At 35.3% G+C, this 72,089-nt stretch overlaps 3 protein-coding genes across 6 annotated transcripts; all 3 read right to left on the bottom strand.

Annotated features, from left to right (window-relative positions):
• Positions 1–45,261: 45,261 nt before the first annotated feature.
• On the bottom strand, positions 45,262–51,181 carry LOC141714261 (uncharacterized). The gene is made up of 5 exons (XM_074517792.1): positions 51,058–51,181; positions 50,437–50,607; positions 49,269–49,563; positions 46,859–48,192; positions 45,262–46,751 (listed from the first exon to the last, which is right to left on the bottom strand). Exons 1-4 carry the CDS (start codon positions 51,179–51,181, stop codon positions 47,952–47,954), a joined length of 831 nt encoding a protein of 276 aa, XP_074373893.1. The 3' UTR covers positions 45,262–46,751; positions 46,859–47,951.
• Positions 51,182–51,987: 806 nt separating this feature from the next.
• LOC141712343 (UDP-glucuronate:xylan alpha-glucuronosyltransferase 1-like) lies at positions 51,988–56,473 on the bottom strand. Of its 3 annotated transcripts, none has more exons than XM_074515247.1 (5): positions 56,347–56,473; positions 55,803–55,895; positions 54,450–54,656; positions 53,703–54,331; positions 51,988–53,577 (listed from the first exon to the last, which is right to left on the bottom strand). In XM_074515247.1, exons 2-5 carry the CDS (start codon positions 55,823–55,825, stop codon positions 52,547–52,549), a joined length of 1,890 nt encoding a protein of 629 aa, XP_074371348.1. In that variant the 5' UTR covers positions 55,826–55,895; positions 56,347–56,473; the 3' UTR covers positions 51,988–52,546. The 3 variants fall into 3 exon arrangements, with proteins under 3 accessions (XP_074371348.1, XP_074371350.1, XP_074371349.1); XM_074515249.1 differs by having other exon boundaries at positions 53,703–54,313; XM_074515248.1 differs by lacking the exon at positions 56,347–56,473 and adding an exon at positions 56,087–56,277.
• Positions 56,474–59,445: 2,972 nt separating this feature from the next.
• Positions 59,446–63,508, bottom strand: LOC141712342 (uncharacterized). Of its 2 annotated transcripts, XR_012571577.1 has the most exons (7): positions 63,323–63,508; positions 63,188–63,242; positions 62,265–62,315; positions 60,883–60,974; positions 60,719–60,796; positions 59,653–59,993; positions 59,446–59,496 (listed from the first exon to the last, which is right to left on the bottom strand). XR_012571577.1 is itself a non-coding variant. In XM_074515246.1 (6 exons), the coding sequence occupies exons 1-6, from the start codon at positions 63,376–63,378 to the stop codon at positions 59,843–59,845; spliced, it is 483 nt and encodes a 160-aa protein (XP_074371347.1). In that variant the 5' UTR covers positions 63,379–63,508; the 3' UTR covers positions 59,446–59,842. The 2 variants fall into 2 exon arrangements, 1 of the variants encoding a protein (XP_074371347.1); XM_074515246.1 differs by having other exon boundaries at positions 59,446–59,993.
• Between the last annotated feature and the right edge of the window lie 8,581 nt (positions 63,509–72,089).

The raw sequence follows: 72,089 nt of genomic DNA, 5'->3' as shown, positions 1-72,089 counted from the left end.
TTATCAGGACTTGGACTAACTCTGGCAAAACAACTCAAAATCTACTAAGTAGTGGAAACTGGAAAGAGGGCTTAGGTTATGGAGAAGATAAGAAAGATAAAGGAACTGAAGAAATTAAGTCTGTTGATAAGCAAAAGCCAAAGTTAAAACCTGTTAAGTTTGTAACTGTAAAGTCTGAAAATGAAAAATCAAAAGTTACAAAGGAATCAACTTCTGACAAACTAAAACAGGAAAAGACAGCTGAAGTGAACATAGGCTTAATGACGAAGAAGCAGCTTAAACATAAGCTGAAAGATGTTAAGAATGCAAACAAGGTAAAATCACCTAGGAAAAATAGGAATGGAAAGGAAGGTGTGAATAAAAGCAATGATTATAAACCTATTCCTGATGCTCCTAGGAAAACATGTCATAACTGTGGAAGTTCTAACCATCTGGCTTCTTTTTGCAGGAAGAATAAGAATATTAACTCCTTACCTTCAAAATCAGGAGTTAAGAGTCAGTCTGTTAGATACAAACCACAAAATCTTTGTTTTCATTGTGGTAGTTTATGGCATTCCATTTATACTTGTAAGGAATATCATAGTTTGTACTATGATTATTATCAAATAAAACCTTCTTTGAAGAAGGTTTCCATTGTTCCTTCTAGTATAAATTCTGATTCAAAGTCTGATAGTGTAAGTTCTGATAAGAAAAATGTTAACATAAACTCTGATGCTAAATCCACTACAAATGTTAACAAACTTAATAAGGCCAAAGGATCCAAGCAAGTCTGGGTCCTTAAAACTAATAATTAGTGGTCTTTGTGATTGCAGGGCAACAGGAAAAATATTCTAGTTCTGGACAGTGGATGTTCAGGACATATGACCGGAAATAAGGCCCTGCTATCAGACTTTATGGAGAAAGCTGGCCCAAGTGTTTCTTATGGAGATGGAAATATTGGAAAAACATTGGGATATGGCAATATCAATCTTGGAAATGTCATAATTAAACAAGTAGATCTGGTCTCAGGACTTAAACACAACCTACTGAGTATAAGTCAAATCTGTGACAGAGGTTATCATGTTGATTTCTTTGAAGAACACTATGAAATAGTGAGTAAATCTAAAGGCAAAGTTGTTCTGAAAGGATACAGGCGTGGTAACATTTATGAAGCTAAGCTTTCAACAAGTACTGATGGTTCTGCAATCTGTCTGATGAGTAGAGCATCAATTGAAGAAAGCTGGAATTGGCATAAGAAACTCTCTCATTTAAATTTCAACAATATAAATGAACTGGTCAAGAAAAATCTTGTGAGAGGATTGCCAAACACAGTATTTGCTCCTGATGGTCTTTGTGATTCATGTCAGAAAGCCAAACAAAGAAAATCTTCATTCAAGAGCAAGACTGAATCATCAATTCTTGAGCCTTATCATCTAATACATGTTGATCTATTTGGTCCAGTAAATGTCATGTCAATTGCAAAGAAGAAGTACGCGTTGGTCATAGTGGATGAGTTCACCAGATACACATGGGTGTATTTCTTGCACACAAAAAGTGAAACTGCATCTATCTTGATTGATCATGTCAAACAGCTGGATAAAATGGTCAAAGATTCTGTGAAAATTTTAAGGAGTGATAATGGCACTGAGTTCAAGAATTTGATAATGGAAGAGTTCTACAAAAGCCATGAAATAAAGCAGGAATTTTCTGCTCCTGGAACTCCACGGCAAAATGGAGTTGTTGAAAGGAAGAATAGAACTCTCATTGAAGCTGCACGTACAATGCTTGAAGAAGCAAAGCTTCCAACCTATTTCTGGGCTGAAGCTGTGCAGACTGCTTGTTTTACTCAAAATGCAACACTCATTAACAAGCATGGAAAAACACCATATGAGATGGTGAAGAAAAAGAAGCCAAATCTGAAATATTTTCATGTATTTGGATGCAAGTGTTTTGTTCTCAAGACTCATCCTGAACAGCTATCAAAGTTTGATCTAAAAGCTGATAAAGGAATCTTTGTTGGATATCCACTTTCCACAAAAGCCTTCAGAGTCTATAATTTGAGAACAAAAGTGGTCATGGAATCTATCAATGTCTCTTTTGATGACAAGAAGATTACTGGTCTTGAAGATTTCATTGACCATGATCAGCTGAGATTTGAAAATGAAGACTCAAATTCTGATACTGAAAATCCTGACAGTCTAAGTCCTGATACTGTAAACTCTGATGGATTAAACTCTGATGTTATTGAAACTGTGGTGACTACGTCAAATGAAGATGCACCTATGCAGGGGGAGCATACTCAAGATCCTACCACATCTCAAGAAACATCAGAACATGTATCTGGCTCTTCAAGTTCTGATTCGTCAAGTTCTGATAAGCCAAGTTCTGATAGTGCTAAAAATCTAAATACTGAAGAATCCAACTCAGAGAGCATAGTTTCAGGGGGAGCATCAGAAAATGAAAATGAAGATAGCATGGATCATGGGGGAGAATCCAGTTCTAGAGAAAACCTTCCATCTGCAAGGAAGTGGACAAAATCACATACACCTGATTTGATAATTGGAAATCCTGATGCAGGTGTCAGAACTAGAACAGGTACTTCAAATGAATGTCTTTACAATTCTTTTCTCTCTCAGACTGAGCCAAAGAAAGTGGAAGAAGCTCTTCAAGATGCTGATTGGGTGCAAGCAATGCAGGAAGAGTTGAATGAATTTGAAAGAAACAAAGTCTGGACCCTAGTGCCAAGACCAAAGAATAGATCTGTTGTTGGTACAAAGTGGGTATTCAGAAACAAAACTGACAGTGATGGCATAATTACGAGGAATAAGGCAAGGCTGGTTGCAAAAGGATATTCTCAACAGGAGGGAATTGATTATGATGAAACATTTGCACCAGTTGCTAGGTTAGAAGCCATAAGGATATTTTTGGCTTATGCTGCTCACAAAAAGTTTACTGTCTTTCAAATTGATGTGAAAAGTGCTTTTCTCAATGGAGAATTGGAGGAAGAGGTATATGTTGAACAACCTCCAGGTTTTGTAGATACCAAACATCCAGATTATGTCTACAGGCTTGATAAAGCACTTTATGGACTTAAGCAAGCTCCTAGAGCATTGTATGAGACTTTAGCTCAGTTTCTTCTAGAAAGTGGATTCAACAGAGGGACAATAGACAAAACACTGTTCTACCTCAACCATGGAAAGGACTTACTTCTGGTCCAGATTTATGTTGATGATATCATTTTTGGATCTACAAATGACAAACTTTGCAAGACGTTTGCCAAACTAATGCAGTCAAGATATCAGATGAGTATGATGGGGGAACTTAGCTATTTTCTGGGCCTTCAAGTCAAGCAGAATGAGGAAGGCGCTTTTATTTGTCAAACCAAGTACACCAGAAACTTGCTGAAGAAATTTGGAATGCAAGATTGTTCAAGTGCATCCACTCCAATGGCCACTACTACAAAACTGGATAAGGATACCGGTAAATCAGTAGATATTACTGACTACAGAGGTATGATTGGCTCTCTACTCTATCTAACTACTAGTAGACCTGATATCATGTATGCTACCTGTCTTTGTGCAAGATTTCAAGCAGATCCAAGAGAACCTCACTTAACAGCTGTAAAAAGAATCTTTAAGTATCTTAAAGGAACAGCTGCTCTGGGATTATGGTGATTTTAAACTAATAGGTTACTCAGATGCAGATTTTGCAGGTTGCAAAATTGACAGGAAAAGCACAAGTGGAAGCTGCCAATTTCTTGGAGGCAGATTGGTTTCTTGGTACAGCAAGAAACAAAAGTCAATTTCCACATCAACTGCAGAAGCAGAGTATATTGCTGCAGGAAGCTGTTGTGCACAGATTCTTTGGATGAATAATCAGTTACTGGATTATGGGTTAACATATTTCAAAATCCCTATTTACTGTGATAATCAAAGTGCTATTGCTATGACAGGTAATCCAGTTCAACACTCAATGACAAAGCACATCAGCATCAGGTACCACTTCATCAGGGAACATGTGGATGAAGGTACAGTGGAATTACATTTTGTTCCCACAGATCAACAACTAGCAGATATCTTCACAAAACCACTGTGTGAAGCTACTTTTACAAGATTGGTAAATGAACTTGGAATGGTTTCAGGTTCTTTCTCTAAATCTGCTTAGACTTGTTTATGTTATCAGACTTTATGCTCAGTATTTACAGAATTAATCTCATTGTATATTCTGTGCTTAATTGATAAATGTCTTTAAGTACTGATTGTTGTCTGATATATGTTTCTAAACTCTGATAAGTGATATGTCTATTCTAGTACCTATTCAATCCTATGAGGATAACTGTGCTAGATACTGACCTAGTAGTCTTCAATAAACAAATGATTCCATGTAAGAAGTAATTATTTCAGTGGAAATCTTATGACACTAGCAAATTCTGATAATTGAGCTTAGTTAAGTTTACTTTGTATATCTTATTACTAAGTCACAAATTAGAATAATGCTACTCATCTGTTAAGTTCTGATACTAGTAAAACTGCTGAATGTACTAAGTGCTGATAAACCTCACTTATCAAAAGAAAAAGCAAAAAGATCAAAGAATAAAATCAGGTACTCCTTTGAGATCTAGAGTAAAAATGTGAAGGGACGACCCAAGTGCATTGCTGGTATTAAGTAAATATGCATTAGAAAAGCAAAATATTTTCTTGGTGACTTTTCACACTCTATGATTACTGGAGAAATACTCTGATAATAGCATAAATTCTGATAAACAGTCGTGACTCACTTACACTGAGAAGCCACTGTAAAATAGAATTTCAAAAGATGCATAAAATTAGCACAAAACAGTTGAGGTGGACTCAAGCATAAACTCATTCATCAGTAGGTTTCAGGACAATGACAGCTCTTTAGCAAAATTAGTTATGCCTTATTTCTAAGATGTACTGAAGTGAATCGGACTTTACTTTTTGTCTGTTATTTAGCTTAATGCACACACTAATCACTCCATCTGAATGATGAAAATTTCTGTGGTGGTCTATGTTATTTTAGATAAACAGTCATTGTGTCACTATTGCACTAATTCTGAGGACAAGTTCTAGTTACACGTTCTGATGATTAAGTTCTGACGTCTGTAACTCAGAACTTGTATGAGGATTTACTAAGATGGGCATTCCTTTTTCGAGTTCAGTAATTATGTTCTGATGACTGTTAAGTTCTGGTATAGGTCTAAGTTCTGATTTCTCAGTCTAATCCTTTACTTGGCTTATCTGTGAATAAAATTTGATAACAGTCTCAGTTCGAACTAGAATATGTTGAAGTGGAAGATTAATAGTCACTATGATTAGGATTAATGGTATTCACCCTTGAACAGTCCACTGTTTCTTGTTTCTTGTGCGTTTTAAACCATGATTCCTCTTTCCAATGAATGTTATTCTTTTTCAAAGTCTAGGGAGACGAGGTAGAATTAATTCTACCTGTCAGCATTCACTGTCTTTGCGTCTCCTAGTATTCTCTTGTCTATATAAGCAACCACTTCACATCAGCCTTCCCATCACATTTTTATCACAAAATCACTCTCGTTTTTCACTTATCATCACAAATGGCTGAATTTGCCTGGTTCTACAATTATGGTGATGAGACTGTTCATGTCTTTGTGAATGGAATTCCAACTCCATACCCTATCACCAACATTCCTCACAATCTCTGGATTCAATTTCCAGAGGTTATCAAACGTGATCTGGTGGCCGTTCGAAGAGAACTTCATCTTCAGCGTCTCCGCCAGCAAGAGCGAATCATCCGACTCGCCATTCTGTTTGTCGAGAGTAGGAAGAAGAAGAATGACTTAATCTCGTCTTCTTCCTGTTTTTCTTCATCATCAGCTTTGTCAGGCTTCTTAGCTAGGACTAAGGCTGTTGATGTTAGGATTAGAAGCTTAGGGAAAATCTTGTATAAGTATTGATGTAATTTCCATTTCATAAATGTATTGTCTTGATATATTAATGAAAATTGTTTTTACTTCAAGATTTTGTCTCTGAGTTATTTTATCTTGTGTTGATAAATCCTGATTGATATTCTGATGACCATATAACTTTTGTTTTATATTAAGTTCTGATTCATTTTCAGCACTTACATATCTAATTTATCTTGGTCATTTTCATGTGATGTATTTTCAGAATTTCAATGATGCAGTGAAAAATAATTCAATCAGTGCTAACGGTTTAAATTTTGAATTAAAACTGTTTCTCTTGATAAATGGAACGGTTTTTCCTTGAAACTAGGCAACTGGGTAAGTAATGATTCCTGTTTTCTCGAGCTCAGTAACTGTCCGTTATTACTGCATGTCTGACAGGTGTCCAACGGTAACATTTTTGTTCAGAGTATAAGTACAACAGAGAGAAGATTTCTTTAATCTTTTATTTTCTTTATACTTTATCTCTCTCCTTACTTTTACTCTCCTTTCCTTCTTTCTCACGTTGGTTTTTCATACAGACATTATCTCAAACACCTAACAGGCATACTTGAATCTCAATATTTTTTTCACATGGCACCAAAGGATTTAATCATTGATGGAGCTAAGTTTGTTCCAAACAACTATGCTGCAATTCTTGATCATGCTGAAGCTCCATCTGAATTGCATTTTGTGCAAGATCTTCTTGCACACAGTGAGATTGGGTACGCATTAACACAGCCTGAAGCCTTTTCGAGTCAACAAGTTTTGACGTTTTAGCGGACTGGGCACTTTGATGATGGTGGTAAACATGGCACTCCCAGTATTGTTTTTGAAGTGGGTGATTCATCTTATGTAGTCACTCCTGGTACAATACGCAAAGCTCTACATCTCCCAGAAAATTGTACTTTTTCAACTCCAGAGGAATTAGCACTTCAGGAGTTAATGGCTGATTTGGGATATGAAAAGAGTTTGGCAAAGCTTGGGCAGTTAAAAAGGGCTAATATCAGAAGAGAATGGAGTTTCTTCTTTGACTGCATCACCAAAGCTTTTGGGAACAAATGTTCGAATTTTGATGCTATCCCAATTCTGAGTTAGCACATAGGGTATGCTATTATTCATCAAACTCATTTTGATTTTGCAACTGGAATAATTGGTTTTATTGGGGATAGGATGACAGAGAATAGAAATATTGTCTATTTTGCTAGATTCTGTCAACTTCTATATACTTTTTGTACTGATGAACCTCAATTAGTCAGTTCCTCAACCCCACCTTTTAGAGTTGCAAAACGATATTTTAATGATCTGGTAAATGCTGATACTAAGAAAAAAGTGGTTAGACCATTACAGATTCCTAAGTCTGTAAAACAGATCCTGGTAAGTGCTGATCCTGATACTTATAGATCTGTTTATTCTGATGTCCAACCAACTCCAAACACCCAAAATCCATCATCTTCAGCACCTACCACTCATTCTACTCAACCTACCCTCAGGAATTATCTCAAATCCTATCTCTCTACTTCACAGACTGTTCAACCCTCATCCTCCAAGCCAAAGAGAACAAAAACTATTCCTCAAACATCTCAAAAGAGAAGGAGGATTGTATTGAGAGATGAATCTGATTCTGAGGAACAGGTTCCTGCTAGAGAACCTGTTGTAATTGAAGCTGAGAAAGAGGTTTCTCAGAAGGATTCTGAAATTGGGGGTTCTAGGCTTCTCAAGAGGCTTAGACGAATGATAGTTCCTGAAACTCCCAAGGAATCCACATCAACAAGGAAGTACAAGAAACAGAGGGCACAAAGGCCAGTTTCAGATGATGAAGAGGAAGCAGCTAAGGAAGGGGATCAGGAATCTCTGATCTCACAAGACAAGGAATTTGCTCCAGTCACTTCTTCTCCATCAACTCCATCTCAGGAAGCTGTATCTGACAAGGCTAACTCACCATCTGTGTCTCTTGTTGATCCAGGCACAAGTGCTGAAATTGATATTCAGAACCTGGTTGTGCCTGAAATACTTTTCTTAGAAGCTCCAACAGCAAATAATCCTTTCACAACACCTGTTACTGATGTTGTTCAAACTCCAGAGTTATCAACAACACCTTCTCTGCATCAAGATGCTGATGATCAGACTTTAGGTGAGCATCAGGATATGGCTGTTGATCAGAACTTAGTATCAGATCAGCAATTAGAGGATGCTAAAGCCTCCATTGCTACTCACACTGTTGTCTTATCCGAAGATACTGATTCTTTAAGTTCTGATGCTGCAAATGCTGGAGATACTGGTGAAGCTGCTCCAACTGTAGATGTTGATGAACCAGGTCCTTCAGGACATACTCCTCAACAGACTCTTCCTAAGTCTGAACTGGTAGAGAAGTTTGTTATCAGGGATGCACCAGTACCTTGGAGTGAAACTCCTGCAGGTCAGGAGTGGACTAAGGAATGGAACTCAGTTTCATGTGTTCCAAATGCATTACATCTTGCTGAGCACTTGACTAAAGCTGATGAAATGTTAAATTCTGATGATTGTAAAACCCAGCTTAGAGTCACTGCATTGAGTACTAAACATCTACAGGGTCTTCATTCAACTACTCATGTAGAGCTACACAAGATTCAGGAGAACTTTATCAAACAAGAACAAGTTTGGAAAATTGATAAGAAAAAGTTCTTTCAACCTACCATTGACAGGATTGCATATATTGAGAAAACTCAAGAGAAACAACAAGCTCAGATTGATGATATTCTGACAAATCAAGCTTCTCAGCAATCTCAACTTACTGAAATCCAATCCTCAGTGGAATTACTTATCTCTCTTTTACTACCTGCTGATGCCAAAAAGGGGGAGAAGGTAATTAAGTCCAAATGCAAAACTAACAAGACACTGCAAGGAAAGGATGATGGAAATGATGATCAAGGATACTCTGGAATGGGTAGCGGTCATAGTCAAGGTAGAAGGTTTACATCAAGACAAGCTAGTCACAGGACAAGTTCTGATACTGGGAAAAGAATAAGTTCTGCTGCTGGTAAAAGGATAAGTTCTGATGAACTTCTAGATCTTGATGAAGAAATGTCAAGACAGTTATTTCTTCAAGAAAATCCAGGAATGGACTTGGAAAGTTTAAAGGAAGAAGAAGCCAGACTTAAATCAGAGAAAGTCACATCTAAATCTGAAGCTTCTGGTAAAAAGTCACTTCCAAAACTTAAAGGCATTGTGATCAAAGAAAGGACACATACTGAAGCAACATTGGCTAGATCACAACCACAGATAGATCCAAGATCCAAGGGTAAAGAAAAGGTTGGTTAACCTATCAAGGCTTATGTACCTCCTGAGGAAGAAGAAATTGCTGATGAAAAAGATGATCTTGCTCTGACTTCAAGAAAAGTTCTTAAAACAACCTCTGACATGGCTCAAGTTGTTCAGAGTCAAGAAATTGTAAGTTCTGATATTCAGAAGAAGCAAGTAACCTCTGACAGAGCTCAAGTTAACTTGATATTAGAAAATAGATCAAAGACACTCCTACCAGGATTCACTAAAGCAAAACAGACTCAATCTTTGAAGACTACTGCAAGTGGTTTTGAAGCAAGAGTAGTTACTGGAAAGGAAGCTAGAGATAAAACTGGATTGGGAAGTGCTGATGAAAGAAGAGTACACAACACTACCAATGATCCAACTTCCTTGAGTGAACCAGGTATTGGAGCAACTCCTGAGAGATTGAATCAACTGGAATCTGTACAGATGGTTTACCATACCTACTTGAAAGAATACATCATGTTGTATTTCATGACAGATGGTAGGGTTTATCATATAAGACAAAATGCCATTCCATTGAAGTATTTTGAAGAATTGGAGCATGTACTTTTCTTACTTCAAGTGGATGACAGAATAACAGGGACTGCTGCAAACTACTTAAAAGAACAAATTCAGAGACAGAAAAGGCTTTATTCTGTTAAGACTGACAGCATATATGTTCCAAAGTACAGAGATCACAATGGTGATATTGTTGATATGAAGCCTAATACTGCACAGATCAGAACGTATCTTGGTATTAAGGGACTTGAATTCAATCTAGAGTCTGACAAAGCTTATGTTATAAGACTAGACCAGGAGTTGAGAAAAGCAAAGATCAATGATCTCAGAGCTGCAATCTTTCAAACTGGTGAAGATACTGCAGAGCTTAAAGATGTTAAAAGGAGAATGATTGATGAACTAAGATATTCTGAGAAATGTTTGTTGAAGAACTATCTCAGAACAACTCCTGACATCAGAGAGATCAGAAAATGAAGAAGCCAAGTCGAAGATCTACAACTACTTAAATTCTGATATTTATACAGACTGAAGTTGTTATCAGAAGTTGAAATTGGTAAAAACTTTAAGGACTGTAAGTTGTAGTTATCTAGTCTAATTCTCATGCATTTGTACTTAATGTTTTTGACATCATCAAATATCTGTTAAACTTGTATATTATGTTAATTTATAAGTTGGGGGAGATTGTTAGATATATTTGATAATGTCATGGCTAATATGTTTTATGTTTAGCTTTCAGATCTTACTGAACAGGATAAATCAGTACTTAACTGTTGATCAGTACTTATACTGGAAGTCAGGACTTAAGGATATCAGTACTTATGTTATCAGGAGATAATCATCAGAAGATAGATATCAGAACTTAAGTGCTGAAGGACTATCAGATAAGGACAGTAGCTGATTAAAGGAAAGAAGATCAAGATAAACATAAGAAGAGATATGCATGAAGAAGGAATTCCGTGAAGAATGGAATACTTGGAAGAAAAGATATCTGATTGATATATTTTAGGAAGCAGAATTATATTCCATATCAATTAGCGATTATCTTGTAACTGTGTAGTATATAAACACAGACATAGGGTTTACACTATAAGTGTTATCATTATTAGAAAAGATTATTCATTATAACCCTAGCAGCTCTCGTGATATTTGTTCATCACTGAGAGGTAACAGTTCCATACTGTAACAGAGTTTATTGTTTCAATAAAGTTTGTTTTCTGTTACTTAAGTTCTTAAAGTTCGATTTGAGTGTACTATACACTGTATTCACCCCCTCTACAGTGTGTGTGTGACCTAACATTCCCTTTATAATTTATTAATTCTTAATTTACTGTGATATAAATGTTAGATTAATAAATATCCTTGGAATATGATATGCAATTCTATATCTCTAAGTACGTGACTTAGAAATGAGATTACGAGAATAGTATCAATATTCCTAAAGGTCCCTAGTCAAGTATTATTATTAAGGGACAATAATAATGCATTAAGACTGGTGTGTTTGTTGACTGATGATCACATCTCATTGATCATAGGTATAGTGATACTAAAGTCAAAAACACAGGCAGATGTATATGTACATGGTGCTGGACAGACCCGATGTGAGATTCTACATGTCTGTTGTGTCATAAGTAATTCTCACAGTGATAATGATGTAATGGTCCTTAGACCTGAAGTCATTATATTTCTATACGAGAATTAATATACATTGATTCCATTAAAAGTTATCCTTGACCGGTTAATGATAAAAGTGGACATTGGGTATATTATGAATCGTATGAGAAATATGAATGATCTAGATGGGATTTAACCCTCCTATTTTATGAGTGATATTATTGGCCTCTTGTGTGAGCTAGACTATGAAATGCGTGGCCACGCTCAAATATTGATTTGATATGATAGTCTACTCATTGATCAAGGAAACTTGGATTAAACTATGATGAGGATGACATATTACATGCCTCTAGTTTAATCTATAATATTTTATTAAAGGGATTATATTACATTGTACATTATTTACGAAAGATTTAATCGGTCACTGATTCAATTATTATTACTTGGGTAACAATGATGTATTACTAGATGCCGCTCATTGTTTACGATTTTAAATTAGAGTTAAAATTCGTTGCCAACGTAATAATAACCTATAGGGTCACACACTAAGAATGCTTGAAGGATTATTTAATTTAAATTGGATTTAAATTATATTAAAGTAATTTGAATTATTTATAATATTAATTAAGTATGACTTAATTAATTAGATAAATATTGATATTCGAATTTACTAATATTAATTATGAAATTCATTTTTTAAATAATTAAGTGTGACTTAATTATTATACAAATAGGAATTTCGAATTAATAATAATTCCTAGTTAGTTAAGAGTTATAATTCTTATTATACTCTCTATATAATATCTCTTGTCTGGCTGATTTTGTAAGCAAGACTGTTATGGATAAAAAACCAAGGTATTACTTGCTGTATTTAATACTAAGATTCGGGAGCTCAAGGCCTTTAATGGCTGCTCTCGTGTTTCGTGACTCAATCTGCCTTTACGAGATGCCTACGTATCTCTGTGAATTAGAGAATCAAGCCAAAAAACGTAGTTCTGATTTGTGGGGTGAGACCCCTTATATAGATGTTGGGAGTCCTTGAATTGGACTTGGTATAGGAGACTTGGTGGGCAAGTCTCATAGTTAGAATGGACTTTGGAGTCCTAGATAGTAGGAAACTGATTCCTTATCCTTTTAGGTCCCCTTGAGGCTAATCTCCAAGGATTTATATCCTTATCGGGACTCTTTTCAACATCTGTTTTGTCCCTTATTAATTAATTTCGTAATTAATTAATAATCAGGGCTTTTGGGCCTTTTTTATTCCATCAGGCCTGATCTGGTCCATCAGGCTTAACCTTTCTGGTCTGAGTATCATATATCTTTTTATTGGGCCTGGCAGCCCACAGTTTGTACAATTAATGCAGTATTTAATTATACAAACATAATTTATTTATCCCTATCATTTGCCCCCCAACTTTTGGGAAACATTGATTAGGTTTCGCAGAAGTTAAGTCTATTGGTTCCCTTACAGGGTCTCGTTTTTCCGTAAAGTGTGGAGCGACCTACACATTTACAACGAATTTTTCCTTTTATTCAGGAATTATCTTAATTTCCAGGAATTTTTCCCTTATTTCCGGGATTTTTCCCTTATTTTCTGGAATTTTTCCCTAATTTTCTGGGATTTTCCCTAATTTTCTGGAATTTTCTGGGATTTTTCCTTATTTTCTGGAATTTTCCCTAATTTTCTGGAATTTTCTGGGATTTTTCCTTATTTTCTGGAATTTTCCCTAATTTTTCCTTATTTTCTGGAATTTTCAAATTTTCAGCCCTTTTTTCGACCAGGATCCTAGTCGAAAAATGGGGCCAGCCTTGTCATCCTGGTCGAAGGAATTCGACTAGGATCCACGACCTGGAATTCGACCAGGATCCTAGTCGAAATTTCGACCTGGATCTAGGACCTGGAATTCGACCAGGATGCTAGTCGAAAATTCGAACTGGATCGAGGTCGAAAATTCAACCCCCCTTTTTTTTTATTTTATGAGCCTATCGACTAGGATTTCGACTAGGATTCTAGTCGATATTTCGACCTGAATCCTGTTCGAAAATTCTTTGGTTTTCTTGCTTCCTGGTCGAAGGATTTCGACTTGGGTTTTTAATCCCCATTTTTTGAAAGATGCTTGGTTTATTCGACCTCATTCCTGGTCGAAGCTTCGACCTCAATTCAGTCCCGTTATTCCAGCTATTTTCGGGTGTCTGCTCGAAAGATTTCGGGCAGGATTCACGACCTGGAATTCGACCTGGATTCTGGTCTTTTTTACCCGTTATTTTCGGGTGTCTGCTCGAAAGATTTCGGGCAGGATTCACGACCTGGAATTCGACCTGGATTCTGGTCTTTTTTACCCGTTATTTTCGGGCGTCTGCTCGAAAGATTTCGGGCAGGATTCACGACCTGGATTTCGACCTGGTTCCTGGTCTTTCACTAGCCTTCTTTATTTAGCTTTAATTTAGGGTATTGTATTTTCCAAATCCTAATTGGATTTGGGCCTGGCCTTTTTGTTGGGCCCTATAAAATTTTACTGAGCTTCTATTATTGGGCTTTTCAAATCTCATTGGGCCTCTTTTATTGGGCCTTTTCAAATCTTATTGGGCCTCCTCATTGGGCTTTATCAAATATTGTTGGGCCTCTTTATTGGGCTTTGTCAAATATTACCGGGCCTTCTCATTGGGCTTTATCAAATATTGCTGGGCTTAACACACCCTGTTTATAATGCCCTAGAATTCCTAGGTATATTCTGGAATGTTCTTTTTTCTGGGCCTCTTCTTATGGGCCTTTGTGCTTAATGGGCTTTTCGTCCCTTCAACTTCTTTTTCCTCCTATATAAAGGAATGAGGAAAGGCTATTACTCCTCACTTTCTCATTTCTTAGTTTTCTTCTTTATCTTCCTGCTAAGATTCTCAGAGCAATAACAGCAAGTCGGAGCTCAAAGCCTTTTTCAGGAGTGCTTCTTTAGGTAAGATTCTTCCCTTTGCTTTTCGTTTCTATTTTTCCATTGTGTGCCATTTTAAGATAGCCTATTTACGTGCCTCATTCTTTTTTCAGATGGCTGACAAAAGAATGACTCGTTTGGCCAAGATGAACGTGGCTAGAAAGTCCAATGATTTTCCTATTCGATCGAGGTATACTTCCTTAATCGACATGATCAACACTCGAGGGGACGAGTATCCGTCTGATGCGCATCTGGACGCGCACGATCATATCAGTGCTTTACGGGATCCCAAGGAGCTGGAAAAGTTGAGCAGCTGCTTCAAAATTAAGGAGCCTTTTAAGCTGGTTCTTGCGGGTCCGGCCGACAGGGCCTGTCAGTGGAAGAAGGACGCGCTATGCGTCTATAGGTTTACTTTGAGGGCAGGTATTAGACTCCCTTTTCATCCATTCATTCCTTTGCTACTGGCTGATGTGGGCATCAGCCCTTGCCAACTTCCCCCTAATTCCTGGAGGTTGATTCTGTGTTATCTGTCGCAATGCGCCAAGCACAACGTCCCCACATCTGTTGCTGTCTTCAGGAAGATTTTTCAGTTTAAAAACAGCCCTGATAAAAGTCCGGGTTGGGTTTCTATCAACCAGCGCCCCACTATCCCCCATATCGTAAATGGGAAGTCCATCCCTGACAACAACTTGGGGTGGAAGAAAGATTTTTTGTTTGTTATTTGGGAAGGTGGAGATTGGGGCTCCTTGTTTCGATCATCCTTTGGGCTGGCCGTAGACGGGAGCCCGAATGACATAACTTTGTCTGAGGAGGAAGCTAGAGGTTTCAACCTCCTTACGCAAGACAACGGCACTTCCCATTGTTGGGACCTTATCCGGGAGACCGTCCTGGTAGAACGCGGCCTTTCGCCCGTTAATAAGAAAAGTAAGTTCCCTTTCTTATCTCCTTTATTTCCTGCACTTTTATTTCATTGATTTTCGACTGACTTTGTTTCTTGCAGTGGCTGAGAAGATTGAGGAGGCTACCAAGCCGAAGGACCTGGAGACAACCAGGATGAAGAGGGCCGGGAAGATCTTTAAGGATCCTCGACTGGGTGATCGCTTCCCGGAGTTCCTTCTTCAGGCGACGGAGCCAGATGAGGAAGGCCCCAGCCAAGTTCTGCGCACCAAGCAGAGGCCAGGTGCCTACTTTCAACCTGCTTGGGGGATCCGGGGCAAGGACTCAATTGTGGGCAGCACGGCCCTGTCCAAGGAATGGTCTAAGCATTCCATTTCCCCGGTGGATTATCAAGATTTTGTCCTCCAACAGGACTTGGAGGGGAATGAGCTGTTTGGAGCCCAAGCTCTGGCGACGGTATGTACTTTACTTATGCTTTTTACAATTCTCTTTTCTTTCTTTTCTAAACCTTTGCTGTTTTCTCCTGCAGGCTAACGCCCATTTTCAAGGGGCTATTCACCAAGCCAAGGCTTGGAAGGTTGGCCTGGAAGATGCCAACAAGAAGTTGGAGGAGGCCAATCAAAAAATTGAGGCCCTTGAAGCTCAATTGGCCTCTTCCACTTCTGACCTGGAGACGGCCCGGGCTGAGAACGTCATCTTGAAGGCGCAGAAGGAAAAAGCCTTTGATGGCTGGATGGACACTCAAGAATTCAAAGACTTGATGGTGGAGCATGACGCCCTTCTTCATCCTGTTAGCTATAAGGAAGGCTGGGACGCTGCTGTGGAGGCCATCCAGGATGAGTTTCCCGAGGTCCTTGAGCAGTTGCCCTTTCCTTGCCCAGTACGGGTTCCAGAGCTTGGAGGTGTTACTGAAAAGCTTGCTGGTATGATCAAGGATGGAGAGGAGGAAGATTCCCCCGAGGAGGAATTCGAGCCTGTTGCTAAGAAGGCCAGGGTGGAAGAATCTCCCAAAGCAGCGCCTCAACAGCCATCATCTTCTGCCGAGGGAACTTCTACAGGGACTTCGGAGGGGACGACCGAGACGTCCGAAGAAACGACTGAAACTTCCGAAGAGACTTCGGATAGTGGTTCTGAGGAATCTCATCCTTCCAAGGCCTAGCTTTTTGTATATCTTCTTTTTGAACTTTATTTGTATCAGAACTTGTTACCCTTCGGGGTTATGTTTTATACGTTGCTTTTCTTGCCTTTTTCTGTTTTATCTTTACCATCTTAATATGCATTTGAACCTTAAACATCCTTAGATAGAAATAATTTCAAACTCTTTAATATGAAGTCTGGTTTTCCAAAACCTTACATAGCATGGGTTCGACCCTAATCAACAATAACTAGACAATGTAAATTCTACTGGAATATAAAATCCTATGCAAGCAAAGCTTCAAGGTGCTTTTAAACCTACTTGTCAATGACAAGTGAGAATCATACTTCTCCAATCTTACACATAGTAAACCTTCAGGTTTTGTGCATGCCAGGTCCTCGGGACTTCAAAACCTTCCATAGTTTCCAGCTTGTAGGTTCCTCTACCCTGAACGCTCTTGACTCTGTACGGCCCTTCCCAATTTGGGGCAAGCTTTCCTTTCTGTCCAACACCAGAAGCCTCTATTTTTCTCAAGACTAGATCTCCTTGTTTAAAAAATCTCTCTTTAACCCTTAGGTTGTAATAGAATGAAGCCTTTTTCTGATATTCTACTATCTTTGCATGTGCCTCATCTCGCACTTCATCAATTAGATCCAGGGCTAACCTCTGCCCTTCCTCATTTTCTACAGCATTGAAAGTCTGAATCCTTGGAGAGGAATGCGATATCTCCACGGGAACTACTGCTTCTGCCCCATATGCCAACATGAAAGGAGTTGCTCCTGTCGTGACTCTACAGGTGGTCCTATAGGCCCATAATATTGGAAGTATCTCATCCACCCAATTATTTCTTGACTTCTCGATCCTCTTTTTTAGTCCATCCAGGATTATCCGATTTGCTACCTCTGCTTGCCCATTGGCTTGCGGGTGAGCCACAGAGGTGAATCGTAACTCAATTTCATTTTCTTCACAATACTTCTTGAATTCCTCATTGTTGAATTGTGTTCCATTGTCAGTGACGAGGATACGGGGAATTCCATATCGGCACATAATGTTTTCCCACAGGAATTGTGCAACCTGCTTAGTTGTGATTTGGGCCAAGGGTTTGGCTTCGATCCACTTGGTGAAATAATCAATGGCTACAATCAGAAATTTCCTTTGTGCCGTGGCCATAGGAAAAGGCCCTAGAATATCCATTCCCCACATGGCAAAGGGAATAGGCGAGTTGATAGAGGTCAGCATCTCGGGGGGTTGTCTAACAACTGGTGCATGCTTCTGACAGCGATCACACTTCTTCACATATTATTTGGCATCAGCCATCATTTCTGGCCAATAGAAGCCTAAACGAGTTATCTTATGAGCCAAGGCCCTGCCCCCCAAGTGTTGCCCACAAATACCTCCATGCACTTCTTCAAGAGCTAAGCGTGCCTCATCGGGCCTGAGACACCTCAGGTAAGGAACCACGAAAGATCTTTTATATAGAATCCCTTCTATCAAAGAGTACCTTAGTGCTCGAACAGTTAACTTCCGTGCTTCAATTGCATCGCTTGGCAACCAACCGGTTTGAATGTGAGCCTTGATGGGATCAATCCATGACGTCCCCAAGCCTACGGGAGCCACAAGCTTAACATCTATGCTTCGTGTTTTCAAAACACGGAAATACACACTTCCTGAACTTTCTTCAATCTCAGATGAAGCAAACTTTGATAGCGCATCTGCTTTAGCATTTTCTTCCCTTGGAATGTGTTCAACATGGCATTCATTAAATTGGGTCATCACAGCCCTTACTAGGCGAACATACTTAGCCATCGTATCATCCCTTGCCTCAAATTCTCCCTTTACCTGGGATATGATCAGCTTCGAGTCTCCACGGACCTTTAAGTTTTTGACTCTAAGTGTCCCAGCTAGGCCAAGGCCAGCAATCAGGGCTTCATACTCTGCCTCATTGTTTGTTGTTGGGAAGTCTAGCTTCATGGCATACTCAATTAAGAATCCATCAGGGCTTTGCAAAACCAACCCTGCTCCACTGGAATTTGTTTTTGATGCTCCATCAAAATAGAGAACCCAATATTCTTTCTCCTTGTCCCCATTGTCGACTCCCTTGTCTTGAGGTATGGTATCTTCCTGCCCCCCGACTTCTTGGTTGGGTATGGTACATTCCACCAGGAAGTCAGCTAGTGCATGGGCTTTTATGGCCGTACGTGGCTTATACTTGAGATCGAACTCTCCCAACTCTATTGCCCACTTAATCAGTCTCCCACTTGCCTTGGGACTGTGAATGATATTTCTCAGTGGCTGATTTGTTAGCACTTCAATTTGGTGAGCTTGAAAATAAGGACGCAGCTTTCTTGAAGCCATTACCAAGGCTAAAGCGAATTTCTCAATGGCTGAATAATTCAACTCAGCACCATGCAAAATTTTGCTGACATAGTATACGGGTTTCTGGACTTTCAGTTCCTCCTTAACCAACACGGCGCTCAAGGCGCTCTCTGAAACAGCCAAGTACAAAAATAAAACTTCATTCAGAACTGGCTTGGCCAACAACGGGGCCTGGCCCATATACTTCTTTAACTCTTCAAATGCCTTCTGATTTTCCTCATTCCATACAAAGTCTTTGATGTTCTTCAGTGACTTGAAAAATGACAAGCACTTGTCTCCTGACTTGGAGATGAATCGTCCTAACGCAGCAACCCTTCCTGTGAGCTTCTGAACATCCTTGACAGTTTTGGGGGGTTCCATGTCCAGGATCGCCTTTATTTTATCGGGATTTGCCTCAATTCCCCTCTTCGAGACCATCAATCCCAAGAACTTTCCAGATCCTACGCCGAAAGCACACTTCGTCGGATTCAACATCATCTTGTGGTACCTCAGGACCTCAAAAGCTTCCCTTAAATGGGCTATATGATCAGTCTTTACTAGACTCTTGACTAACATGTCATCAACATAGACTTCCATAGTCTTACCAATAAGATCCTTAAAAATTCTATTCACCAACCTTTGATAGGTGGCTCCTGCATTCTTGAGACCAAACGCCATAACAAGATAACAATAAACACCAAAGTCAGTGATAAATGATACCTTTGGAATGTCATTCTTATGCATTTTGATCTGGTTGTATCCGCTAAACCCATCCATGAAACTCAGCATCTCATGTCCAGCGGTGGCATCAATCAAAGTATCAATTCTGGGCAGCGGAAAACAGTCTTTGGGGCATGCATCATTCAGATCGGTGAAGTCTATACACATCCTCCACTTTCCATTAGCCTTCTTCACCATTACAGGGTTTGCTAACCACTCCGGAAATTGAATCTCCTCAATGAAACCAGCCTCTAAGAGCTTTTCCACTTCCTGCTTTATAGCCTCTTGTCTTTCCGGGGCAAAATTTCTTTTCTTTTGTTTCACTGTCTTCCGGCTTGGATCCACGTTTAACTTGTGGGTAATTAACTCCGGGTCTATGCCTGGCATATCAGCTGCTGACCATGCAAACACATCACTATTTTCTTGTAAAAATTTCACTAACTTCCCTCTAAGGGGCTCCTCTAATGTGGCTCCAATGAAAGTCATCCTCTCAGGATTCTTGGGATCTAAAGGAACCGAAACCAATTCTTCTGCTGGCCTTCCTCTATTCTCATCATTTTCTCGAACATCCATATCTTCAATAGGAAGAACCTGCCCCCCGACTCCATCTGCCCTCAAAGAGGCCACATAACAGCTTCTAGCCATTTTTTGATCTCCTCTCTCTTCTCCAATCCCGTTTCGGGTGGGAAACTTCATGACTGAATGGTAGGAAGAGGGGACTGCCTTGAAGGCATGTATCCCTGTTCTCCCCATGATAGCATTATAAGTTGAACTAGCCTTTACCACCACGAAATCCAGCATCTGAGTCGCTTGCCTTGGCTCCGTACCTATGGTGGTTGGCAATTTAATTATCCCTTCCACAGGACATTCTACTCCAGCAAATCCATATATCGGCATGTCGGTTGGTGTCAACTGGGAGTCGTTATACCCCATCCTTAGAAAGGTGTCGTGAAGCAAGATATCCACAGAAGCACCATTATCCACAAGGACCCTCTTAACCGGGCTATTTCCTATTATCGGCGTTATGACCAGCGGGTCGTCATGAGGAAACTTCACACCCTCTAGGTCGGAATCATCAAAAGCCAATGTTACTTCTGTCCTGGCCCTCTTCGGGGCTTCTCCGACAATATGCATAACCTCTCTAGTATATGCCTTTCTGGAATTTTTGGACAATCCAGCAGCAGTTGGACCTCCAAAGATCGTGTTTATCACAGGCCCTCTAGGTTGGGGATTCCGCCCCTGATCATCTTGGTCCCTCCTACGATCTTCAAAGTTCTTCCTTCCATTATTATTTCTGTCCCCTCCATCTCCAGTATACTTGTTCAATCTTCCTTTTCGAATCAAAAACTCAATTTCATCTTTCAACTGCCTACACTCATCGGTGTCATGGCCAACATCTTTGTGAAACCTGCAATACTTGCCCTTATCTAGCTTGGCGGGATCAGCCTTCAAGGGCTTAGGCCAGCGAATATCTCTATCTTTCTCAATCTCCATCAAAATCTGACTTCTGGGAGCATTCAGCTTAGCGTATTCAGTGAACTTTTGCCCAGGTCCTCCCTTCTTGGGGGTTGAATCAGGGTTTTGTTCGGTTCTAGGATATTTGTCCTTAGCGATATACTCCAAATCAGTTTTTCGTTTCTTGCCTCCAGTGGGCTCATTACTTACTACGGTCTTCCTCATACTTTCTTCAACCTTGATATACTTCCCTGCCCTCTCTTGGAGCTGCAACATGCTCTCAGGGGGTCGTTTGGCCAAAGACATCTTAAAAAACTCATCCCTAGTTCCTTGTTGTAGTGCTATCATGGCTACCTTATCATCAAGGTCTGGGACTTTTAAAGCCTCCTTTGTAAAACGATTCAGGTAATCTCTTATGGATTCCTTAGCTCCCTGCACAAGACTCATAAGAGATGCTGAACTTTTCTCATGGACTCTTCCACTGATGAATTGCTTAATAAAAGCCTGACTTAATTCTCTGAATGATCCAATAGAATTCGGGGGTAGGCGACTGTACCATCTTTGAGCCATACCCGACAGGGTTTGAGGAAAGGCCCGACATTTTATAGCATCATTCACGGGTTGCAGCAGCAGTGCATTAGAGAATGTCCTAACATGATTAGCGGGGTCTCCCGTGCCATCATAGGCTTTGATAGTGGGCATCTTGAATTTCCTTGAGATATGGGCATTCATTATCTCTTCTGTGAAGGGTGGAGTTGGATCATCAGGATCTCCAAGGGGAAGGAGATTGCTTGGATCAGTTCTTGGGACAACAGCCCTTCTTCTTACCGGACCATCCAGGTCTATGATAGGAGGAGGATTTCTCCCCCTAGGTGGTATGTGGGTTCTGGTGGCTTGGTGAGCCTCCAAGTCACGCCTCAGCCTTTGGATTTCAGCCTCATGAGCCCTGATCTTTTCCTGCACTTCTTGGGGATTCGCCCCTGGGGTGCTTTGGGGGCGTTGCCTTCCATCGGCCATTGGCTCTTTTCCAGGACGCCTCCTCCTCGGGGCCACTTCATCATCCGAAGATTCGGAGTCTCTCTCAGTGTATGGACCAGAAAATTCCCGATCCTCAGGGATAGGATCCAAACCTCGTATATAGGGGGGCGACCGCCCTCGTGCTTCACTTCGCCCAGCATATCCGCTTCCTCCAACCTCAGGGTGAAGGGGCATCCCATAAGGGGGGTTAGTAGTAACAACAGTTGAATATTCATACCCGACGGGTCGAGAATTCACAGGTATATGTACTTGTTGAACTTGAGGATTCGTACCTTGAATAGTCGGGGGAGTTGTCCCTTGTGGCTGAGGTTGAGTTGCCCCTGTCTGGGCTTCCCCCTGAGTAGATGTATAAGTTGAATGGGGAGGAACCTCCACGGTTGATGAAATCACCTGGGTTGTCCCTGATGGTGTTCCCTCCTCTAGAGTGCTGGTTGTTCTCCGTGTTCTCGCCATGGTTGTTGTTCCGTGTATTCCCACAGACGGCGCCAAATGTTATGGATAAAAAACCAAGGTATTACTTGCTGTATTTAATACTAAGATTCGGGAGCTCAAGGCCTTTAATGGCTGCTCTCGTGTTTCGTGACTCAATCTGCCTTTACGAGATGCCTACGTATCTCTGTGAATTAGAGAATCAAGCCAAAAAACGTAGTTCTGATTTGTGGGATGAGACCCCTTATATAGATGTTGGGAGTCCTTGAATTGGACTTGGTATAGGAGACTTGGTGGGCAAGTCTCATAGTTAGAATGGACTTTGGAGTCCTAGATAGTAGGAAACTGATTCCTTATCCTTTTAGGTCCCCTTGAGGCTAATCTCCAAGGATTTATATCCTTATCGGGACTCTTTTCAACATCTGTTTTGTCCCTTATTAATTAATTTCGTAATTAATTAATAATCAGGGCTTTTGGGCCTTTTTTATTCCATCAGGCCTGATCTGGTCCATCAGGCTTAACCTTTCTGGTCTGAGTATCATATATCTTTTTATTGGGCCTGGCAGCCCACAGTTTGTACAATTAATGCAGTATTTAATTATACAAACATAATTTATTTATCCCTATCAAAGACTTTTACTAAAACCCTAGCCACCAAGGGAGAAGATGGAGAGAGCAAGAAGAAACGAGTTTGTGCTAGTATACATTCAATCCTTGAGTTCAAGCATTCATGTGGATACCAATAGAGCGTAGATCACGAGAGCGGGAGGCGTGGTGATTGAACAAGCTTTAGATCTCCATTATTCAACCAATTGGTAAAGCTTCTTAAGGTAAACAATCTGATCTACGAATTAAATATATGTTTTTCGCATGGATCCTGCGGTGGGTTTCGAAAATTCTATTTTTTTACAGTTTTTAATTACTGTTTCCGTTGTGTTTATGTGCTCGAAACCCAACAACGGTATCAGAGCTACTTGCTAAAAGTGTTTAACTCATTTATGTGTTTACTGATTTTATGATGATAACATGTATACAATATTTCATGACTGTTATGTACGTGATTTTGTATGTTTTACATGTTGTTATGTTTATATATGCATATGTATATATATGTTTTGAATATATGATATTCATGAGAGTTGTATAATCATATGATAATTATATAATCTGTATATATACTGATATATACATGGTTTGTGTTTGTTCTTATTATAAGAATCGTATTTGATACGATTTTGAATCGGATGCAACAGATTTGCTGAAATCTGTGTCTGGTGTCCGATTTTGGCGAATGAATACGCTATTTCATATGAAATCGAGCGTCTGAACAAAACTGATAGTAAGAGCTATCATTGAATGATCTGTAAGGCGTTAGACGTCGTTTAGGCCCTGTAATATGCGATTTAATGTTATCAGATTTAATTTCAAATTTTTTGATTTTTGCCATATTTGGTTTTTATGATTAGATCGTGATGGGTATGATATGTTAAGATTATATTATATGTTTTAACATGTTTTTATGTGTTAATTGAGCATGGTGGATGGTTATGGCTTATGACCTTAGGTTAATGGTTTTGGTTTTTTAAATACGGCCTGTATGTCATTTAATCTTGTAATTTTTAAATCTCGAATGTAACTCGAGTTCTTCTTGTAAGTTCATTAGATTAGTTTTTTTATTTCATTCTTGTAATGCACATGAAGACATGAAGATTTGAAGATCAAGGGTAATCCCATATGGAGGTCATCCAAGGAAGCAATACAAGAATGAAGACATGTCATAGTTAGCTTGTATTTATTATTCACCTTAGATTTGACCTAGATCATTATCATTAGCTTGATGAAGATCATATAGGATAAATCCAAAACCAACCACGTTTATTTATTGCACTTTACATATATATATGCGCATATGATGAATGTATATGTAGAGTAGTTTATAAAGATGCATGCTTAATTAGATTAAGGATGTATGTATTACATACGATACTCATGCCATGCTTGCTAAACAAGATAAAATATGTAATGACTCAAGATTTTAAAATGAACAAACGATTATGAGATTCCCGTGTTTATGAAATACGGAATAAAATACAAATTTTATTTACTTCTGACATGGGGTGATTTTGTCAAAAGCGAGTTATTTGAACTTGTAAGGTTGTGGGTTTTAAGCGAGACCGTTGTGACTCCATCACTACCTGGAAATCAAACCATTGACGAATATTGATTTGAAGTATTTTATTCAAGGAAAAATTGGGAATCTCTTTATGACCAAATCTTACCAGTGATCCCTAAAGCTTCAAGGGCTGAAGTAGTCAATGCATCACTCAACCAATCTAAATTATGGAATTTTTGCAAAATTTTCTTGCTACAGACTAATATGCGGCTTGGTCGTGGAAAAATAGAAGCAGAAAATCAGAGAATTGTTGAATTCAGTAAATGGGTTCTTAATGTAGGAGATGACAAAATTGACAATATTCATCCTGAGCTCACTTGGTGGGATGAAGCTTGTTGGGTGAATCTAAGCTTGGGTTTCAAGAACCTTGTATATATATAAGTATATAAAAGAGAGAGAAGGTTTTGAGAAGAAGTATGTATTTAGATTTGAAAGAGATGAAGAGATGGTACTTCTTGAAAAAATTCCAGCAACTTTGTGGCTCTTTAGCTTATTGAAAATGGGTGGTGGCGTTGAATTTGGCGATGACGATAATTACATTTGTGGTGATTTATGTTGAAGGTGGTATGGTGATGGTAGTGCAGTGGCATAGATGGTGGTACGTGTGGTAGAGATGGCGGTAATATATATGTTTGGAAATTACACTATTATGAATTACACTTTTATTTATATTTAAAATATGGTCCCTCTTCACATATCTCCTTCTCCCTCTCTATTTATATGTATATTACCACTAAAGAACCTGCCTTTGCTATCATGGTGTTTAGTTCTTGAACAATTTTTGTGCTAATTTTTCTTCACTTTTTACTTATCGAGCGATTTCAAGAAAATATCTCTAGGGTTCTTGATACTATTAGTAGGTGTTATTCCATTTCATTGATTATTTTCGATATTGTGTTTTATTTGTATGAGCATAGGAGTTCTAGTATATCTAATGTTTACAAAGATTTAGATACATTTGTGTATGTGTTAGTTAGCCTGATAGACGTAATTACAATTATTTGCTTCTTTGTATGTTTTGTATGTGCACGAATAGGAAGAAGTTTTTCTTTTTTTGTCTAAGCAGAACAAGAAATTCTCCAACTAGTAGGTACCAGTGAATTCTATGCGGATTTTTTGATTAATTTATGGGTGTATTTATTTGGATTTATATATTTTGTAACTGCTGCATTAATGATTGATTTGTGATTTATAAATTCCCTTGTACATTTTAAATGTTAATTTATTGTGTCACTTTTAGATAAGTATTTTGAAATTTTCATGCCTTTATTTGACTGTGAATTGATTATGATTAGCATTTTCTTAGGCAATATTTAGCCAGTGATTTATTTTTAAAAAGTATGTGGTATATTTTAAAATCAATATCTGTTAGAATTATTTTGTTCTATAATCATATTAGGATTTTAGGTTCGTTTAATTTCAATAAATGATCCTAATTATGTGCCATTAATATGTTACCTTTTATAGATATAGATAAATATGTTACCTTTTATATAGATTAATATGTTACTTTTTATGATTGGATCATCAGTGTCTTGATTGAAGGTTTTATTTGTACCTGCTATGGGTTCATTAGTGCCGTGTTGAAGGGTTTATTAGTACCTGTTATGGGTTCATTAGTGCCTTAATTGAAGGTTTTATTTGTACCTTTCATGGGTGGTCTTTTGGTGGCAAAATATTTGGCATTTTAGAGAAAATTGAGTGCCAATTTATTTTGGCTTATTTGTGTGTAACTAAAGATTTTCTTTGGTTAGATTTTATTTATTTTCTTTCCATTTTTGAATAATTTATTGAATATAATTTTAATATATTTTTTCTAGTTCACTTATTTTATTTTCAGGATACTGATTTTAATGGCTACTTCTCTTGTCAAACGTTTAAAGTATAAGTATTTATTCAGGGATTACGGACCCGAAAAATTTTCAGAATACAATAGATTGTTTGAAGAGATGTAATCGAGGTTCTCTTATCAGACTTAAAGCTCTATTATCAACCAAGATCTCGGATTACAAGATAATTTTGAATATTTGCGAGATTATCTGGGTAACAATCATACACTAGTTTAACTAGTTTTGTATAGATTTCGTAGTGGGTACTCTTTTTCCCTTCCTAAGTTTTTTCCCATTGGGTTTTACTCTTGCGGGGTTTTAATGAGGCCTTTTGTGGGTTATCTGATCGGACATTGGGGCGATATTGTCTAAGTTTCTTGGAGCACTTGTCTGCTTTTCAGTTAGATGATATACTCTGATGAATGAAGGAAACTCTGTCCCTCCGGGTTGTATTCTTGATATTTATCAATAGAAATATACATATATTTCTGCAAAAAAAAAAGGTTAAGAAACATTTCAAAACAAGAAAAAATGTTAAAATTACAACGATCCTGTTTATTAGTAGTCACAATGTAATTTAAATATAAATTCAAACAAAATGCAGTTACAAGTATTTTTTTATTTTTAAAGTATTTTTTAATTATCAGTTAATGGCTTAGTATATGTTAGCCATTTAATTTACTAAGAAATGAAAAACAAATAGGTAAATTTGGATTAAAAATTAATTGATAATCACAAGTTAAGAATCTTGCTTAATAGTATCGTCATTTAAATTACTTTGATTTGAGGCCTACGTACCTATTATTACCAACATCCAAGAGTAGTTTATATTCATCAATGAGACTATATAAATAGCCAACTCAACCATCATTTATTTTTAATAAGGTGTATATATAGCCAACTCAATCATCTCATTTGATTTTTGACGAGGTGTATTATAATCTCCATGTTATTGACAATTAAACATCATTACTTTGATGGTTTCTCTTAATTTCAAATAAAATACAATTATACGTATTATTTTAAATTTAAAGGTATATTTAATTATTAGTCAATAGCTTAGTACATCTTACTCATTTAATTTACAAAAAAATAATAACAAATTGTTAAATCCAAATTATAGATTAAATAATAATCACAAGTTAAGAAAAAGTTCAAAACAAGAGCAAATGTTAAAATTACAGAGAATCCTGTTTATTAGTATTCACTATATAGTTTATATTGATTTGAGACCTGCATGCCAATTATTAACAACACCTGAGAGTAGATTATATTCATCAATAAGATCATATAAACAGCTAGCTCAGCCAACTCATGTGATTATATATGCTAATAATGTGGGTTATTGATCAGACTATTAATTAAGCAATTGGTATGTGGTAAAAATTGTACACATTACATGATATATTGACTAAATCATTTCATGTTATCTTATATATATATATATATTGTTGGGGTTAAACCCAATAGGTAGTATGATCTTGGTGATAGAAAACATAATTGAATTGGGTAATAATTGTATGGGTAGACAATTATTATCATAATTGAGTTGGGTAATAATTATATGTGTTGACGATTATTATTATAATGGGAATGGGTAATAATTGTATGGGTAGACAATTATTATTGTAATCAGATTAGGTATGTCTTATTGGCTAAGTTTGTGATAGCTATATATACATAGTCATGTTATTGTTTTGATGTATGCTTGAGTATTGTTTGACTTAAGTATCGCTTGAGTGAATACCGTTTGGTGAGATTGATTGTATTATTGATAATTGTTTTGATTATTAATACAAGTTGGGACGTGGGTTTTTCCGCGTCATATATTGAGTGTGTGTTTTGCATTGTTTGTTTAATTCTATACTTGTGTGTGTTCCCCCTAACAATTGGTATCAGAGCCAAGGTTCATGATGGAAAAGGTTGGGGGATTTGAAATTGAATTGTTTAATGGAAGAAACAATTTTACCTTGTGGCAAAGTACGGTAAAAGATCTGTTAATTCAATGAGGGTTATATGCGACTCTCGGAGGGAAGAAGCCTACTGAAGTTGATAATACAAAGTGGGGAGACATGAAGTTACGTGCGGCATCAACGATCCGGTTGGCCCTTGCACCGGAAATCAAGTATGATGTTCTTGAAGAGGACAATCCCAAGAATTTGTGGGAGAAGTTAACGAAGACTTATCACTCAAAGTCTTTGGCCAACAAGCTGTTTCTCAAGAAAGATTTGTTTGGGCTCAAGATGGAAGAAGACGGAGATTTAAGAGATCATCTGAATCGTTTTAATGGCTTAATCAACCAGCTAAATAATTTGGATGAAAAATTAAAGGATGAGGACAAAGTTGTTTTACTACTAGTGTCTCTACCGAAGAAGTATAATACTGTGATGACTTCTTTATTGGTTGGGAAAACGAAGTTAGATTTGGATGAGACTATTGTTGTTCTTCTGGAGGCCGAAAGATTGATGAAACAAGAATCGAGTGACACATCTGATGGAAGTGCATTTGTGGTACGTGCGCGTAACACGGAAAAGAAGTATGCTAAGAAACATAACCCTAATATCAGGTGTTTTTATTGTGAGGAATTGGGTCATATACAATTTATGTGTCCAAAGGCAAGAGAAGACTTGAGAGAGTTGAAGAAAAATCGAGGGGGAGTGTTTCGCTTGTAGAAGCTGATGAAGATGTTCTTTTGGTTCAAGAAGAGAAGGGATCAAAAGAAGAATGGGTGCTTGGCTCGGGATGTTCTCATCACATATGTGGTAGGAGGGAGTGGTTCTCGTCCTATAAAAAGTGTGAGGGAAAGATTGTAACTTTACCGAACGGTAAAACGGTAAAGGTTGTTGGCATTGGTGAGGTAACAATGAAACATCACAACGGTCGTGTTCAGAAGTTAACTCAAGTAAGATACATACCGGAGTTAAATCAAAATCTGATTTCGTTGGGTAAATTAGTTGATTTGGGATATACTGTTATGATGAAGAACAGTATGTTGAAAGTCACTAAAGGAGATTTAGAGACACTCAAAGGTCAAAAAGATAAGAGAAATCTTTTTGTACTAGAAGGAGGGGTTATTGTTCGAGGGGAGGTATTGGGCGATCAACGTCGATGGCTTGATGGTGACCGTTAATTAGGTTGTGCATGAAATCATATTGGGTTGAAGGGGAGGATTGTTGGGGTTAAACCCAATAGGTAGTATGGTCTTGGTGATAGAAAACATAATTGAATTGGGTAATAATTGTATGGGTAGACAATTATTATCATAATTGAGTTGGGTAATAATTGTATGTGTTGACAATTATTATTATAATGGGAATGGGTAATAATTGTATGGGTAGACAATTATTATTGTAATCAGATTAGGTATATCTTGTTGGCTAAGTTTGTGATGGCTATATATACATAGTCATGTTATTGTTTTGATGTATGCTTGAGTATTGTTTGACTTAAGTATCGTTTGAGTGAATACCGTTTGGTGAGATTGATTGTATTATTGATAATTGTTTTGATTAATAATACAAGTTGGGACGTGGGTTTTTTTGCGTCATATATTGAGTGTGTGTTTTGTATTGTTTGTTTGATTCTATACTTGTGTGTGTTCCCCCTAACATATATATATAACCATGGTATAACAGGCTATGAGTAGAGAAAGTCTTAAACCACCTACAATGCTCTGAGTCATGCTCTGACTTAAAGAAAAGAGATATCTTGTGAATCATATATCCAAAAATTGTGCAAATCAGTTGCAAGTTACCAGAATAACAATATGAACCTATAATAAGAATGATGTAGTCGGCTTAGAGGGAATCTGTATAAGTATATAAAGAAGTACAAGTTGTACTTATCTCCACATTTTACAGAGCTAAAATATTAACTTAAATTGAACTATCTCTGTAACAACGTTCTGTCAACACATGGTTGAGGGAGTGAACTGAAACACTCGGTCCTTCAATAATATCATATTGATACTGAATATGAATACTCATTTGTGAGTTTCTATCATTTGTATTTTTTAATCTTAACATTTTGTAATCTTTTTAAATAGACGTTTTCCATCCTCTATGCGCACTTAATACATCAGACACTCCCTGGAAAATTAGAGTTCGTGTTTCTCGCATGTGGCGTTCACTTGGTGATGGAGGAAACACTTTCATTGGTATGAATATGATATTCCTTGATAATGAGGTAAATATGGCACAGAATTACATAAAGAAAGCTACTTTAAAATGGGCTAAATGGACGTATTTTAGGAACTTTTATTTTTATTATTACTTTATGCAGGATTACCATGTTCATGCTTTTGCACAAACATCAGTTTGGCATTGGTGGGAGAATACCATTCACGAGGGACACTGTTACGGGCTTATGAATTTCATGGCAGTAGAAGCGACGGGATCTTTTAGACCTGTATCCTCCGCTATCAGAATTTTGTTTACCCGCATAACAACGGGCCATCAAATTGTCCAGCCTCTTGTGTTTATACCATTACACAAGTTTGAACTGAAGAGTATTTCGGAATTATGCGATTATGGGTATTCCATGGACCCCGACCAGATACCAGCATTCTCTCAAAGTTTGTGAATAGTCGAGTATATATGTATTTATTTTGGTACTAATTAAGTTATGTTTTATAACATTTACTTATAATTTCATGTAGATGTCATTGGAATTGTGTCAAATATTGAGCAGATAAGAAACATCCAGACAAAGTACGGGCTAAAATCATGCCTTCGTTTCATGCTTGATGATTTAAGGTAACAATAGTACAATGTCTTCGTACAGTTTATAAGTGACTATTTATTAGACCAGTAAAACATGTGTAGCCCAAATTCAAGTAATATTTTTAATAACATCATATTTTATACACAGGTGTTTAGTAAAGGTCTCTGTATGGGATGCTCAGATTGATATTATACGTGATGAACCTACCATCTTGATTTTTGCAAGTTGCAAGTTATCTCAAACTCGACTACAGTTCTGAGTATATTATAAATTTCTCAAACTCGACTACAGTTCAGAAAATTGATCAAGATGACTTCATGATACCAAATCATAAGTTCGAGTTTGTTGATCTAAGTGAATTGTTTGCTCTGGTGTCTGGATATGAAAATGTTAAAAAACCAAAATTATCCACAGGTTAAATATTTATGCATAAATACTCCATTATTTAAAGAAGTGTAACCATTTTTATACGAAGATAAGATTAAATTATATATGTTTTATTCTATGCACATACATAATTGGTGTACTAGAGGATTTCGAAAATGTCAAAACCATTGAGACCAAGTTTGGGAATAGGCAGATCGTAAAGTTTAGAATTACAGATGGAAGGTACTCTCTTGCATTTCCCGCATGTAACCACTCTGTGTTAATTATGTAAATTTTTTTATTACGTTACTTATTACATTTTGACATCATATGAAAAGGTACTCTAATAAGCTTAGTGTATGGGGAGATCGTGCTGCCACCACTGACGAAATGTATGCGAAAATTGAGGATCGTCCTATTATTGCAATTGTTACGAGTACAAAGTTACAGATCTGGGAGAGTATGTGGGATTATAGATTTAAAGTCTAATAGAGTGCATTACTTTGTCATATTTTTTTGTTATTTGTTCGAATACTAACGACTTTATTATTTTTGAAAACCTTCTTAAGGCTTTGTTCAGATAAGTACTCTTCCTTCCAAAATTTATCTAATTCTGTAAAATGATTTTGTGAAGATGAGGAACCAATAATATAATTTATCTTTTATATGGTAATCTAGTATATAAGTTAGTATTACGATTTGCTAACTTCACTAATTAACGTCTTTTAAGAATTGAGGAAGAATGATACAAAAGTACTCCCGAAAATATTATCCCTTCTCCGGTTGAAATTTCATGCACTCCTATCATTATACAAACTATAACACTGAAGGAACTTATCAGGAAGAACACTGCAGCTGATTTGAAGGTGTTACAAGTTAACCTTGATAAATGACAATAGTAATGTATGCAATAAATTAGATCAATAATTTTAATAACTTTAATGTTTCGGTTTGGTATACAGAAAACCTTTCTTTGTCGAGTAAAAGTGTCAGGTGTTGAAGAGGAACAGAATTGGTGGTACCTTGGTTGCACCAAATGCTACGGAGAAGCTATAAAACCTGAAGGAAAATACAAGTGTTCGAATTGTGCACATGTTATGCCAGTTCCTGAAAAAAAGTAATCTTCTATCCTGCAATCTAAGGTTTAGATAATGTGACTCAAACTACAGACTCGTAGGACCTACACATTTCATTTATTCTTGAATGATGACACAGATTCAAGTTAGTGGTACTTTCCGGCAATGAGACTGAAGCATTGAACTTTATTTTTCTTGACAAATATGTCAAAAGGATTGTTGGTCAAACAGCCACTAAGATGATTGTTGATCATCCAAAGGTATATATGGGTTTAATAAATTTAAATAGTATTCTAATAACACGGTTTATACTTACGATAAATTACATTATTTTTTAGGTTGATACTCAAACTGGATATCCTAAAAAACTGAAGGATATTGTTGGAATGGAGCTTACATTGAGTTTACTGATAAACGATGATAATGTATCGTTGAAGAGTCAAATTTTTGAAGAAGTTGATGTATGTGACAAGATTTCTGAATTATTATCACCATCAGGAGCCAAACATCTTGCATCTTCTGTTTCAACCTTCATAGAAGTAAAAATCTAATATGTCTTTAGTTTTTCGTAATACACTATTTCAGTAAATATAAGTTATAAATTTATTATTCTTACCGAATTAGTTTAGGGATTACCTCTAATTGGTTTACTACATGACAAAGTGTCCTAGATTTATCAAGTTATGGAGAAACTCCAGGAACTGGAAAATCAAGCACCAAGAAAATTAAAACGGTACAACATATTCATAAAAATAGTTGGCCTTAAATTGTTTAAAATATTTTATTTTTAGTTTTAATTTTAAATTAAATGTAGATTATTATTCTTATGTATATATAATCATATTTGTACGTTTGTTCATCTATATACTTGATTTTGAATTTAGTTGTTAATTTTTTTAAATTTCAGGAAAAATGAATCAAGGTATGCAAGTGAGCTCAGGAACTCCTTTAAAGAATTTTTAATGCTCAAAGTTGCTCGCTATTTGAATAGATCATTTTGCAGTCTTATATGTTCTTAAGTAACTTTTAAATTCAGTTTCAGACTCCTTCTTCTGTTATATTTAAACTCCTATTTGAACTCCTAATGGTCACAATATGTGATTTGGTTTCAATTATGTTAGTATGTTTTAGTTACTTCAATGTCGTAGATTACATCTATATTTGTTTTTCGGAACATGTCACTGAATTGGACATTCCCAATAACCAGCATTCATAGCATAAAGTGAGGTCCAATAAATCCATATTGATCATCAAGCAATATATCCTATACAAACCAGTATATACAATAGAAGAGGAGGTGAGACTGAGGCTTGTGTGTTTCGTGCGGGGACATATTATAATAGTATGTGAATCCTTTCAGAGGAGGTGTGGCAGGGGTACTCTTTCATTTCTGCTACCCTACCAGAGGAGGTTGGTCCTTTGAGTGCGAGGAGAGCTGAGAGTGAATCATGATTCCAAATTCATAGATCTTGATATTGTCTGGACAAATGTGATATTTTGTTTAGTTTAAAACATGAAGCATTGTCTAATATGATTCAATTATATTTGTGCAAGACACACTTTCTATACAGCTTTCCTAATCAAGGCACTCTGATCTCACAACTCTTTCCTCTCTACTTTTTCCTTTTTTATGCCATCGTCGTCAATACCAAGCGGCAGTTTCCCTTCTGCTATATTACTAGAGACAGAACTTTCGCTCTCCTGTAACCACTTACCAGCAATTCAAATGCATAAATTTGTCCGACATCTGGTGATTTTCTTTTACTAATTGCTCTTCTACAAGCAATATACAGAACAGGTCAATGGGAAATTACCATTACTTCATAATTAAATAATATAAACCAAAGTGTAAACTTATCCTTATAGATCTCGGAGCTCTAGGTATAACAGGGATCTGGTACCCATAAAACCCATATTCTTGCCTCTTCTTCACAACCATGTCTTAAGCATGCATACTACTAAGAAACTTCCAAATGCAATGGTGCGGTGTTCCAAAACTACAAACATATCAATCAACTAATCAATTACATTCATATTATTTACTATAAATTTCGTATATTGTTGGGAGTATATACCCAGTTAAGGTAGAGATGCCTAAATATTATCAGTTGTATGTGTATGATACTGAAAACGAAATGATACTGAAACTGTAATATAATATCATTCATTTAATTTCTGAAAATCCTTCCTTTTACTGAATCCTCTTTGTCAATGTCGTAACAAATTATATATGATTTGTAAGTACATATTGTTAAAGAAAAAGATGTAAAATGTAAAAAAAAATATTCTGTGTGCGTAGCACGGGCAAATTACTTGTATATCAAAATTTGTGAATTAGTATACTTAAAATATACTATGAATAATATATTTTTCTATAAAATATAAGAAAAACTCTCTGCATAATAGTATTAATCAGTGTTCTAAAAATCGGTCTAGGCGGCCGCCTAGGCGGCGCCTAGGCGCTAGGCGGTGGTAAAACGCCCCGACTCGGACCTAGGCGGTCATTTAGGCGTTTTTTAAAAAAATCGGATCAAAATCTGGATTAGGCGGGCTAGGCGGTCAAAAATCAGTCTTAGGCGGTCTAGGCGGAAAATAATTAAAAAATATATTTTTTTACGTTTTTATAATTTTAATTCATTAATTTTATAATTTCACACAATATCATGTTAATTTCTAATATAAAGTATTGGTAAGAAATAACAAGTAATCTAATATATTTATTTTCTTAAAATATAAAAAATACATATAATAATGAATTTGAAAGTGTGAATTAAAATATAGTTAATATTTTATACTCAATAATTAGTACATAACGCATGTCAAATGTGTAGATATTGTTTAATACCATTCTAATTTCTTTTTCCAAACAAATATTTGACATATTGAAGGTACCCTCACCGCTCCTGGCACGCCTAGCGATTTCTGGAACACTGGTATTAATATAATTTCCATTTTAGTACAGTATTATAAAGATGGTGTATATTAAATCAAGGCTATCTCGATATTGATTTCCATATTTTATCGATCTTATCTACCAAAAAATAAAATTCCGATCTTAATATAATAAAAATGGTGTATTTTCAATTTAAATGATCAAATTTTTCGTTTACGATGATGTCTATTGTACCATATAATTATTAAAACATTCAAGTTACAACGATTTATTTAAAAAAACTAATGCAATCCTGTTATTCGAGGAGCCTTATTGAAAAAAGTTTTGGGAAACAAAATTAGAAGTGCTTGACTGCTTGCTGACGAACAATCACCATAACTTAAGGATGGATATAGAATAAAATGATCAAGATTCCCTAGAAATCTCATGCTATATTTATTTTTCTTCCTTGACTTTCTCTACATATGCCTGCAAAACAAGAAAAGACAGAATAGTAAGAAACCTTGAATATATTGTTACTCTAAACACTTGGTGATCAATAAGATTATCAGGACGTCACATTCCACGGAGATCATTTAAATCACAACATGTGAATGTAATGGACAAATATTAATCCAGGAAAGAGGACTATGTGACAATCAAATTATATGGCTTTGCGACTGTTAAACATGCAACTCAAGAAGCAGTTGGATAATGCGAGGATTTTGTCTCTTTACCTATGTAAATCATATCAATATCTGCAATTTTCTATCATGTCAGTTTAAAGATAGAATACTAATGAATATTAGGGTAAAGTGCAAATTCTGAAAATTATGCATGCTCTATGAAGAGCTATGGCCTATGAAGAGTAGATATACATAACATAGTGCTAACAAAATAAAGAAGAAGAGATGAGTAACATAAAGTTCAGATTATATCACAAAACCTGTTAATTTATTCTTTGATTAGTAGATAATCTTGACATAATAAACGGAAAAGGAACTAAAAGCATTAAGACTGATGAGACTGGATAGCACATAGAACCTGAGTCGACATGAACTACAAAATACGACTAGGCAATAACAAATAGTTGTTAACATTACAATTAAGAAATTTGTGAAATTTGGACAGTAGAAAAGACTACTGAAAGTCTGAAACCAGATGAAAACTAGGGGCGAATGCAAACCAGAAAAAAAAATAATATATATAAATATATTAACTATATGATTCTATTGGGGCCTTCCTCTAACACCTTAAGATTTTAGATGATCTGGTTACTCAACATGGTATCAGAGCAATTCTTCCGCACCAAACTCATTCCCTTGCGTCCTTCTTCGATTTTGTGAATAATCTTCTCCAATCATTACTTATTTCGTGAGAATCGTGCTGTTTCGATCTATAAACACTTATCATATCGAACTGTGTTGGTAATCGCATCGTTATCATATCATCTTGTTCTGATGAAGATAAATTTCATATTTTCGTCTCTTTTATAATTGTATTTTTTTGCTGAATCTTCGTCGTGTTGATGTTCATTTCTCGATCTTCCTGTTTTCTCTCTCGATCTCTGATCTTGATCTCGTTTGTGTATTTTCTGTAAATGTTTAATCGATTATCTTATGTTGATGTTGTGATGACTACACCGCAAAACTCTAATCGGTCTCCTCACACAAACACAAACACTCAATCTACACAATCGCGTGCTCAATACTCAGCCAGACAAATCGATAATAACTCTCATCCTTTATATTTACACAATAATGATCAACCTGGAATGGTTTTAATCTCTAAAAAGCCGTTAAGATCGGAAAATTACGCTTGCTGGAAGCGTTCGATGCAGATTGCGTTATCCGCTAAGAATAAACTTGTGATAGTTAATGGAGAGTTTTTTGAACCTGATGTAACCTCGTCGTTACACGTTCATTGGAGACGTGTAAACGACATGGTGATTACTTGGATTTTAAACACAGTCTCAGATGAGATTAGCAACAGTATGAACCAGAGGCGGATCCAGAGGGGTCCTTGGCCCCCCTGAAATTTGAATATAGTTTAGCTAGTTAGTAGTTTGTATGCATTGTTCTTGCAGATCAGTTGGTTAGGAAATGTGTCTCTTACAACCCAGACGAGAGTTCAATTCCTCTCTACTGCCATATTTTTACTTCTTTTTAAATTTAATTACTATTTTTGTTCTTAACATCTTTAGTTACTATTTTTTTTTTGTTCTGCTAATATTATTTATTCCTCTTCCAATTTTGTCAAATCAGCCTACAGAGATGAATTTTTCCATTCTAAATTCCTGCAAGTATTTGTGCACCAATAATATTATAATGTTAGTATGATTAGATTTCCTAAATTAATGTTAAATCACAAAAAATGAAAAAATGAAATGGAGATGAGATGGTGTTATGTTTTTAACGAGAGTTCGAATGTGATTAAAATTATCTACACTAAACTATAAACTTCAGTAAAAATTAATGAGTTTTTTAATTCAGAACGGTATTAATATCTCGCAAAAAAATTTGGACCCCCCTAAATATTATTTATGTGTCCGCCACTGGTATGAACTATATGGAAAGTGCCTTTGTTGTTTGGAATGAACTCAATGAGCGGTTTTCTGCCGTTACTGGACATAAGTTCTATGAAACTCAAAGAGATTTATTCAAGTTAGAACAAGGAAACGATTCGATTGAGTTTTATTTTCACAAGTTGAAAGGTTTTTGGTATGAAATTCGTGCTTTAGAGCCTGTTATTAAATGTACTTGTGGAGCAACAAAGGACTGGGAGATGCAGCTCGAAAAAACTCATTTAATACAGTTCTTGATGGGTTTGCACTCAAGCTACACGGCATCTGATGATGCATCCTTGGCCTACAGTGAATCAGGCCTTCATGTTGCGTAAACAAGAAGAAAAGCAACGTCAAACTCACAATTCTGCTATTCCTCCTGTCACCATGATGGTTAACATGTCAAAACCTTCACCACCTGGTTCGTATATTCCAAATCATTTCAGTGATCGTTCACATCCTGTTCAAGAGTGTTCTCATTGTCATTTTAAAGGACACACAAAGGAGAAATGCTACAAATTACATGGCTATCCAGTTGATCACCCCAATCATCCAAGTAACAGATCAAAGCGCAAGCCTAGTTCCAGATTAACAGTCAATTCTAAGCCTTCAGCTGCTATGCAAGCTAGTACTGAACAGGCTGAATTTCATACTGATGCTCATTTGACATCCAAGATGGATGCCTTGCAGACACAACTTAATACTCTCATGAAGGTTTTGAACACTCAAGGTACTGGTTCCACTATTTCTGTGCCAATCACTGGTCAATATAGCTTAGCCACCCATATAACAGGTACCTCATTTTCTTTACTTTCTACTATTCAGATCCCTGATAACATTTGGAAATTAGATATGGGTGCATCTAACCATATGTGTTGTAACATCACCTATATGTCTAATATTCACAAATTATCTACACCTTTAATTGTCAAATTTCCTAATGACAACACTTCTATTGTCACACATGTGGGATCTGTTTACATTCACTCTTTATCCATGTCCATTCCAGATGTCCTGTATATTCTCACTTTCACTTTCAATCTCTTATCTGTAAACAAGTTAGCTTCTCAGTTACATTCCCCCATCCTTTTCACGTCTTCCTCTTGTTATTTGCAGGACCAATACCAGAAGATGGGATTGGTTCTTGGTAGTCTTGTTGATGGCCTTTATTAGCTTCACAATGTGCCAACTACTTCTTCTGCCATGGCTGTTTCACACACCTCAGCTTCTTTTGTTTGGGACAAGCGTTTGGGTCACATTCCTTCTTTAATTTTGTCTAAGATTCATAACTTAGGTTTTTCCATGAACAATTGTTCTTGTAATATTTCCCCATGGCTAAACAATATAAACTACCATTTTCTACTATTCAAACTCAAGCTTTAAAGCCTTTTGATATCGTACATTGTGATATTTGGGGACCATATCGAGTTCCCACCCATAATGGTTGTCATTATTTCTTAACAATCGTTGATGATTGCACTCGTGGTTTGTGGACAATTTTATTACCAACTAAACAACATGCTAATCAGTCTCTTAAAGATTTTTTTAGTTTACACACCCAGTTTTCTACCACCATTAAGTGCCTTCGTACGGATAATGGGGGTATGTTCTTAAGACATGATCTTACTTCATTCCTGTCCTTATATGGTATTGTCCATCACACTACTTGCCCATACACCCCCCAACAAAATGGACGGGTGGAACGAAAGCACCAGATTTTGTTAGAATGGCTCGTGCACTATTATTTCAAGCTGGTTTACCTTCTTCTTTTTGGGGGGAATGTATTCTCACTTCAACATACCCTATCAATAACATACCAACTACTGTGTTAGGTTATGTCTCTCCTTATGAAAAATTATTTCACTAATCACCCTCTTATGCACATTTTCGTGTTTTTGGATGTCTTGTACATATGGCCGTTCTCGATTTTGACAAGTTCGCTTCACGGTCTATAGAAATTGTTTTTCTTGGCTAGTCTATGACTGAAAAGGGATACAAACTCTTTGATCCCATCACCAAACAATTCTATATTTCAAGAAATGTTAATTTTGAAGAAACAGCTTTTTCCTTATAAATCACAATTTTCACAGAAACTCATTCCTACGTTTACACCCCCTCCTTCATGTTTTGACTCTACTTGTCAATTTACCCATCTGGCCAATTTTACAGGGAATTCAGATATTTCCATGACAAGCTCAGATGATGTCTCTTCCCCCACTCATTTTAATTCTGAACCAGTGCTCACAGATACTACTTCCAGTCCTAATAGTCATGATCTTGTTATTCACAACGACCCTACTCTTGACTCTGCAGTCCCCAGTACCACTAATGACAATCTTGTTCCCTTCCGTGTTTCATTGAGACATAAAATAGCCCCTAGATGGATGATGGATTATGTTACTCCAAAACAGTCTTCTGGTACTGCAAATGTGGCAAGTTCTATTTTGTTGAATTGCCCCATTGATTCTTCTAAATACAATTTTTATCATTACTCTCCATCGTCTCCCATATACGCGTGTGCTTTTAGTTCTCGGACTGCTATTCCTGAGCCTTTCACTTATATCTAGGCAATACCAGATGAAAGGTGGGTGTCTGCCATGGCAAATGAATTAACTGCTTTAGAAACGAACAACACGTGGACTGTTGTACCACTACCTCCAAATAAAAAGGTTGTTGGATGCAAATGGGTCTACAAAGTCAAGTACTTGGCTGATGGCTCTTTTATCACAAGGCTCGATTGATTGCCAAGGGTTATACCCAGGTTGCAGGACAGGATTATCATAATACCTTCTCACCGGTTGCCAAAATGGCTACTGTAAGAACTATTCTAGCTTTGGCCACTGTGAAACATTGGGATATCCATCAATTGGACGTCAACAACGCCTTTCGCCATGGCGATTTACCTGAGGAAGTCTATATGGAGATCCCTAAAGGGCATCCTCTGTGACACCCTTATAATAAAATAAGCGAATATCCTTGTGTACATGTCATTTTTTCAAACTTTAGGGAATAATAAAACCCTGAATAAAAACTTTCTTTTAATAAGAGTAAATATTGACCCTTTCAAATCCTTTTGTAATGTAGAAGCTGAAAACTTTAGAAAATATAACTCACTATACACATAACAATCAGCAGTCAAAACATGCTTGCAATTATTGGAATTTATTATATAATTTAGACTTTGATACAGAGGAATTTTAGAAAATTTCGGCATGTGGTATTCGTAAATCGGACTATCCACCTGTAATCCAAATCCAACACAATCCATTTAACAGCAAATCAACAAATCTAACTTTAAAAAAAAAACACAAGTTCAACATGTCCTAACCGATCAGGTGAATAACTACTACAACTATAAATAAGTTCAATATGTCCTAACCGATCAGGTGAACAACCAGAAAATACAGCACGATAACTCAACATTAAATATTAATAGCGGAAATACAAACACAACCATATTATATATATATATGTATATATGTGCAAATGCTAAGGAGGAGAGACTCTGAAGATCCAGCTGGCCACCATGCAACTTAACCTAAAAACATGAGCGATTTTAATGAGTCGCAACCCAGTGAACATATATCACCATATTAAATACTCTTGTAAAATTTACATATTTCTAAAGCGATAATCTAGTATTTCGCATTCTATAAAGACACTTGTATAGGTACATGTTAACTCGTAAAACTCATAATATCATATAAATATACCTGTAATTCACATAATAATCATTTCAGATAATCATCCAATAAAGCCAAGTAATCATTTACTATGAATGAGACATATGCCTGTGACTCCATTTTCTTTCATTTTGTTGTGAATGACCAACTTGACTTTAGCATCTCTCGAGACTCCTTTCCTTGGCCTCACGTATTAGGTCTAATAGACTTTTAGGATCTTGGTCCATCACATGATGGCCTCACGTATTAGGTCTATAGACTATTAGGATCTTGGTCCAAGGTTTTTCCTTTAATACACATTATCGATGACCTCACGTATTAGGTCTATAGATTGTTAAGATCTTGGTCCAAGGCTTTTCCTTTAATACACATTCTCGATGACCTCACATATTAGGTCTATAGAATTTTAGGATCTTGATCTCAGTGTTTTCTTGTTTATAGACTCGAAGGACTTTCCCTTATTTTCACGTTTATGGCTAGCTAGGTCATTAATTCTTATTTCTGATACTAAAGTAGTGGCAGTCACAACTCTTTTATTTAGTCGATATGCAAATGCATGACATGTATATTACATATCAACTATCAATTCACATACATGTATCCGATGATCTGAAATTCATGTCATCTATCATCTAATCACATATGATTCCCGATAACGATCGATTCCATATAATTTACATACTAGAATATGCCGATAACGATCGAGGTCATATAGCATATTAACCTTTGTACACAAAAACGTGTTAACTACATATAACCATTTCCAAGTGATCATCTCAAATCTATAGATTAAGAGAAATATATTATTTATCACATATATGTAGGAAAGATCTCAAATTTATACTCACCTTGGCCTCTGTAATACTTTGATTGATGTTTACATAATTATAACTACAAATGTTTACTCGTCTCGAATCTTTCTAAACCTTTGAGATCCTATAATTCGTATCTGAATTAGTACGTAATCTTACACATTGCTTCAGAATCTATATTCATGAAACAAATGCAAATATTATATGCATTCTAACTATGTTTATTAACTAACTTAATCAAAATCTATTTACCGGATAGTTAACTTACATCAACACATCTTGGTTTCGAGATTTTAGACAAACACTTTTAAACAACACTTATTTAACTTCTTCCAGTCTTAAACTTTATTCATATTCCCTACCCACGTACTAGTTTATTCGGACCAAATATCTACTTTTACAACATTTTTAAATCAGTCCAGATGAATTTACAAACTAAATCATTCAAAACAGTTTATTCTTGATATTATCAATTCCGCCCAGCCCTGCTCCGGGCTCCAGAGCCAATAACTCTAGTTGAGTTTATTCAATTTACTGAATTCCTTTTCCTGAGTAAACTAGATATATAATCCTCAATCATGTCCAAAATTTACAGTATAACATGAAATTTACTATTAATGACATAGATTTGAAGTTGGACTTTCTGGGCTGATTAGGAATAGTAGTGACAGGCCTTAAATAATTATCTCTATCTCGAATTCTACACATCTGGTGATCGCAATCTTTTACATATGTATACTTTAAACATAAACTTACAATTCTTATTCTTTAACCAACAAGAAATTAGATGTTTATGTCTCTCGAAACTGAATTCCAAAACAGAACGCCAAATCTGAAAACCAAAGACTCTATTGCGCTCAGCGCTCAGCATAGTAAAATAATTTTAATAAAATGAAAAATAATATGTTTAACATGAAACTTTCCAGATTTGATATTAGCTACAAGTTCAGTCCCTCGTAAATATATCAAATCAAAATCAATTATGTAACTAAGTAAAATAATTGCCCAAACTTGCAACGATACACATAAAATTCTGTGTTGCGCTACCTTTACTAAATTTGCGATAACTTTTTACTCGCATACTCAAACGATGCAAGGTCAGCGCCTAAATATACTAGAAACAAAGTAGAATAATTTCATCCTAATTGTATTGACCAGAGCTGCAACTAACGATTCCAGAACAGCAGAACAGAACAAGGAAAATTTATCAGTCTTCAAAATTTACACTTTTGTTCATTATATGCAACTCCAAATCAATCATAATCACATCCACTTCTTATTTAAGCCATAATCATAACGAGATCAGAATTTGTGCACTTATGAATATTAACCAAGGTTCACTAAATGAGGTTATATATCCATCTCATACCCATACTTACTAACTACTTACACTAATTCAAACTAATTAAGAATCATGCTTCTTTGAAACAATTACTCAAACAGGTTGTAAGCGTGCTTAAGTATTTATAATTGCAACATTAAGAACTCAAAAGAAAGTTCAAGAATGAATTTAAAATCATAGATAAAGGATCACCTTATCAAAACAAGCTTCAAATTAACAATCACAGTAGCACATCAATATCCTCGACTGAATATACACGCGTATGCGTGTGTATATACATATCAAAGACAAAAACTGAAAAAGGCAGTAAGTTTCGGATCAAAGCAACCGGAATAAAGATTATACGAAACCTGAAAGTAGCCGAAAAACAGAACCGGAATCACAGCGGCGGCGAGAGGACAAGAGAAGCAGGGAAGCACCATGAGACCGGAGAAAAGAGAAAGAGAGCCCAGAGATGAGAGATCAATCGATGGGAGAGAGATGCCCCGTCTGTGTCTTTTTCTTTTTTTTTTCCTTTTTCCTTTTTTTTAACCACCATCTCCTGCCACGTTTCTACTGAGGAAGGAAAAATGCCACGTACAAAATAAATGAAAGGTTGATGTTTAAAAATACCCATTTTTGGGTGCAATGGCTGAAAATACTCATTTCTAAAATACATGGCTGGAAATACCGTTTTGATTACGTATTTTGTATTTGGGTAAGTGTAATACACATTTGAGAATTGGGTATCCAAGAAAATTATTAAAGATACGCATTTGTAGTTTGGGTATTACCATTGGGATCTCTTAAAAAAAAGTAAATTGGATACCCATTTGACAAATGCGTATCTAGTACAAAACAGGATACCCAAATGACAAATGTGTATCCAAAACGGTATTTTCAGTCATCCACTTCCAGAATGGGTATTTTCAACCATTTGCATCAAAAAAAATGTTATTTTTAACATTTTTTCACAAATGAACACGTACCCCTCCAGAATGGGTATTTTCAACCATTTGCATCAAAAAAATGTTATTTTTAACATTCTTTCACAAATGAACACGTACCCCGAGAGTCTGGTTTCTGTTCCGCGCTTTGCAATTTAACGAACTAATTTACAGGTAAAAATAACCCGAAAAATCACCAAAACAAATTTAAAATTCTCGAAATATTTAAAAACTAGTAAAATATAAATTCCATAATTTTTGAAGCATTTTTGAATTTAACTTTGGACCCGCTCATAAATACAACTAGAAAATTATTTGGGTATTAAATAATTGACAAAATATTATTCTCTAAATTTTATAAATTCCTATAAATAATTATTGAGATTATAAATCCATAAAAATAATTTTAAAGATAACATCAATATTTATGAAAATAAATCTTCAATTAAATCATATTTAAAAACAGAAATAAATTAATACGACTAAGCGATTAATAAGATAAACAATTTTCAACTGCAACTGAATCACAAATAATTAATATTGATACAACACATAGCTAGCAGAATCATATTATATATTTATTAATTTAATATTCATATTTTAATAACACAAAAATACATATCATTATAGCTTAATTATGAAGCTAATCGTTACAGCTTTGGGTTACGTGGATGATATACACCTTACTGGTAATAACAATGACTTCATTTCTAATGTCAAAGCTACTCTGCATTCTACCTTTACCATCAAAGATATGGGCTTAGCTAAGTACTATTTGGGTCTTGAAATACATAGGACTGCTACTGGTCTTTACATTCATCAGCATAAATTTGTTCATGATCTTTTGTTTGAGGCTGGTTTACAGGATTGCAAGCCACTATCTCTACCTATTGATGTTAATGTCAAACTCTCACCAACTGAAGGTGAACTTCTCGATGACTCTACTCTTTATCGAAAATTTGTGGGAAAATTATTGTATCTTACTGTTTCTCGTCCAGACATCACTTTTGTTGTGCATCACTTAAGTCAGTTTCTCCATTCTCCCCGTGTGCCTCATATGGCTGTTGTTCAGCGTGTTTTACGTTATCCAAAGACCACGCCTTTCCAAGGTTTATTTTACCCAGCCAATACTTCCCTTACTTTGTCTGCGTACTGTGATAGTGACTGGGGTTCAACACTTGATTCATCTGGGTATGCTAAAGAGCATTACAAGGATGTGTTTAACTCTTGGTTCATCTTTAATAGTTTGGCATTCATCTAAGCAAAAGGTTGTGTCACGATCAACTGCAGAGGCTGAACTCCGTGCTATTGCAGATACTATCTGTAAGATCTCATGGTTGAATCTATTGCTCAGTGAACTTAATTACACAGACTCTTCCCATTGTTCTTCACAGTGACAATCAAGCAGCTTTGGATATTGCTGCTGATCCTGTATTCCATCCCAGAACAAAACATTTTGCTTTGGATTGCAATTTCGTTCGTGAACAGGTACAATCCCAGCTAGTTCAACCACGTTATTTCTCCAGTTCTTCACAGCTTGCAGACATTTTCACTAAGAGACTGGGTCGTCAGGCCCATTGGCATTTGCTGCCCAGATTGAACGTTTCTCAGGCACCTTCAATCTGAGGGGGGACTTTTGCACTTATCAAGTACACGTTTACGTTTACTTATCTGCCTAGAGTACTTATCATCACAACAAGTCCACTTATCATATCATAACCGTTTCAGTAACAGAATTAGTATTTAGTCATAGCTGATTGTATTAAAACATTTTTCACTTCTGTAATTTCTACTTTTGTGAACTGGTATCTCTCTTCATAATGTAAAGATAGAAGTAACGCCATTAAAATCTGAAAACAAGCTCCAATTGTATTTACATTATGAAGAGAGATACTAGTTCACAAAAGTAGAAATTGCAGAAGTGAAAAAGTTTTCATACAATCAGCTATGAGTAAATACTAATTCTGTTACAGAAACAGTTATGATATGATAAGTGGACTTGTGGTGATGATAAGTACTCTATGCAGATAAGTAAACGTAAACGTATACTTGATAAGTGCAAAAAAATATAGTTTAGACCTCAGCAAGATGTATATGGACTGGCACAAACAGAAAAGATACTCTTGAAGAAACCAATTTCTGACACAGATATTTAAAACTTAAAAAACGAATGAAATTTAATTAAGTTTTGCAGAGCAGCACAAACCTATATGAGTTTTAGGATCTTTGGTTTAGAAGTGGACAGATATTTGTTGATTTTTTCTTTTGTCTGGAGTATATGAATGCTCTGGACACTTCCAATCACTTTATCTACAACATTCTTTACACCGGTTTTGTAAGCCTCTTTGTTGATATGGCCTTCCTTCCATGTTGGGTACAAAAGCTCCTTGACAAACTCAGCAAGGGAAAACTTGAAAGCACGAAAGCTCTTCCCATCTTTGTTCTTCTTTATCTCAATATTCGCCATTAATACTCCTCCTTCGTTCATCCCCACAGCCATTAATATATGTTTTTCATTCTTACATTCAGTCGATATTTCATTCTTGGAATCATCCAATAGAGCTTTTTCACTTGACTGAAGGCTGTTAACGTTCAGTTCAGTTTTCTTGCAGTCAATTCCATGCAATCCATCACCCTCAGGACTACTAGTAAGAAGTAACTGTGATGTTAATACAATTCCATCCGGTTGTTCGCCTGATTACAGATTTTACCAGCTCCAAACTATCAGTTACAGGATCATACTGGTTTGATGACGAAGCTGGCACATCCAGACCCGCAGAAGCAGAAAGAAAAGACTGCATGAATTCCATGGTGTTTAAAGCCCTCAAAGCTGCACGCAGATCATGAATCTGTTTCTCGTCTTCAGAAAGCCTAACCAGTGTGTTGGTTAGGCGTGAGATCTGCTCACTTCCCATTTGGAATTGGTTGGATGATGCTGCTTCTGATTTTACTGGATCTAAAATATCAGATCTTTTGGATGTACCATTCAGTGTCAGTAAATGGTTTTCAGTACAAGTCCTAGATCCTTCTATATCAGCGCCACAAGTTGCAGTACCTCCCGACTCAGAAACAACCATCCCAGAACTGCTGTGTGCTGTCAAAGTCGAATGACTCCTCGCATTGTCCTTGGTCAGTTCATCAGTATCTATCCAATGAGCTGTTAAACGATCTCCTGTTGCAGCATTTCCATCTGCATAACTTCTCATAGCCTTCTGCTCACCAAGTCCTTAATTTTCATCCCCAAAACACGGGGACACATTAATCTCTAAAGCCCTGGGTGAAGCCATATACCAGACTATCTATACCTTGCATATTATATTATGGTCTTCTTTGTAGTTACTGATACTGTCAAGTGTCCTACCATTATGAGAAAACCGACAAAGACTTCCATTGCGACAGTAACCAGTAGCAAAAAACTTGCAGGGAATAGTACTAGTGCTGTGAGGCTTGTCATTTCTGAAATTGTATGTCGTGATTCGACCACGTCTGTCATTAACACTAGCTCGATTGAAATGATATGCAGGACTCCTGCTTCGACTTCTGCACAAATGAATTAAAAACGTCTAACCACCATATAAGCAAGCCATTTGCACAAAGATAACTCGTGACCAATAAACAGGGATATTTTCAAAACAAGATCGAGAGGAAACACTAGCCATCTACAAGTACAGTTTTTTGTCAAACATTCTGCAAATGTATAATTGTTATATAGTTAAATTTCACAAATATATGAAAAACTTGAGAACAGGGGAGATGAGTGTATGCTTTCTTTTACAAATGTGAAGGTACGTGTTTTAAGATGAAAAAGGATTAATGACATGAAAAAAAAAGGTCGGTCGGGGTTTAAAGTAAGGATACATTAATATTGAATGTAGGGGTATTGTCAATATTAAATTAGAGGGTCGTGCATACTGAAATTAGGGAGGACCATTTATATGTATTCAATATATACATGAATACTGATATCATATTGTTCAGTCACTTTTCACCTTTTGTATCTTCTTATACAGTAGTCCTCAGCTGATCAGCTCCGTAAACCAGACTCTCCAATTTTATCCCTATACTCGTGTCCACCGGACATGACACGGGTGTGGGTTTGGGATCTGAGTCGGATTCTTCTTACTAAAATCAGATATTTCACCTTGTAGCATCCTAATTTAAAATGAAAATTAAGGCCTCTTTGCAACTTGTTTATAAAGAGGAAGGTCTAAGAATGACTTGTTTCCATGTTATTCTTTTGATTTTATCCTACAATTTAATAATGGTCTTGTACTAAATAATGTAAATACAAAATAAAATGCTTCACATAAATGAAACAATAAAAAATAACACCACACTCATTTTACTTCTCCCCCGAAAAGTTTAACATAAAACAAAATATGCCAGTGACAACAGAGAAGTAGGATAATGGAGTATACATTCTTTCGTGGACTGATCCCGACATAAGGTCGTGCATACTAATTCCCCTTCAACATTATTTATGTACTACATCAGGGTCTACTCTGTTGGCCAATATTTCATTTGAAAGGAATTACAGAGTGTCATAAGAATCGAGAAAAGAAATCTACATATTGGATAAAGGAGTTCTAGTATCAGAATGAAAGGAAAAGTCATACCTGTATGATTTGTTTTGACTTTTTCCATAACTCCTTTCCCGCTCCCACAGCATTTTGGCATCTGAATAATCTCTGAACTCCTTATAATTTCCTTCTCCGGAGTGCCACCTAATATGTGACTTAATAATAGTGTGTTCCCTGCGACTAGGACCAATAGGTTCTCTGCAGAAATGACGAGAAATTTCTTCCATTCCATGCCTAGAAATGCCATAATTTGTAATGTGTCTGCGGGCAGTGCCACTCATACCATTCCCTCTGAAAGATGGAATATCCATCCCACTGATATTGTGATAGCCTGGTAAAGAAGAAAACCAATGCAAATACAATTTGCAAAGTAAATTACTATGTTTTTTTTACTTTTCCATGAATCTGCTTTCATGTACAAACAAATATCTCTAAATTGGGGTAGTAAATCATATGACATCATAAAACAAATTTTCACATATATGGTTGATAGTTTATATAGCCCGATAGAAAAGTTACAAATACAAAGTTCATGTTGAGAATAAAGATAATCCCTCCTACCATTTATTTCAACAAGTACTAATATTCTTCATTACATGATTTAATGTATAAAGAATTGGTCAATTTAAAAGTTGAAAGTCAAGAAAGGAGGGAGTAATTGTGTATTGAAAGCTTTATCTAACCCGAGTAATACTATTTCACAGTTAAAAATATATTAACATAGAGAGGGCTGCATAGATATGAAAATGGATACCGGAAAATCAGTTCATCAAAAAAAAAAACTCAAAAAAGTAAACAAACAATATGCAGTCAGGAAAGGTACAGAGACGAGATCAATTAAGGAAGAAAAATTAAACCTCCTCTCACACAGAATCAACAGCTAAATTCAATTGACAAAAATTAAACTATTGTTAAAAGGGAAAGGTATACAAAACAGTTCACCCGGAAATATTTCCTTCAAACATGTTAAACAAAAAGTATCAAATAATCCATTTACAAGTGCCGAGAGATATTGATGACCAGTTATAAATAAAAATAAACAAACAAGTAGAGATATTTAGAAAAATGAATAGATCGCAAGAAATTGATCTTACATGCAGAAGCACGAGAAGATAAACATAGGTTTAATAGTTGTCCATGATATAAAAGGTTATACGGAACCAAATTTGCTTAAACTGAAAATTTACCAACAACCAAAACTTACTTGGGGATACAAGAAAAATGGAAGTGAGTGAAAGGAGAAACACAAGCAAAGAAATTGCAATGTATGGTACTCTATGATGTGCTTCGATGACAGTGGTGATATGGGTGAAGAATTGATGTGAGATGCGAATGTTGTTAAAGATTGATGACTGAAATCTTAAAGCCTTAGGACCTAATAGGAAAAGTGTTGTACCTTATCTAATTTATTTTATATATTACATACTTCCTTTCGTTTATTTCATTTTCAAAAACCACTATTTTCCTTTTTGTGTAATGTAGAGCGGTCTAAACCAGCCAATCAGCGTAGGAAGTTTCTTGATTAACAAAAAAACATTCTACAAATTCTTTTGTTCATTATAATACCTGGTGTCCAGCTCAGCTCCACATTTTCACCTAGGCTAAGCAGTTTTTTATAAAACTGCGTGTAAATCTTATAAACAGCTTAAAAGGGAGAGATACTAGCACTTCGCTACTTACATTATTCAATCTCTTAAAGCAGAGTTAACTAGCTACAATGTAAGGCTAGTTACATTACATTATTTAGTTCAACAATTTCCACAAAAATCTAAATGATTCAAGTTATTGCATCTATGTGGTGTATGAGGGTCACATAATAACTTACCTTTTCTCTTCTTCATATTTGCTTGCATTGAGATAACCAGATTTTCTCGTCCGTCAGTGGCAGTGAACGAGGGCAATTTATGGGCAGCTAAGATGCGTAGAACGAAGCACCTGGATAATTTCATTTTTGTACGTTCCTTTGCTACGATTTTCTATATGATTTGTCATAAAAAAACCTTCTGAGTGTCACGCTGTTCCTCTAGACTGCCAGCATTAATGTTGGGAAAGTTGTCAGCTGAAATGGAAACACGGCTCAGTTTAGGTTTTAGGTATTAAAAATACTAATAACATACAACGGTAAGGTTGAAAATTGTCCACCTCTTAATGAAATACTCCACAGTTTTAGCAAAGAAGGAGATTTCGTCTTATCAAGTGAGGGGTATATTAATACATAAGTAATAAGTAATAACCTCTAGGTGGTAAAGTAAGACCTTTTTCATTTTCTTGATCTTATACAACACTCCCCCTCAGTTTCCAAGAATAGTCATGAACAACAAACATACATTTCATCCAGCAAAAGGGCAGAAAATTAAAACAGGCGATGTAATATAAATATCAAAAAAGAAAAAAGAAACAAGTGTACAAATAAATAACACAACGTTACGTTGTGTTAAAAGACAGGGAGATTGTTAAAAAGGACTCATAATAAGAAGTCTGAAAAAGCGGAGTCAAATAAGACATTCTTCATTTGTTATTGTCTTGCAAGGGTTTCGTTTTGTAATTGTATTGTTCTTGTTTTTTTTCATATTTTCATTTTCAAGATTTTTAATTTTTGAAAAGCCCGCTCCCTTTAGAGAGGCCCAAAAATTCAGGCCCGGTTCAATGCTTGCAGAGATCATGTGCTTCGTGTTTAATTTGGGCCCCTATTATAATTATAATACATATTTAAATTAAGTAAAAAGGGTTACATTTACCAAAACTAAAAAGAGCTATTCTCTTTTTATAGAATAAAGCAAGTAAAACTTCACATATTAGCTAATTTACAACCAATCAGGAGAATGAATCATTGGACAAGCTAGACATTGAAGAAAAAAATTTAAAATATTTACAGTATATGATTTTATTAGTCACTCAGTACTACATGTAACTAGGTAGGTGTTTGTTTATTGTTTCATTTCACTTGTCCTGTAGGCCAAAGATATTTTCCTGAAGCCTAGGTTGCTGCATTTTTTGACCATCTACTTCTTCCAAGTAATCAACAGGTCTACCATCTGCAGACTGCAACTACCAAGTCCACCTTGAAGAAATAATAGAATCAGGATATGCAAACATAATTAATGGCCCTTTCTGATGATTGTATGCATACACAGCAGGGGAAGCCCTGAGATCTAATATACGCAGGTCACCACTTAAGCTCTAAAACATGTTTATGAATATATAATGGAGCAACTATAAATCCGAGGAAAGCTCTACATTATTTATCCTTTACATCGCAACAAAAAAAATGTAAATATCTTTGAGGAAGTGGGAACAAAATTGGAAACTGGCAATCACAAGGGAGAGAAAGATACTTTCTTCAGGGCTGGTGGGGAAGGAGCAAGGTATTGGTCATCTGTCCAATTTGTCTCACCCCAGTGTTTCAACATGTTTTTCCAAGAACACAACTTGTCGATGCATTTCTTTAGACGTGGATCATTCACCTTAATTTTCCAATGACCGTCTGTGAATTTTTCCTTCTCAGCTTGCCTCCTATGCCACTCCAGTTGTGCCTTCTGCCTAGACTGCAGTAGGCAAAACTGCTGTAACTGCTCTGGCATCGCATCGTGCACTTTCCACCACCTTGCATGAGCAACATCACTTGCAAACTCTCGTAAAAGGTCCCAATTCCAGTTACAATCGTAGTCCCGGAAGCACAACCACGGTTTCTGTCCTAGATAATGGATTACATAAAGAGCAGGGGGGTCAGCGCCAAAAAGCTGTGTTTTCTTTTGCTTGGTTGCCTCGTCATCACCAATCCAAATATGCTTCAAGAAATTAATGTGCTTTGGAATACGATGCCACCATGTAAATACTTCATTCAAGTAGCCTTGGTCACCACCATTGTAGGACTCAAACTCATTAATGTGATCCATCAGAAGCTGGAATGTGCAGTTCGATGGCTCTAGGACCATGACACCAGAGTTGAAAAGTGTGCCATTATTTCCTGTTGCTGAAATCTCTGGCATACTGAATAAGAAGTCAATGTTTTTTAGTATAAGCAGATCAGCATCGATAAATATGATTTTGTCGTAGTCTGTAAGTTGCCATAGTCGAAACTTGCTATAATTCCATTCATTATAGGCATCTTTCTCAGCTTTTGGATTTCTTATTCTCTTTATTGTTCGAACTTTCCAACCTGCTAACTCTAGTCCACTTATATGGTACTCACTTATATTTTCATCTACAAGTATCACAAGGTCGCGAGTTGACCCTGCCATTCGGATGCTCTGTGCTGCAGCTATTGCTCCACAAACATACACCTCAGCAGAATGCAGGATTGTTGCATATGCTTCTCTTTTGACATTCTGCGAGTAATCTCCATCTGGATAAAATACATTGAGTGGTGAGGGATTAATATAATTAGAGAGACATGTTATACAATTTAACCAATGAATTGTAACAAAATCAATATTAACGTTCAATTTTTTAAAAAAAAATTGTTTTGACCTCTAGGTTTGAGCGCAAGTGACAGTTCACAAGATCCAACTGGGAGTTGGACCTTCTCCCTCAGAACATTCAAGTTTGGCTTGTAGATCCAAACATTGCCCCTCCGTACAGCAAGTTCCTTGCAGGAAAACAGATTTGGCAAGGGAAAACACTTGGTGATAAAAAGTAATTGCACTTGGTAATAGCCTTTCGCGGAGGCTGCTAGACCAGCAGCTGCAAGCTGCAAGTGCAATCTAGCCACGTCTCTCGACCAATTACCCTCATTTTTACAAGGTAGCTTAACAACAATAAGATCAAGTCTTCTTCTAGGCACTTCAAGTTTTGGCAAAGAAGGGCAACTCGGAACTTCATCTTCTTGTTCTTCGTCAATCCACTCAGGGTATAAGGAATCCCATGTCACATTTTCTACAGCATAGTCTAAATGCAGGTTAATATGTTCGGCCTTGGGGAGATACTGCTTCCAGATGCTATTTTCAGTACTATTAAAGTTTAATATCCCAACTCCTTGAATATCATTCCTGTTAGATATTTCCTTAATGGCACTTGAAATATCATTCCAGTCAACATCTTCATGAGACACATATCTAGGATCGGATCCACCCCATATCAACCTGTTCACAAAATGTGTCCTGCATTATATATTTTATACATGATCAATAGATAGGCCCTTTTCCTTTTGTAAGTGAAGGGGTTGATGTCTAAGAATGTGAAATTATGGAGTTATCTTGTGCGAAAAGAAGCAATCACCTTGAAATAGAATCTGATATTTGTTCAGGATGGCAGACTGTGGGTGAATATAGAATTGTAACAAAAACAGCAACTAGAATGATAATTAGAATAAGTTTCAATGGTTGCATCTTCCATTTTGTCGTCTTCTCATGGATAGGAATCTGAAAGGGCTTCTCAATATCTTTGACTTTGCTTCTTTGTGACCTTCTTTTGTATACATCCTCACTGATTTAGAAGCATATGTAGTACTCATTAGAAGCTAAACAATTTCCGGGGCAAGGAGCATTAAGTTAGGGAGTGGAAGCAAGAAGTTACATCTTAGCTTAGATGTAGTGCACTTGAGACACAAAATACGAGTAGAAGAAAGTAGTATGCAAAAATCAGACTGCGTCTTCAAAACTAATTAGAAATTAAGCCAAATGTGTACAAATTACAATATATTTAAACTTACATTTTAAAGATAAAAAGTATTCTAATATGCAAACATTGCTTAGAAGCATACTGCTTAACCCAATGCCGCCACAAGCATAACCAAATTGCAAAAAGCATATTCTCCTGTCAGGAATATATTTGTACCAAAAAGTTTTTAAGGTTGCTATTATACCAAAACAGTCCCTAAATAGCTTGAAAATGTAAGACGAACATCTCTCTTTCTTCTAGCAATTTGATTTATTAATTTCTTATTTTTATCATCTCATGAAGAGCCGAGGAGCACACTCACGGCTGCTATGTGTTATACCTTAACAGAACTGAAATTTAAAGCATGTTGCTGTTAGGCAATGAAGACTGTACTGCTCCACGGAAGAAACTAGCTGCAGATTGATATATGTTATGTACGTTTGAGTGTGTTTATCATCGTCGCTGTTGTCATCATCATTATTATACATTTCACTCTCCAAGTTGGCTTATAGACATAGCAGTGAAGGAACTCTATATATTGTATGATCTCTCACTATGGATTGTAGAAAATCAAAGACAGAAATATATAGCAATTTATGGAAGTAATAGGCTGGCCAATACAAATAGATGCACCTACATGAAACAGACGCCTAGATAGCACTAACTGCTGTTGTATTAGCCATTTTTCAGTAAATAGCAATGATGAGCTTCCTATATATCTTATTTCTCTTTGATATCAAAGAGTTATCGCTTAATCTCTCTAATCAAATGACCAATTTTGCAGAATACTATATGCAATGGCACAATATAATATTATGCCATTGCATATAGTATAAGGCTGTCAAGATGTTCCTACAAGCAGGATACATGAGTTATGTGTTGTTTGATCTACAGCCTATGAAATATGAAATTCCACTGCAGTTCTGTAACTGGAAAAAACCAAGAAAATCTGACAGGGAAATAAAAACTTACATGGTCCGCTGCCTAGTTTCCATCGGAATCACCAAAGCACAAACTGATGTATCTTGTTCTAGTTTGTTAACAATGATTCAGGAACCATAAGATCTACAAAATTAAAAATAACAAATGGATCAGGTATCATCATTAACAACTATAGTCCTTAAAAAATTTTACTTTATGTAATTACTCCTTAATGGAAAGGCTGTATCATCAAATCATAGGCTTTACAAGGAATCAAAAGCATTGGAAACTTTTAAAAAGTTGTAATGATCAAGCAGGCAAGGAAGAGTAGGTACAGAAGAAATAGGTATATCCAAGTCAAGCACAACAGAGCCAATGGAGATGGTTGATGATCAAAGTTAAAATTCAAGTATAATCACTCATATATACACATGCACAAATAGAGAAAGAAAATATTGAAATAATGTCGAGATATAATTTCCAAGAACAGCTAGCAACTAAAATTTCAAGCATCTGTTTAGGATAAAAATCAAGCAATGCCAAACAAATTAGAAGTTCAGCTTAATCAGAGCAAAAAAAAAAAAAAAGTTCTCACACTGTCAAGTGATAAAATGAAAATCTTGGAGAATTTTCTAAATGGCTGAGAAAATGATGAAGAGAGGCTTCAAAGGAAATTTGAGAGCTGAAAATGGAAGGAAAGCCAATATAGTGATGGATGATCTATATAACGTGCATATCAATTTTTCTCATTTCACAATTTGCCTTTCCACATTAGAAGAATGAATGACTCACCAAATTAAACAAACACACACCTTTTTCACCAACCTTTTATCTTGTATTCTATCCTTGATTTCCTTGTATTTCTATCTACTCAACAATATTGGTTTTAAATACCTTCCCATATACGAATTTCCAATTTCATTTCACATTTTCTAATCCCATAATTATCTGCAGATATTGCTTAAAGTAGAGTTAATTGAGTAGTAAATCTACGTCCATAACAATATTGTAGTCTAGTGGATACACACCATCTTCCGGAGGTTTATACGTCCCGAGCTTAAGATGAGATAAGTATACGTTGTTACCTCCAAGCTTTAGGTAAAAAAAATACAAGTATATATTGTTCCAAGCATAATGTACCTGCTGTGTTTCCAAAAGCCAACTTTCTTCAAGTACAAATTAATCATGATTTTGACTAATATTTTTGCATGATGATATCATCAATATTCATCTCTAGCTAATGTGGGAAAGGTGTGCAAGGCCTCTTCATTTCTTATAATGACAAAACTACACATAGTATTTTGTGAACCACCTGTTATTAGGAGAGGCACTTTAGTAATAACAAAGGGAATGAAAGAGTTGTATCATTATATCTTTTATAAATCATATTTTTCATAATTTTGTTTGGTAAGTAGCAGTTACATGATTATTGTTATATATATGAAAGACCATGTAATCATTAAGAGAGGTGAGGTGTGAGTTGTTCATTTTGTATTAGATAATTTTAGGTTCGGGAGAACAACTGATTTAGGTAATCAGTACATTTTACATAACTACAACAAGAACAGATATATGTTAATCAGTGCGATACGTACAGCTACAAACACTGCCCACTTCTATTAGCAATTTTTATATATACATTACAGTATAATGTATGTTAAGTTTCAGTTTCATAAAAGCTTAGGCTACAATTTGAACAGTATGATTATGGATGTCTTATCTAAGGGTGTAGTACTTCCTACTCAATACAATCGATTCAAAACTGATAAAAATATCATCCCATAATACTCCCTTGCTCCCACCTAAAAATGAATAGAACCCCCCATTCAGTTTTTGGTAGGACATGGATGCTTTTGTTGATCAAAGAGTAAAACTACTATGCTTCTGTTGTGAAGAAGCTATATAAGGGCTTCCAGGGCTCAAGTCCATGCTGATTAAAGAAAATACTAGTTATACTTGCTTATTTACATTTTTCAAAGCTTAGCAATGCAGAGCTACAAACCAAGTGAGAACAACATGATATAAACAGATATGTATTCAGCTTTTCGGTACACGGACACAAAAGTATATAATACGATAGAACACAAAATCTAGACCGGTACGGATATGTGTTTATCCCGCGACACCAAAGTACACGGAATATATATATTTATTAATAAATATTTAAATATATATAAGATATTTAAATATTCATTTATATAAATATTCATATTTTTGTAATATTATATGTATATATACATATAATTCATATATATTTATAAAAATATATCCAAAAAATATACCATTATATGTAAATATATATTTTTAATATATATATATATATATATGTAAAATTATATCCAAAAATATAATATTTGTATATACTTATTCATTTATTTATTTTTATACACACGAAACGATAGGTTACACATATGTTTCTACCCTTTAGTACAAGAATGCTAAACTTGTCGGATATATGTTTACCCTTCACTACACGGAACACGCAAGTACACGACACGTACGAATTATCCGCTCTAGTATCAAGGGTGGGCGTGTGTGTCGGTTTAGTATATATTTCAACAACCAGGATTTAAAAACAGTTTTTTGTTTTTTGCTATAATTTTCAAAAATTGCAAAAAAAAGAAGGAAAAAAGCCTTTCGGTGAAAAATTATAGCGGAAAGCAAGAAAACTATCTTTTAAGTCGGACCGTTGAAATATAAATTCGACGCTCATGGATAGTGTGTTAGATAAATTGTCCCTAACACTCACCGTAGCCCATGTATCAAACCCAATTTATATTTGATATTTAGTGACCAAATAAATATGATCAAATTGTTAAATACATTCTTATTACTACGTTAATATCTTGCTGATAAAACTTGGCCAGTGACCTGTTAAGCCCCCTATTCCTATTTTGAATTCCTAATTTCGTTCCTCAATGGACTCCATGAGTAATGTTAATAGTAAAAGTCATGGTGATTGTATATAGTAGCGAGTATGTGTTAGTCATATACACGTGCCTGCATACATACAAAAAGAATAAGTGTGTAAAATTAAGGCTTGCTCCTATCGCTACGTTTGTCTTGATTTTTTAACGCTCCCTCCCAGAGCAAGCTTCTGTCTAGGTAGTTCCAATGGTTGATTTATAATTATTGTTATGGCATGTCATGTGAGAGTGAGACACAGCCTAGCTTAGATACACAAGAACGACCAGATGTTAAACATTAACATATATATTGGCCTGTATATCATTTACATGTAAATTTAATAAGTCACGGGCATTAATCTAGTAATAGTGCCAGATGCATGTTATGTTAATTCCCTGCCAATATATACAGTTAATATGGCGATGATATATTTAGTTTATTATAAGAGGGCATATAAACTCAGGATTATGGAACATATCTACATTGTTTTACAAGCAAAGAGAACTTGTTGCGCATGCTTAATACTCTCTTTTATCACGGGGACCTTTTCTCCTTGCTGTTCCTCTACAGTCCCTATTCGTAATATATAGGGATAACAAAGTAACAGCTCCAACACGTCACCAAAAAAAAAAAAGAAGAATCGCTTACTATGTCGTTCAAACCTTAACCACTTGCATCTTTTCTGTTTCAGGTGGTAGAAGCTATGGTCTAAAGAAAAAAAAAAGATATGCCAGTATCTGCAATTTCAACATTTGGTCGAGGAATACAAAAACATTTATGCTGGAGAAACTCTAGAACTCGGAGTCTCGGACTCCAATTGGTCTCCCTGGCCATTTTTCTGAAAATAATCAATCAAGCACAAATTTCATAAACAAAAAATGTTGCATCTAAAATCACAAGAACACAAAGATCAAACTTGGGTTTTCTACATTGCAAACTGCAAGTGTGCAATCTCCCTGGAAAGAAGAATGCAGCACTCTTTAATTTCTTGCACCTGATTCTTTGGCTTATAACTTCTCCTGCTCCAAAATGGGGCATTCTTTTAAAGCCTATCCGGGGACCAAAACTGTATGCACCACTTTATTGTCGTCGATCTTAATAATCCACATTAGAATCTGGCAATCGTGTACAGTTATTGAGTGAAAATCAGAACTATAAAATTATAAGCCAATGACAACATTAAACTAGATATCAGAATCAGAGCTCTTTTCCTCCTTAGGTGGGGCAAACTGCTTGCTCAGTCGGGATCTTGTCCATGGATCCAGAGGTGCTCTTTGTGGAGGTTGAGGAGTAGGGGGTTTTGACTGTCTAAGCTCGTTCTCTCTGTCTATAAACCTGTTTGTGCAAATATGCATATATAATACCAGAAGAATACTCACAAGCATAAACAAAAAATGAGCTGCATTACAAGAACTGTTAAGATGGACATCGAACAAAGTTCTTCTTAGAAAATAATTGCACTTCTAATATTCGGGGATGAGATATGATGCATTTCAGAAAATAAGTAATCTCAAGGAGGGCATCTAATTCCTACATAATACAACAGTAACTAAATCCAGAGTAAATTCATCTTATCAATATTATCAAAATTCAAATGATGGCATGTGAGGATCTTCAGGTCCACTTTGTAGTCCAAAAGTAAAAACAATTCCAGTTATTAGAACGACCGAAGTGTATCTCTAATTTTTAGATGTAGAGAACACTTAAAAAGTTCAGCAGTTGCCAATATGATCCAAGTAAAGAAAAAAAATCTTCTTACCGTTCATTGATTTCAAAAAGATATTAATTAAGAAAAGTTATTCATAATGTTAAAGCATCACCAACTTGTAAAATTATATAGAAGCACAATGAAAATATAGAAGTATGCAATAAATTTATATAGAAGCATACAATGACATTATTCATAAAAAAAAAAATAAAAATCTCGAAAATCTTAGCCAGTAAATTGTGCAACGCAATGCATAAGAAATTTGTTTACAGTTTACCGTTACCCTCAGCAAATAAGATCAGCAGGGAATGCAAGTAAAGTTATAACCAGAAATGATTTAATAAAATCTTACTCTATATAGGCCATTGGTGCAGCATCACCAACTCGTATTCTAGTACGGAGCATCCTTGTATATCCACCTGCTCTATCTCTGCAGCACATAATTTTCAGTTGTGTAATTGGTATTTAAGATCATAACAGTAAAGGCTGAAAAAGCAACAAGGTAAAGAGATTCACTTATATCGATAAGCCAATTCTGTAAATAGCTTGTGAATGACATCATCCCCTCGCACAAAAGCACCAGCACGCCTTGCAGCACAGAGAGTACCCTGTGAATTAAACCATGAAAATAAAACAAGTACAACTGAATTTCTTGGACAAAATAACACAAGTAGAACTGAATTTCTTTTACCACGCAACAATAGATCACATCATGACACTACTTTTGAAGAACTTAACAGGCTTAGACAACTTATTTCCCCTTGGCCGCAAATAGTCCCATGATATAGCAATTCAGTCATATGTGTTTGGCAATCAAGTTGTTACGAAGTCAGTGACCGTGAACTACAAGGTCAACAGAACATTTGGAAATATGCCAATTATGGACAAATTATTATCCAAAGTTTTACAGCTTTCACAGTTTCTCGAACAATCAACAAGTGATGTAAGAAGGAACTGATTAAACGCTACACAGAGAAAAATTTATTTAAGTAATTTGGCCAGATAAGCTTTGTCACAAAACAAATATAGTGTGTACTAATTCGCAAATTGCAAGGATTGTACGGAATAGATTGCAGCAGGAAAAAAATCACTTACATTATTCGGTTATGTTAATAAAATGGTCTCCACAACATGACAAAGATTTATGAAGAAATGTACTAGATGTTTGCATATTACAAATATCACAGAGGAACCACACAGCTTTCTCCTATAGCAATAACTACAACCCCCTATAGTATTTTGGTTAAATGTAATGAAATGTGGTGGGAATAGAAAAGTTATAACAAAATTAAAGGCAGGAAAAGGATGTCGGAGGGAAGAGAGAAAAAAAATGGAATTGTGGAAAATTTAGAGAACAATATTTGTGAATTGAACGAGGAGGGAAAATGAAACATTCATTTCCAAGTTAGTGGATTTTAGATCTAATTTAAAATTGGTATGACTGAAAATTGACTTAAAAGAATTCATCCACAAAATAATACAAATTTCAATGCCTCCCAGTTTACTCTAAAAAGAGCATTATTTTCCAACATAGCTAACAAGATATGTAACATGAAAATACTTACTTTTCAGTTATGTGGATTGAACAAACAAAAATTGTATTCCTTTTGTTTTTACTATAACAATGAAATTTATATAGAACCGTTCAGCAAAAAAAAAGATTCATTAAAATCAATTAAATGCTAGAATAAAAATAGATAATCATGAAATTAGTGAAATGACTTCTTTAACAAACTAATATCCAAATCATTTTTTATAAGAAAATGGAAAGAAGAAATATATGAAACGCAGAAATTTCTGGACTCGCTTATTCAAAAAGAGAGTCGTAAACTTATGCGGAAGAAATATAATTTGTGGTGTTAGACAAGTGGGAATATAGAGCATCAGATTAAACGCACCTCCTTTCCAAGCTGTACCATATTATCAGCTAGCCGACGAACTTCTTTTGCCTAGAAATTGAAAAAAAAAAAGAAAAAGATTAGCAAGTGGAAAGTGCTGCTATAGTGCTTTTGTGTCTTATGGTTTTATTTATTATTGTAAAAGAGGGAAGAGTGCGACGATCATTATAATAATCATGATAATAGACTTCATCTCTGTATTGAGTAATTTGATAAAATAGATAAATTAATACAATATGCCAAAGTAAGCACTAGTTATATAATCCTTTCAATCTCAATATTTTGCAAAGTTTTACAAAATGCGACTTTTTTTTAATCACAAATCCTCACATGTCAAACCCTTTCTGCCAAATACTACCTAGGATTGGTTAGGAAATATACATCATCACTAACTAATCGATACACAACTTTCAGGTTCTCTTCACTAAGTAACTTTAATTTTGTCAATTCTACTGGAAAATTAAAAATCAGCTATTTATCTATTCATACGTAGGCCAATATTAGCCAGTGTCTACAATACAAATTTCTGTAGCTAATAAGTTACATTTCATACAGGAAAATCATCACTCCAAATACTCTTGTCTACGAACTGAATGTAACAATCATACTCTGAAACCTAAAACAGTATTCTAAGTATACGGGCCTCATTAATAGTAAAAACGCACAATCTATTTGCAATCACTATAAGTTAAACAATAGCCACTATCGGTTAGATCATTTAAACAATTCACTACCATTAACCCTACAATTCACAGCCGAAACTTTAACACAATCATACATAATAATTTTCCTGTAGCACCGGATAACATTTAATCGATAATTGTAATTAGCTTATAAATCTTATTACGAAAAGAGTTAGTAACTATATATACGCAAAGAACTCGAAAAATAGAAGGGGAGCAAGAAAATTAAGAATGGGATACCTTAGCAACAGTAGTTTCAATGCGCTCATGCTTCACAAGCTGCGAAACCATTGTTCTACAAACAAACAATATGTAAACAATAATGAAATCTAAATTCAAATCTATAAACACAATTAATTAGTTATATATATATACCTGAGCATGGACATTCGATGACCCGTAGGTCGATTAAGCTTCCTGAACTTTGTCATCTTGCCCCAATTAAAATGATTAATGGACTTGTAAAATGATAAACCCTAGTTTTGCTAAACCCCTTTTAACTAATTGAGCGAGACTGTGAGACTATTTTCTCTTTGGAGTTTCGGATATGGGGCTCCGAAGTTGCATTTTTTTTCACGCACTGGATATTTCAAAGAAAAAATTAAAACAAAATCACATTTTTTAAGTTTTGTTCCCAAAATATTACTTTTAAATTTTTTTGGAGTAGGCATTTCCAAAAGACTATTACTAATGCGTATTTTTATAAACAATTGATTTTTGTTAAAAAAATTGAAATAAGAATAAAAAAATAAATCTGTGATACGTATTTTTAACATGCCTAACATTTTTACCCTAAACATGACACATATTTCCTTTATGCCTATCATTTTTCTTAAATTATATATGTCTTTTCTTACAAGAATTTACGCAATACACATACAACGAGTATGAATGATATTCACGTTAAAATCTATACTATACTCCCTCCATCCCCGTACGATATATACATGCACTATTTGCACGTATTTTGATACTTCTATTAAATATAGTTTCTTAATGTTTTTCAAAAAAAATTGAATAAAAGTTTAAACATAGAATTTTTATTCAGAAAAAAAATTAAAAATATTATGGAATTATAATTTAAACGAGTATTGAAAAGCGTGCCAAAAAATAATGTATAGAATTTAATGAGACAGAGGGAGTACAATACTATAATAACCGAAATGGGGTATAATTTGGTTCAACATTTATTCCGTAATTTTGTTTATTTAAAAAATAAATAAACAGATTATCTGCTAAACTACTAAACTGCTAAACTACTAAACTGTAAAATTACTAGACTTCGACTACTTTTACTACTATACTATGATGACAACTTATCATATTATTAAAAAATCATTAAATAGTGGTATATATCTACTAAACTACTAAATACTTAAACTACTAGACATAGTCTACTTATCATATTAAACTACGAGCACATGTTATTCTATTATTACTATAAATTTATAATTATTATATATTTATATAAATATTTTAAAATTATAATATGACGGGATAAATAAAAAATTTGAATAATAACGGATGCACGGGATTTAAGTTAGTATGTATTAAGATTGTTAGCTTGTATTCTCATTAAGATTGTTAGCTTGTATTCTCAAAAGCCGCTAAATGGCATAGTTAAGCAACTACCCCAATCGAATTATTTGGACCTACTTGTTATGAGCAGGATCCGGGCTACCCTACCTTGGGAGTAAACTAGGGCTAAACATTTGGTCGTTCGGTTAGAAATCGAACCGAACTGAATTAATCGAAAACTGAAGTGATATTTTTTTTCAAATCGAACCAAACCGAACTTACGCATAAACAGAACCGAAAACCGTACCGAATTTTTTCGATTTATTCGGTATAAAAGAGATGGTTAAAACAATTACTTTAACAAATCCATGTGTATAAGAGAGATGGTAATATACTAATATAACATGACTTTATTTGTAAAGAAAAGTTAAGATCAAACTAAACAAGCAAGCATGTATAGGACATAGATTTATGTAAAATATATTAGTTCATATTAAGGAGTCAGACTGAGCACAGATTATAGGTCTACATCACAATGAAGTGCTATAATTTTCATAATCCGCAATGGGTAGATCTGGATTCTTTGATATCTGAAATCTGTAGAAACTGAAGCAGCCGAAAAAGGTTTGTGTTAGATTTAGGTAATTAGGTTATTTTAGTTGAGTGTCAGTTTTTTTCCATATATTTATTATATTATATTATATATAATATATATATATATATATGCATATTTCGGTTATTTCGGTTAAATCAAATTGATTTTCAGACAAACTGAACCGAACCTATATTATTTCGGTTCAAATCGAAAAACAGAAGTAACCTGAATTTTTTTAAAAAAATTCAAACTGAACCGCACCGAAATTGTACGATTCGGTTCAATTTTTCGATTTCGGTTCGGTTTTACTCAGCCCTAGAGTAAACAATTATCTTCTTAAGATCAACATTCATTGGGCTTCTCTCTTTTAGAGCAACTCCCAGTCTTATCATTTGGCTATTAATGTGATATCCCGTAAATTTTTAGGATTTAATATTATTAATATATGGAATATTTTATATGATTGTTTCAATTGGCAAAGAATAAAATTATGGGTATTTTATTCCTCCTTGATGAATTCGTTTCTTTAAATGATTTATGTGTTAATTGATAATTGTGGTATCGATCTGTCATTGTTGTGAAAATATTTAATTACTTTTACTGTTTTCAAAAATATATTTAGTTTTATCTAGATTCTCCCTTGTAGCGGGTGAATTGTGAAAATATTAAAAAAAAGAAAAAGAATTGTATATAAATACTATTTTTTTATGTGTTAAGTGAATAATATTATATGAGTTATTTGAATTTTATGATATCTATATGAATTAGTGAGTAAATGCAAAAAAATAAATTATTTTCCAGTTTGGCGAGTTAGTATAAGGTTTAAAGTGTAATCACTGATTACACAAAAGGAATTATAAATAAGGATTAAATAGGAAATCGGTAAGTATGATATTTTATTAATTGATAGATGTGATTATGTGTTATTTGATTCATATGTGAGTGACATTGTGGTCAAAATGTTTTTTTATGATATTTTCATGATTTATTATGTGAAAATTGGGGTTTAGTGGATTTTTAAATATTTTTAATAAATCATCGGTATATGATTGAATCATGAAACTTATTTTATTACCTCTAAAATACCCTAAGAGACATTTTAAAAATAATAGTTGAATTTATATTGAAATTGGAGTATTTTAAAATAATTTAATGAGCTTTATTTGTATTTTTGAGCATTATTTTGCAAAATTCGTATAAAATAAGTCGTTTGCTCAAAAATTATTTTAAAAATATGGGGACGAAGCTAATTTTGTTCTCTACATTTTAAAAATAATTTTAGTATAATTATCACCCTTTATAATGTAGAGAAATAGTACTCAAATTCGTTTATGTATTTTTGTATAAAGAAAATGGTAAGTAAAAATCTTTAGCAAATTACACGAATACCCCTACCTGTTTTCTCTTAAAACCAGTAGGCCCAATTTCTTTTCTCCTCTTTCATTCTCTCATATCTCTCACGGGTCTCTCTTAAATATCTCATTCTCTCGACCTTCCTCTGTTCACTCTCGTCTTCCCCTAGCAACTCACTTCGTTTTTCCACCGTTTCAAAAGTATATACCTTTGTTTCTCTGTTATTGCTTGTATATAAGTCGATTTTACTTGGATTGCTTTTGATTAACCTGTGTTGATTGGGGTTTTGATTGGTGATGCAAATTCTGATTGTTGGTGATGATTGTGGAGTAAGGGAGTCATCGTTCGAGTTCAGAGCTCGAGAAAGCGAATCTTCTCGAGCAGCGACTGGCCATGACGATGAACAACCGTGAGCCGTGGATGAGGTTTTGAATAATTTGAATGGTGAATTACTTGAAGACTTGACTGTTGATGAATGGTTGTATGATAAATTTATTATTGAACTAGTTACTGGTTTTAAGTGTCAGTTAGTGTTGGGCAATATGGAATCATGAGTCTAATTGATTTCTTGTCGAAATGCTATCTCGGACACTTTGTTTTGTGATTCCTGTTAGTCGTATCTTGTTAATTGTAAGTGTATGTGTCTTATGGCTTCAGTGTATAGAATCTTGTTATCGAATGTTGCTTGTTGGTTGCTAGGCCCTAAGAATCGATATTTGGTAATGCTACGTGTGGTCCCATGCTGTTAGGGCCTATTTGAATGCTTATGGCTATTTAGGGAGGGGAATTTTTATATTTCTTCAGTATATAAGCTATTAAATTCATACGAATATGTAAATTATATGCTGAGTTTCTGAAGGTTTTATGTATTAGTTTAATTCTTTCATTCACATGCTATGGAATGCTCTGTACACTCAGTTGTGTGTGCACGAAATTTTCTCCCTTATACCTGATTGCCTATTAAGCATTAGAACATAAAGATTGACCCTTTATTGAATAACTATATGATTCTGGCCTATATAGAATGTGTATTGATACTAGACCTTAGCTAATATACTTTAATGGAATCTATATGCTAAGTGTTTGATTATTTGATTAATAGAGTGTGGGTTTATCTCTTTCCAGACTTGATTCCTAAAATATATAATTACTTGATTGTAAGCTTTGGTTGTGATCATTGATTCATGGGATCTTGAACTATGTTTTTATATAAGTTGAGTTTCTTTTTTCTTTCTTTCATGGTATATTATTTTTGTGTTCATAAGTTGGTTGGGCAATTATATTATGCTAGGAATTGATTAAAGTTGTTAATTAGGTTTAAGTGCAGAAAATTCAGTATTTTCCAGGAAATTGTTCTGTTTTGGATGACTGTTTTGAGACGTTTAGAGACCTAATTGCTTGATGGTTAAAACATAATAATTATAGGTTTATGTTTGAATTATATTTCTGCAAAATTTGGTTACTACCAGACTTGCACAAGTTTAGATACAATTTATTTAGTGCAAGGTGCGCAGAATTTCTGGCCAGGATCTGTTGGCCATAGTGACGGCTATGTTCAGGGGCTCTAAACACCTTGCTTTCATCTGAATTTTTTGTGGTAGTTAGATATGTGAATCAGTTAAGTCTCCACCAAATTTCACTACAACGGACCTATTTATGAATTTATTAAAAATCCAGAGGCGAACTTAGTTTCTGTGAAATCGAGCAGCCAAGATACTTGTTATGTGTTTTTATATGTTTAATTGTTTACAAAGCTTTTGTTTGCACTTGATGTTAAATGAGAATATATAGCAATGTGTTTTATGGAAATACATGTTAGTATATGCCTATTTGAGATTGAGTTTCGTTGCTAATTATTAGAGTGTGATTTGAATATGTGTATAGTTACTAGTCTATGTGATATACGTGTAAGGTGATTTATTTAAGTGTTTACTCAAGTTGAATTGGTGATGCTAAATTATATAACTGTAAGTTCAAATATTATAAATTATTAAGTATACTTAATTGTTTAGGTGCCGCAAGTCTGGGCGGGTAATTTTCCTTAATTGTTTAGGTGCCGCAAGTCTGGGCGGGTACTTTTCTTACTTGTTTACTTTTATGTTGCTACAAGTTGAGGCAGCTTTATTTTGTTTAGTTATAAGATTAAATTGTGGAATTGAAAAACAGGTGGATAGTCCTAATTACGAATACTTCATGCCAAAATTTTCTAAAATTCCCCTGTATCTAAATTTATTTGACTTATTTGATTTCAATGATTTGAAAGCATGTTATGATTGTTAGTCGTAACACGTATAGGATATGTCTGGGTAAGAACATTGAAATGATTTGTGGGTTATATTTGTGGTGTGGTTATTCAGGGTATTGTCCATATTACGAATAGGTCATGCCGAATTTTCCGTAGAAAATATTATCATAAGTTACGCGTTCTCGTGTTAAATAATATTCTGAGTTGGTAGTAAGTTTTAAACTATAATGTGTGCTACTTGTTATATGCTATATAATATGCCATATGTATATATATATATATCGCGAAAGGGTAGAAATAAGATAATCGTTTCAGAAGGATACTAAAGTAGTATCTTTTTGCTTATGATAGGATCGGGCATTAAGGGCGTGAGACCAAGCAAAAGAAAAGAAAAAGGGAGAGTTGCATAGGGGTTCAGTAGATGGTTCGAGACGAACAGAACCAGATGTTAGGGATCAAGACTGAAGTTGGATAAGATTTCGTATCAGATCGCAGTAACTGCATTAACGACATATCAAAGAATTAAGAATAGGAAATGGTGACGTCTTGAGAAAGCATCATGAGATATTTGTGTTATTGCGAGTGTGTATGATTGCTAAGGACCAAAGGCAAGTACCCCTGACTTCACTTATTGTTCAAGTGACATTTATTTCGAATCATATTATGCAAGTATCTCTATCATCACTTATTGTTCAAGTGATAATTATTTTAAATCTTTTCATGCAAGTATTGCTTTCCTCAGTTCGGAATAGATAAATGTTTTACATATCGCTGAATTAAATAATTATGTTTATGCAAGTATTCTTCTGCTATTCTAGGTTTAGATAGCTAAGTGATTTTACGTATCAAATTACCGGATTTATAAATGTTTTGGATTTTGAGAAAGATGATTTTCTTGCGAGTATTCCGGCCCAAGTAAATGGGGGAATAAAATTATTTAGGATGTCGAATGATTCGGCTCATTTTTCAATAAAAAAGTTTTTAAGATTGGAATGGTTACTGGTTACTGGTTACAGCGTAGGTGATCGAGATATCGGTCCAGCTGTAATATCTTTCAAGGCTAGTTATGCCTTTTCTGGCGCCCTATAGGTACCGTATGTCTTCGGGATACAGGTAGTACCTATATTTACGGTATGGATACGGGATATCGGTGTTGTTTCGCGACTAATCATCGGAAACAGCATGAAATGTTATTGGTTCCAATCTAAAATATGGTTTTCTAAATTGTTTTGATAATCATAGAATAAATGATTTATCAATTGATTCTGTTTTGGATTAAAAGTACTGATTCTGTTTTGGATTAAAAGTGAATTGCGGTTTTAATTCAGATTCTGATTTATGCTGATACTTATGTAGTTGTTAAATATCAAAGGTGGTATTAGTATAGATGATTGATGTTGACTTCAGTATGGAATGTTGTGAGCATCAAAGTTTGTATTGATATTTAATTTGATATGATAACAAAATAAGTATTAATTTTAAGAGTTCGGTTTTGAGTAAAGTTTATGATTCAATCCATAATCACTGCTTTTTGTTATTGTTGTTTACGATATTTCCGTAAACACAGTTTTACGAGTTTTATTCTCGTCAAGATTCAAAGTATTGCTGAAGCCTTTCGCTTGAAAATATCGAAAAGATTTTTCTGGTTCAGCAATTATGATTTTAAATGTTTTGCTCTAATGTAGATGTCGGTTTTATATCAAAAGACCATATATATGCTATAATTATCTTGCTGAGCATTTCTTCCGCTCATACTTGCCTGTTTTCAAATTTAACCTCCAGTGAGGATTAGCTTGCGCTGTTTAGCTGCGTAATTCGAGGAAGCAAAGAAGAAGCTCTTGGAAGGTGGCTGGTCCAGGGTTTGCGGGCTAGTGTAAGTTTTATTGTATAAAGTGTTTATATTATATTATATTATAGTTGTGTATTTTATATGGGCCTAGTATACTTCATTTCGAAGTTATACTAGTGGGTTTAGTTTTGAATTGGATTTGTTGAAAAGAGTTTTAAAAGAAAGTGATAATTTATTTGTGGAATTTGGATATCTTGTTTCTAGAACTGTAACCTTAAAAGATCTTGGATTAGTTTGGGGTCATTTATGCTAAATATCTTCTGCTGGCATTTATTTATCGATTAAACAGGTTGATTTGGATTGAGGTTTCTTCGTGACGACCAAATCCTCTGACCCCAGATTTGGGGGCGTTATAGGTTGCTATCAGAGCTGAGGTTATAGTAAACTAGAAACGAGAGTGTGTAGGAGTGTGTATAGCTATGTGAGGACGTTTGAACTCATATCGAGTTCCTGTTGGACTATCGGATATAGTACCAACGAGTAAGTTAAGATAGGCGCATTCGTTTGAGATGGTTGTGTTGAGCTGGAGGGGACTCCGGGAAGCTGCAAACTTCTATGGTGGAATCTTTCGAGGCTACTACGATTCGACGACGATGAAGATTATCGATATCTTTGGAACATGAAAAAGTGCCTATAATCAGATGGCGGGTCAACTGGAGAGTTCAAATTGGAGATAAATATTAAGACTTTGGCAATACCTTCTTTTTCAATAAATTCTTTTGACTTCTCTCAAAAAGAAATATCAATTAGAAGACATAATCCCTAAGACCAGTTTATTCATTTTGTGCCAGAAATTTTATTCTCTGGACTTCATTTCCTTCAGAAATATCAGCTTTGAAATCTTTTCAGTTTTATTCATTTGATTTTGAATTCTTTGATATTTTTTATTCCGACTGAGATGAACAACCCTAACTGTAGGGGACACAAGGTATACATGTCTGTGTGATAGGAGTTGGATGGGACACCATCACTTGTGTGTATTAGTGAATACATAGGTTAACCACCTTTAGTAGTGTCTTAATTTGGGCACGCAATACCAAGTTCGTTTGATCATATTGATCTCTCAGTTATTCTCTTATTTCAACAATACTTTTTCTCAAATTCAGATTTTGGTTCCGTTATGATATCAAATTCTTTTCTTTTTGAAATTTCATGATTTTTATCATCTCAAATATTTAAAGGTATGTCAATCAAGTTAAGCTGAGTTATCTTGGTCAAGTCAAAGTAAGGCTATGTAATGGGATTACCAATACCAACAACGTATTGTAATGCGATTAAAATAGTTAGTGGCGTATAACGAAATCAGTCTATTTCTTTATTTCTCTCTCTATTTATCTCTCACTTTCTTTTTATCTTTTTTCTCTACGTCTCGAGCAATGAAAATGATAATTGAGAAGTTGGACAAATCAATGGTGCGGAGTGAAGCTCCTGTGATCATTATGTTATACAAGGAATCCAAGTTTAATTGAAATCTTGAGAAAAGCTGCGTATGCAAGATGGGGAAGTTGGTATTAAGACCCTTAGTTCTTTCTTCTGCCGATTCCGAGGACGGAATCCTTATAAGGGGGGTAGATTGTGATAT

The sequence above is a fragment of the Apium graveolens genome, chromosome 3, assembly GCF_009905375.1.
Source record: "Apium graveolens cultivar Ventura chromosome 3, ASM990537v1, whole genome shotgun sequence".
Classification (NCBI taxonomy): domain Eukaryota; kingdom Viridiplantae; phylum Streptophyta; class Magnoliopsida; order Apiales; family Apiaceae; genus Apium; species Apium graveolens.
This window is presented reverse-complemented; position numbering and strand designations above follow the sequence as displayed.

Excerpts from the sequence above, each read along its gene's own strand:
- LOC141714261 (XM_074517792.1), bottom strand. The coding sequence starts at position 51,181 with ATGAAATTATCCAGGTGCTTCGTTCTACGCATCTTAGCTGCCCATAAA. Across the intron at positions 50,608-51,057 it reads AAATATGAAGAAGAGAAAAG|GTCCTAAGGCTTTAAGATTT; the intron begins GTAAGTTATTAT and ends TTTTCCTATTAG. Across the intron at positions 49,564-50,436 it reads CATTTTTCTTGTATCCCCAA|GCTATCACAATATCAGTGGG; the intron begins GTAAGTTTTGGT and ends CTTCTTTACCAG.
- LOC141712343 (XM_074515247.1), bottom strand. The coding sequence starts at position 55,825 with ATGGAAACTAGGCAGCGGACCAT. Across the intron at positions 54,657-55,802 it reads GAAACTAGGCAGCGGACCAT|TGAGGATGTATACAAAAGAA; the intron begins GTAAGTTTTTAT and ends CTTCTAAATCAG. Across the intron at positions 54,332-54,449 it reads ATATCAGATTCTATTTCAAG|GACACATTTTGTGAACAGGT; the intron begins GTGATTGCTTCT and ends TATATAATGCAG.
- LOC141712342 (XM_074515246.1), bottom strand. The coding sequence starts at position 63,378 with ATGACAAAGTTCAGGAAGCTTAATCGACCTACGGGTCATCGAATGTCC. Across the intron at positions 62,316-63,187 it reads TTGAAACTACTGTTGCTAAG|GCAAAAGAAGTTCGTCGGCT; the intron begins GTATCCCATTCT and ends TTCAATTTCTAG. Across the intron at positions 60,975-62,264 it reads TGGTACAGCTTGGAAAGGAG|GGTACTCTCTGTGCTGCAAG; the intron begins GTGCGTTTAATC and ends TTTAATTCACAG.